Source organism: Andrographis paniculata, unplaced genomic scaffold (genome assembly GCF_009805555.1).
Source record: "Andrographis paniculata isolate CXL003 unplaced genomic scaffold, ASM980555v1 Contig46END, whole genome shotgun sequence".
NCBI lineage: Eukaryota > Viridiplantae > Streptophyta > Magnoliopsida > Lamiales > Acanthaceae > Andrographis > Andrographis paniculata.
In genome coordinates, this window is record NW_026137580.1 from 2,140,782 (window position 1) to 2,212,870 (window position 72,089).

The following is a 72,089-nucleotide window of genomic DNA, read 5'->3' on the forward strand; positions in this document are numbered from 1 at the left end:
ATAACCTTTTTGTTTTTTTTATTTGATTTAGTTTTAAAATTTTATATATTTTATAAATAAAATAATTTATATGTAATAATTAATAATAGTAATTATTTTAAATTTAAAAAATAAAAATATAATAATAAATTAAATATATCCAAAATAACTAATTAATAAATATTGTTATAAAAATATATTTATATATATAAAACAAATAAATAAATTTTAAAAGTAAATAAGGAATAACAAATATTAAAATGAAAAAGTTTTTTTAAAACACTGGGTGGGTGGATGAACTTTTCAAATATTAGCTTTTTTGGATCCAAAAAATTCTTTCAAAAAATTAATTTACCGAACACTTAAATTAATTTTTTGATTGGTCAAAAAGCAAAAAGTTGTTCAATAAGTAAAAGAACAGAAACACATTAAATTTATAATAAGTGAAATTAGAAACCATCACTTGTGTGATTGGAAACCATTTGTTGTTTCTATCATCCTCAGTTTCAGTTTCTTGTTCATATGTTGGAACAAATTTGATGGGATTATTCTTATCAACAAGTGGTAGATCTATGGCTCGAGGCTTGCAACGGCCCTTCAAAAGGAGCAATATTTCACTAAAAGAAATGTGAGGATTATGAATATTTATACTCCATCGAGATAGAGTTTTAATTTGTTTCGTCATTTGTTTATTATGCAAAAGCTACTAATAAAATTCTATAAAAATAAAATACAAAACAATCAAATGATTTATTTGATACAAAATTAATCTTGTCGAGTGTTTTTTTTTTTTTTTTCTCTCAGCCACTCATTTTGTGTCAATCGAATCTCATTTAAATGGTTTATGGGAGGAAGTGGCAGATAATTTGGTGCACGTTGATTTTAAGAATAATTATTTTATTTATAAATTAAAAATTTATATAATCTATTTTAAAAATATCTTTATAGTAATACTAAAAATCAATAAATAAATATTATATATTATTGCAATACGATAGATAACAAACTAGGTTAAGATAAATGAGTAAATAACATACATCTATAATACCAATAAAATGAAATCAACCCATGAATGTAAAAAGCATCTAGTAATTAATTATTAATATAGAAAATTTTAACTATGATGATTTAATTCGCACATCAAGAACTAGGACCACAAAGCGCTATCTTTGTCGTCTTTCCACGTGATTCGGACTCTGTCGTTTGACATTTACGAATAAATTCTTCATATGCATCAATAAGATTCTTTAAGATGATTTAGTATAGCTATTTTGGGTACTTTAGTGAAATTAATATGAGCTTCCTATTTATAGAAGAGAATAATACGAAAAATATACAAATTTGTGCAATATATAAAATTAGTAAGTAAATAAGTTACCTCAATTTCAACCACCTATTTGGATGCATATGTGCCATTTGGCTTTTTCGTCAACATTTTGGGTGCATTTCTAGCGCTGAGAATATTTGGCCAAAGTTTAATTCCCGTTCGCAATTACAATTAGCAAGAATCATACATTTATGTGTTCAAATAAATTGTATAGAATTCAATCCTAACAAAAAATAGTGATTCTTATATTACTTTGTTAATTTTTTAACTACAAATTTTATAAAAAGACAATAATAATAATAAAAAAAAACACAACAAAACAAAAACAGAAGCATTACATATGAAAGTTTAATGATTTAGAACATTGAATTGAATTGAAATATATATATATATATATAATAGCATGCATCACATACATATAAATTATGCAGGATATAGAGTCATGCTGCAAAAATTCTGCATATAAAAGGAATGATAAGTCTGCAACATATAAAAAATAAAATAAAAATCGGCAGCACATGTATAAATCCTACAACATATATCATCACTAAATTATTCCGGCAATATATATATATTAACACTTACAATTATATCATTCAATATGTAAACACAAATCTAAATATATCATAAGGTCATGGAATTGAATGACTTACAAAAACTAATGCTTCAATGTATCATATTTAAATAAGAATAAAATTGATATTAAATTATTATATAAACATAATGAGTGCGCCAAAGAAAGATGCATTCATATATCAATTGCAATACCATTTTTTTCCTAACAAAACTAGTTTAGAAAAATTAAATTCTTAGGAAAATCTCACTAAAATTAAATTCTTAGGAAAATCTCACTATATTTTTTTTATAAGAGATTTTTGCGCATTTTAATTATTTGAACCTAGGTTTATTTATGAAGAAAATTGCAATAATATCTCATATCTATAGTCAATTATCACTTTTATCTTTTAATTATCACCCTGACAAAATATACCTACATGTTCATTTTTTCGTGATTTTCGTCGTTTGTAGCACAATCCACCCGGACCAACACCGTCATGAATTTGAAGCGCAACTAAAGAACAAAAATTACGAAAAAGTGACACATGAAATATATTTTTTCACGGTGAAAATTAAAAGGCAAGAATGATAATTTTTCAGTTCCTAGTCAAAATTAGTTTATATTTTTTTCACATTTTTTTCTTTTTTTTGGCTCTAAACAATTTCGGACTAACAAAAAATTTTATTGGTTGGTTTTTATGCTCGTTTTGGATGAACCTTGCAATTTTTTTTTCACTTCCTTACCTAAAAATTGATTTATTTTTTAACTTTTAGGACTTTTAGGGCCAAAATGGCCTCCAATTGACAAAAAAAACTTGTTGGTTGATCGTTTGGTTTTTTCGGATGAAACATGCAAACTTTATCTAATTGCAAGTTAAAAAATGAGCTACATTTTATTTGGTCGTTTAAGATAAATTGTAAGTTTTATTCAATTCAAATTCTAAAAATAATTTTACATTTTTTGCATTTAGGATTTTAGGGCAATAAATGACCTCGGATCACTACAAAAAAAAATAATATATTTGTAACGGAATTTCGTCCCTAAAGTTCACGTAGCTAATGTGATTTCATTTCTAATTTCGTCTCTAATGTCATTAGTAACGGAAAAAGTAGATTTAGAGACAAAAAAATTTTGTTACAAAAATGATTTTTTCTTGTAATTGATGGACAAAACAATATCGCTGGTTACTTTGTTCGGTTATTTCGGATGACCTCTAAATTTTATGTTTTTAACGTTTATCTATTTTAGGGGCCTAAACGACTTCGGATGGACAAAATAATATCACTAGTTGGTTTATTAGGTCATTTCGGATTAACCATGCGAGTTTTGTATAATTTTGAGTCTGAAAATGGGTGTATATTTTTTTAGCATTTAGGGTTTTTTTGGGTCCTAAATGACCTTGGTTGGAAAAAAGAATATTGTTTGTTGGTCGTATGGTTATTTTAGATTAACCCTCCAAGATTTCTGTAATTATGAGTCTAAAAATAAGTGTACGTTATTTTAGTGTTTAGGGCTTTTGGGGCCCTAAATGACTTTGAATAGACAAAAAAATATCGTTGATTGGTTGTTTGGTCATTTCAAATAAATCATGTGGATTCTCTCAAATTTTGAGTCAAAATGAATTTACGTTTTTTATCGTTTAGCATTTTAGGGTCAAAAATGATGGAAAAGTATATCTTATATGTGTCATTTTTTTGTGATTTTCGTCATCCGTAACATAATCTCACTTCATGTGTGTGAGATTGTATCTGTCGTGAACTTGACACGCAGGCCAAATGACGAAAATCACAAAAAAAAAATATTTTGTAACACAATATTATTTGTGAGGTTTTTTCTAAAATAATTTTTCGAGATAATTTAACAATTTTATGGTAGTGTTATATTATATATATATATATATATTTCTTTGTTTGAATAAGATTAATTAGGATAACAAATAGTTTATTGATAGAAATATGATTTTGGTTGCGATTACTCCTTTAGGTTACGTGTATATATATATATATATATATGTATGTATATATGTATTTTTTAGATTCAAAGTATATTGAAATTCTTTGTTTATGTTTTTAAACAATCTTGAATGGTTACTCCAAATAATGACTTTAATATTATATTCCGTATGTCCTATATTTATATATTCATTTATTTTTGCACGAGTTTTTAGAAATATTAGTATTATATTGGAATATAATAGAAATAAAGGTAAAAAGATTAAATTGTCTTTATTAGTATTGTATGATATAAAAGTAATTACATTTGTATAATATATTGTAAATTGAAAAGGTATTTATAATGTTAGGTAAATAGTACGGTTACTAAAAAAATGAAATAGATACTTTGTTATGGGACGAAAGAAAATTAAAAAATGGATAGATTGTTAAGGGACGGAGGGAGTATATCAATTTTTATTTTTTTCGTTTACTTCTACTTTGATGCACGAAAAAAAAAAAAAAAAAAAAGTAAAAGAGTTAAATAAATATATATATATATATATCTTGTCTGTCGGGCCTAATTTGCAGGATATTAATTGATTGGGTAAAGCATTTTTGGATAGCAGCTGTGGGTTCTCACGTCATCAAATCTATTTTTTTTTATTTTCGGTCTCATTCAAAATTAATTATCAAAATTAGTTGCATACAAAAAATAAATTATTATTTTTTATCCTCCCTTTAAAATTTCAACAAAATATGACGACGTGGCGTGGCATATAATTTGAAACAAACACGGCAATATTCCAAACCAATACATCCGTGTTGCATTAATTCAACAATATATATTTATTTTTTTATAAACACGGGCGTGTTCAAACCAAACACGCCCATGTTCGAAACACCAGCCCTCCCAAATTTCATCAAATCCGCCATTGAAGGAAGGAAGCTTACAGAACTACATACAAAAAAATCATAACCAAAATTCTCTTTTACGCTACCAATTTAGGAATCACTACATATAAAAATCGATGGGTACCAAATTAGGGATAAATAAATTAAAGGAGCACTCACAGAAGCCCTAGGGGGAATCTCCTTAACATTCTGGTAGAAAGCAGCGGAGCACAAAATTGAAGCAATGAACGCGAATAAACCTAATATGATCATCAGCGAAACACCTGCGACAATGAATTCAAGCACGCACTGCAAGCTTAATCACATCATCAGCATCGCCATTCCCATCTCAGCTTCTCCCTCAATTTTCTTCCGAGAATTCAATTACATATCGATAGGGGGAATCTGCAGCACACGCCGTTCTGTGGATGCCTTATCCTCATCATCCTCATCAATTATGCTTCCAAGGTTTGAATCCCATCGTCACGCCACTCATCGTCGCCGAAATCACGCCAGAATAATATTCATCCATGAAATACGGGGGTGTTGGGTTTGAACACGCGCGTGTCTGCAAAATATATATATATATATATATTATTGGATTGATGCAACCGCCATGTTGGTTTAAACACGCAGTGTTTGTTTCAAATCACATGGCATATTGGCTTCTGTTACGCTACATCAGTATATTTAGTTGAAATTTAAAGGTCGAGTTGAAAAAGATAATTTATTTTTTTTGTATGGAACTATTTTTGATAATTATTTTTAATGAGACCAAAAATAAGAAATAGGTTTGATTGGAACTAATATTGATTTTTGCTCTATATATGTGTGTGTCTTTATAATTAATTTGATTTTAAGTGTTATTGTTCTAATATTTTATTTTCAACTTTATAAATTATGCCTAAATTTTGAATATTTTGATCTAAACTAACATGTGGGAAATTTGTAAATTATGGAGAATTCTAAGAAAAAAATAATTATATTAGTACTTTTATTTCAATTTTCTATTTTGTGTGTGTGTGTGATTTGATAAGTATGTGTTCTTTCGACATTTATTTTCAATTGTGATTCCCTAAAATTAATAATAAAAAATATAAAATATTTTATACAAAACTAAAATAAAAAAATTTCAAATGCTCATTATAAAAAGTTAAAATATTCAACCTAAAATTTTATATTTCCTTTGTTCCACATTATTTGTCTATTTTTTTCTATTTTCGTTCATATCATATAATTTATTTTATTTTTTTAAAAAAATATAATTATACACTTTAATCACATTTTAAAATTTATAACTTTTTGATTTTAAGTGAACAATTTAGTGATCTTAATTTTAATATATAATTATTTTTATTAAATCATAATTATTTTGAAAATTCTTCAGGCACATAATTTACCTCAGTCTAGAAGATTATACGTAGTAAGATAAAACATCTTCTGCAGTCATATTTTAAGTTTTGCCCATTAAACTTTGTTGGTTTCTCATCCGACGCAGCAACAAATTACGTCAGGTGATCTGCAACAATAACATACCGTAAACCCTCCAAGTCAATCCTCTAGCCATACACTTTACAAATGAGGTAAAGCAGCAACATGTTGTTTCACATGGGCATCAACAAGATGTCCTGTTGCAGTCCAATAACAAGCTAGTTAGAGGTCGCAGCAACAGGCTTCGCCTCCTTCATCACGGCCTTAAAGACCTCTTTGTACGCTACTTTGACAACATTTTCCGCAGCAGCCCTCGTAGCTGTCTGACACCTGCCAACAATGAGTTCAGCAGTCTCATCAGTTGTATGTGGTGGCTGAGATCGTGAAACATAGGGAACAAGGTGTGAGACTCATTGGAATTCACCTTCTCATTCTCATCCCTATCTACTCTAATTTGAACGTTGTTATTCAGATTCATGCCGTCTTCATCCCGCATAGCGTCGATCATGTCTTCGTCAGCAGGCAAAATTTGGGCAACCACAGTTTGATAATGAATTTAGAAACTTTCATTAGTCATCTTAGATTTTCACTGTAGGAAAAATTTGCTTCAAAATTGTTACAAAATTAATGTGAATTTTGAAATGGAAAAAAATCAAACAGAATATCTAATATAATAAAATTCTAATATCGTGTTGCACACGAATTTCTTGAAGCAAATTGGGACCATGATCGATTCCTTACTGGTATAGACCACCCAAGGCCCAAATTAGACTACAATACAAAATCCAAGTCTATCCAATTCAATTCAATCACAAGTAATTCATTTATAATAAATGAGACTACAATGCATTTAAGTGGTACAATATGTTTGGTATTTCCTACGTGGAACAAGACCTTTCACCTCTGCATAGTATTTATTTCAAATAAGTGTTGAATAAAATATAGAAGTTAAATATTAATTTATTAATTTTGTCAAAATTAATAGTATAACAAATTTAGTTAACAAATTTTAAAAATAAATAAATAAATAAATATTGGCAGAATGATTAAAAAATATATTTTTTTTTATGTGTTTAAAACAAAGATAATATTATATTCATAAATGTAAAACAAAAACATTGCGTATTTTTATCTACTTAATAAAATTTATTTTTACATATTTTTATTAGAAAGTATTTTGTTTATATAAATATGTCTAATAGATCTAGCAATCTAAGTAAAAAATAATAAAAACATTTGAATTTTTATACTAAAATTAATACTACCACCTTTCTAATTTAAAATATAATTTTTTTCCATTTTTGTATTTCTCACTCAAAAGTTTTTATTTTTTATTTTAATAAAAATAATTATATACTAATACTAAAATACTTTTAATTTTTATTTAAATTACTAATATATTTGTTACGTATGAAATTTATAATTAGGCTAAAAAGCCCAAGTTAGAAGAAGATGTGGGCCTGTAAGTGGGTCTATTAGACTTATTAAGGGGTATTTTAAGATAATCGGGTGAAACTGGACGTCCTTCTAAGAAAATAGGTGAGTCGGATGATCTACAGGTTGGATGGTCCGCGGGTCGGATGGTCTACAGATCGGATGGTCCGCAGGTTGGATGGTTCATAAGTCGGATGGTCTGCGAGTCGGACCGTCCATAGGTCGGATGGTCCGTAGGTCGGTTGGTCCGCGGGTCAGACAGTTCACAAGTCGGAAAGTCTGCGAGTCGGATAATCCACGGGTCGGACGGTCCGCAGGTCGGTTGATCCGCGGGTCGGACGGTTCGCAAGTCAGAAGGTTTGCGGTCGGAGAAGTAAGTCGGAAGGTCTGCGGTCGGACATGCAGGTCGTTTGGTTCGCGGTTGGATAAGTAAGTCGGAAGGTCTGCGGTCGGGTAGGCAGGTCGTTTGGTTCGCGGTCCGATAAGTAAGTTAGAAGGTCCGCGGTTGGACAGGCAGGTCGGGTGATCTGCAAGCAAATAAGCAAGTCAGTTACTGTGGAGGTCGGATGCTGAGGAGATCGAGTGAGAGCCGTAGCTTGGTCGGTTGGGAGACGCGGTTGGTGGGACGGTTGAGAACACGTGTCAGCAAAAGAAGAATTAGTAGATGATTGTAAGAAGGCGTTGTAACCGTTCGGACGACGGTTCCAGGTATGGTTTCTGAGAAATATTTAAGGATTGGGGTCAACAACTGGCAATGGATCTTTAATTATCTTCAAACAACAGCAAAGTGATTCGGGGATCATCCTTTAATTTTCAGTTCTTTATCATTTATTTTCCAGTTTATTTATGTACCGTACAGTGTTTAAAGATCCTATTTTCGGATTTTACTTTTTTATTGTTGAAAAATTGCATCAACAATATTATTACACACAATTACTTTATATATAAACACAAAAGATAAAAGTATAAAAAAAAAATTTACATACTTTTACTAATTAATAAAATGCTAATATTATTTTTTAATCTAAAAAAATCCTAAAGAAATACATTTAAAATGGAGGAAGTTAGGTTTGTTTAATTAGTGTTTTTAAATATCACAATTTTTTATAAATATTATTAAAAATATAATATATTATTTTTTTCGTCTCATCTTTTTTGTCCATAATTTTTATTTTTTATGTCTCATATTATTTGTCCTTTTTCTTTAAAAAAAAAATGATTATACATTTTAATTATATTTTAAATTTTATAATCAATAATTTTTTAATTTTAATTAAATTAATTAATTAATTTAATCTTAATTTATAATTATTTATATTATATAATAATTATTTTTAATGATATATTTTTAATTATTTATTAATGATACATTATCTAAATTATGTATCTACATAAAGTTGATATAAAAAGTAAGACGAAGGAAGTAATACAATTTATATAATATATATATTTTATTCACTTACAAAAAGTTAATAATTAATAAAAATATTATTTTTATATTATCAACATAATTTTTATAACGAATCTAAAAAACACATTTATTTAAAATACAAAGTGAACAAACTCATTGTATATTTATGTTCATATACCATCTAAATATATATATTCATCAGGTCGGCATAAAATGATAAAAATCTGACTTTTTGACCTCAACAAAAACCCTTCAGTTTTATCTATCAAATAACTCTGGTTTCGACACAATATATATATTAATACATTACTCCATTTGTTCAAGCTCAAAGTAATAGTTTTACAAATTTGTTTGCTTGTATAAAAATATCTATTTTCTAATATAGTAAAAATATTAAAATACTCCTATTTTTACATAAATTACAAAAATATCATTATTTTATATGTACTTTGTAAGACAAAAATGTCAAATTATCTTAAATATTTTTTATTAACTAATAAAATTCTAGTACTCCATTTGTCCGGCAAGAAGAGCACCGTTTGTTTTTTGTACGTAAATTTTTTAATATTAATATTATATTAGTTTGTAGTAAAAAAGACAAAAATTCCCCTATTAGTATGATGTATTATAAAAGTGATGACATTTGTGTAATATATTGTAAGTTATAAGGGTATTTATCATGTTAGATAGGTAGTACAGTTACTAAATTAGAAAATGGTACTCTTATTTTGGGACAGACGGACAAAAATAAAAAACAGTATCCTTCTTATGGGATGAAGTGAGTATTATTTTTTAACTTATTACAAAAATAATAAATGGCCTTTTTGAAATGTAAAAGAGGGTGTATTATAATTCAAATTTTCAACTATGAGAAAAAAAATTAAAGGATGTGTTTATTCTGACTTCAAACTAAAATGAATACTACTCTCTCCGTTCAACTAGAAAGTATACATATTTCTATTTTGAAAGTTTCAATTACAAAGTAAACATTTCATTAAATACATTAGTTTTTTCATATTTGAAAGGTTCAATTACAAAGTAAACATTTCATTAAATACATCAGTTTTTTCATAAATACCCTTACTTTTCATCACATCAAGGGCAAAAATGTTATTACACTATTTTTAACTATTTACTATGATTAAAATACTATTATTTTTTAAATATCGTGTCAAAAATAAATATATACATTGTAAGTGAACTGAGAGAGTATTATTATTTTTATTAATATGAAATTATTATTTAAATAAAAATTTATTTCAATATTTTATTTGAAATCTAATTTAAACTATATCTAAACAAACTCAAATATCTAATATTTGTTTCATTTTGTCCTTATACACTTTTATTTTATTAGTGCTTCTGTCCCTCGTTGGATAATTAAGAATATATTAGTAAAAATAATTAACTTATAATATAAATTATTATAAATTAAAATTAAGATAACTAATTAGTTTAATTAAAATATTAAAAATATTTAATTTTGAAAATTTAAAATAAAATTAAGATGAGTAATCATTTTAAAAAAAGAAAGTGACATGTGTGAAAACATAGACATGGTAAGCAATGGAGTATTTTTTTTAGTTTTTGGGTCACTGTAACGGTTTGTTTGTAAGTTTTGAATATAATTTTACTATTTTAATTTTTTAAACAGTATATGTAATTAAATATCTATTTTTTTTATATATAATATTAAAATTTAATTTATATTTAAAATATTATATTAAATAATTATTTTAATTCAAAAGATAATAATTGTAAACCAAATTCTTACAAACAAATACTTGTGTTCCACCCCCCAAGTCGCATTTTCTCTTCATCTATAAAAACCATTGAAAACCAAAAGTCGAAACCCACCCACATCACATCTTAATAATACTCCATAATAATCTATATAATTATATAATAAAAACCCCACTTAAACAGAATTTAAAAAAAAAAAAAAAACTAATTTCAGGGTTTGTTGCAAATAGGAAACTTCATGGAAACCGCCACGCAACCATCTTTATATTATGAATGATTCTTGGCTCTAAATCAAATCTGGATTCGCGCAACCAGATTATGCATGTAATGTTTTCGTTGACCCTATCCCAACCTACCCCCAATCCTTGAAATCTTGCTCTTGAAATTTCATCCGGATTTGTATCCAGGAAAGTTTAACCTCTGTTTTTGAGATACATATATTTATATATGTGTGTATATATAGAGAGAGATCTTCTGTCGTTGTTTGAATCTGAATAAGATTAGGCGGCCTCATTTGCTCCTTCCTGATTGGGGTTTTTCAGTTTACGGTGGTTAGTTTCTCGTGTATTTACTTTGATTCGTCGCGTAGTTGTCTGGGCTGCTGATTCTGATTTTGATGGTGATTGAAAAATTGTAAAGCCGCTGATCATCAGGTTTTTGTGATCTCGAAAATATTATTAGTTGTGAATTTTCATTCAATTTAATTAATCTCTGTGGAATTATCGACTGTAAGCGTGGTTCATCCTTTTTCTCTATCAATTTGGGGATTAGGGTTTAGATTTGAATTTGGTTGATGAACCCAAATTTAGGAAATCAATGGAAGTCGAAATTGATGTGGAGGAGAAGTCCTTAGTACGTACAAATTACCAATCGCGGTATCCCGGCGCTGTTCGGCAAAGGGCTTATATATTTGATGGTGATGGGAATTATTACAATAAAGAATGGGATCTTATTGAGGGTAAAGGTAAAGAGTTCTGTTGGTATCATGTTGAGCTTCCAAAAGGGAACCAAAAGCTCTCCCAATCGGCTCAGTACTTAATCGACGTCCTCTGTCCGCCCCTAAAGTTGCAGGACATTCTTTCGCTCGTTAGCAATGGCCCCTTTTGTGGTTATGTCGACGGGGCACTAGTGTTTAGAGTTAATTCGCCAGGCCCGGCTTCTAGCAAGTTTACGTTTAGAATTGCAGCTAGGATCACTGAGCATTCAGTGATTACAGTATCATTGGGGAGAGTTCCGAGATTGGGATTTTCGCCAGTGAATGAGTCTTTGTTATCAGAGATTCCGGTTGTCGAGAGTCCAAGTAGTGGAAACGGTGAAAGGAAGGATAGAGGTGGGACAGTCATTCAAGAGCATGTTTTGGATTTTCTATTGATGATGAATCACTCAGAGGAGGCAGATAATCCGGTGCCCTTGTCGATTTCAAATCTTGTTGTGCACATAATTGATACACATGTGGATCACCTTCAGGATGTTGTTACTAGACTTGAGATCGAGTTGGATTCAGTTGAATTGGAAATCGACAGAGGTAATAAGGTCTTTCTATTTTAATAATTTTTTGCTGTGTTGCTGTGGAAATGGTAGAATTGAATGGATACATTACTGTATGTGGACAAACATTTACCAGACCTGGATTTTGATTGATATGTTGTTTTCACTCGTATGTTTTGAACTGTCTGTATCATAATTTGATTGTTTTTATTTGACGGCTATGATTTGCTAATTGTGTTCTTTTCTATATAAAAGTATCAAATTTATTATTATGCTTTAGAGTGTTGTAATTAGGCGCATGAATATGTGTTTATTTTAAAGATTGAATTTAATTTGGAATAAGGAGCAAAGTTAATATATGAAGTCTAGATCAATATGCTAAGTAACAACATGCTATTTTTTATGGGAAATAGAAGAAAAATAAATAAAATCATCGAGATCTGTGACGAGCTCATGTTTTGCAAGACAGATTTGAACCTCTATACTTTCTTTTAACCTGACTGAGCTTGTGAAAATCGAGTAGCATTTTGTAAGGAAGAGTTTGTATCTAATTTGATGGTTTTAACTTGAGTAGGTACTGAACTCGAATATCTTGTTATCATCTCAAATTATTAAGAATTGTTTTGTATTAGCTCTTATATTATTTTCCCAACATTGTTGAGGTTGTTCGTTGCATAATAGCTTATCTTATTTGCAGGTGGTTTTGCTTTAAAGAAACAAATGTTAGACGATAGAAAATTTCCAAAAATGCATCTCGACTTGCAGCGCTTGTTGCAGGTAATTATTGTTTCTATTAGTTTCCCTTAAAAATATGTTTTTCCTTCCTACAATTCAAGGTTAGAGTGGTTAAGGTTGTATTGAGGTATGCAATTGCATTAACTAAGTAAAAGTCAAACATGAGAATTGTTAATCAAAATCTTATGAATGAGCTGCTCGAACGAAAGCCCGAGCTCGACTATGTTTGGTACAAACGCTGCAAGCTTAAACTTGAATTTAAAAAAATAAAATTATTTATTGAGATAAATTTGAACCATTTGTGTTCTTCACTTAATTGATTGAGTTCAAGTCAGTCTTGCTATAAGCTCGAATGGAGTCTATTGATTAAAAGTTTAGCTCGGCAAAATTAATATTTCTATTTCATATCTGGAAAGCCTATGTACAAGAGCTTCAATTCTTGAAACTATGTGTACTACCATTCATTAGATTTTAAAAGAAATTTCTTTTTTTCACTTGTAATTGTTCCTGTTTGGGACAATTGAAGGTTATTGCACATGGTGAACAAGTATTCCCAAGAGTCAAAGAGAAGTGTTCATTGAAAGATTGGTTTGCCAATGAAGACATTAATGCATTAGAAGAGTTGATTGGCCGGATAAGAAGATTAAAAGAGAATGTCGGATTTATAGCCAACCGTGTCACAGCAATCCAAGCGGGCCTTGACAGCTGGCAATCCGAGCAAATAAACCGGAAGTTATACTACCTGTCCTTCCTCTCCATCATATTCTTGCCTTTATCGATAATTACCGGAGGTCAGTTACACATCTAATGCTATTCACTCTTGTGAATCTAAACAAATCACTAAATACATATATATATATATGTATATATATTTTTGAGAATTTGTATGAATATTACAAATTTGGTGTTGAATTAAGTAAACATAGTGGGTTCTTGTTGAACAGTATTTGGCATGAATGTTGGAGGCGTTCCGTGGACCAACCAAAGGGAACCCGAGTTGAAGGATGGGTTTCGCAACGTGATGATTTTGAGTGTAGCAATGCTGGGGATTATCCTGCTGTGTTTTGTTTTCCCAGCACTGTACAGCCGGATAATAATGGCATGGAGAAGAAGACAAAGCTTGACGAGGAGCTGGTCGCTGAACCGGAAATCCTTTCTGAGGATGGGTGGGGGAAGAGAACGCCGTGGGTACCTTCGTATTTAACTCGATACATTACTTATTGAGAGTGAGGAGGCATTCTATTCTGGTTCTGGTTCTTGTTGAGACACCACCACTCCCCTCCCCTACCCTACCCTGAGATAGATTGTTGTCCTTGTCTTTGTGTCCAGTCCAGGTTTGATCATCCATCCATTCATCTCGACGGACATACATTATGTTTATATATATATTGTTTTGGATAGATGATAGATTTTTAAGTTATTATTTTGGAAGAAGCTTGAATTGGTTCTTATGTTTTTTGTATGTTTGGAGATTGAATTGGTCTGATCAATCTTTATAGAGGCAGCAGTTTACCTGTTGATTTTGAACGACAGAATAAATGGGTAATCGGGCAGAGAGAATTTTTTTCTTTTTCTTTTGTTGGGGATATCTTAAAGGGTAACTACTTGGATATAATAAAAGTGAAAAGTGCTGTTAAAATGACCAAATAGACATAATATTGTAAATACTATATTTTTAAATAAAATATTTAAAATTTTATAAATTATATTTACAAATTTAAAATTATCTAAACTAATTGAAAATATATTTATCAAATTTATATATTAATTATATTTGTATTTTTTTATTTTTTATAAAAATAAAAATTAAAAATATAATTAAATTTAAATAATACTATTCTACAAATTATTTTAACTTTAAAAATTATATTTAAAACTATTGAATATCTACTACTATATAATTAAAATTTATATTTTTTAAAATTTAATATTTTCAATTATATATTTTAAACTTAATTAAAATAAAAAATATAAATTGAAATTAAAATACAACTATATTTAAGTTTTATATAAATGAATTATTTTTATTTTATTGTATCTTATTTAATTTATTATTATTATTATTAAAATTGTAAATTAGATAGTAAAACTCCTGCTTTTTTAGAAGTAATCCTGAGGTGCTTCTAAAAAAATATTTTTGGAACCTAAAAAGTGCTTATACTTTTGAAGATAAATCAATACAAACATAAATAAATATTTTTTCTTAGAAGTAAAAGCCAAAAACACTTCCTAGAAGCCAATCCAAAAGGGGTCCAAGTAGACCCGTATTCCTACAACAAAGTGACACTACAATTTGTAAGAAGAATTTCCAACTATCATTCAATTGGCAATGGCAAAGGTTGGGAAGAAATTAGCACCAAAAAAAAAAAAGAAAAAAAGAATCCACAATGGGCACTGGATCAACCCATTCTCTTCTTCCCATCATCCTTTCAAGGATTCCCAATTTGCCACCCTCATCCAACTTCACCATTCAATCAACCTTCCTTTCACAAACACCACTGGGAGGGGCTGTCACATCCTTGCTGTTCATCACTTCCCTATACCTACGGATGGATGGAGAAATTTACCGGAAATACTGACTTATAACTTCGAGTTTTTCCATAGTCGTCTATCTTTTGTTAGATTTATATTCAAGAATATGACCACCAGTCCAAGTGGATTCATATCATTTGTGTCCGACATATTTCCCCTGCTTCAGGTAGGCATTCAACTGTTAATATCATCACCTGCTCTATGTGATCTCCGAAAATGATGCTAAGTTCTGGTTACCAGTCTACGATAGTTTTGTACTGTATTCCGCCAAAAGTCAGACTGCCCTAAACTTTACCAGTCATTCAGACAGACAACATTAGAAGCTATTCTTCCCCTGATCTAGTGTTCTGAGTTTTCATTATCCTTGCATATCTATGCAGGTTCTTTCTTTGCAATCCCACTAATTCGATGGTTTTTCTTTCAAAACACGAACACTAAGAATCGCCAAGAGGACATTCATCAGCAAGGATAAAATTGTGTATTGTACCGAAAAGGATTTGTACAAACAGGACTACAACACAAGAGAATGGGATCAAAGATTCAAACTATTGCCTTTACTCTGTTAATGTATTCATAAGGATGCAAGAAGCTCTTTTTGTAGTAAAAAACACAACTTGATAAACATTCTCAAATTTAAATTGCTTTTTGAGAATACCATTCTCCAAAAATGAACAGCTTTTGTTGATTGAAGGTTTAAACAGATGCACAGAACAGAACACACAATATGATCAGATTATTGCTCTTCTATTAAATTGAAAGTAGAGAAGATGATGCATCCATCAAGTGAAGTACCTGACCATCTGAATTTCCTTCTGCTTGAATCCGCACCTCTCGTAGAATGCTTTGTTGTCGAGGCTGCAATCCAGGATCACCTTGTAACATCCCATTGCCAGGGCATGATCCGAAAGGTACTTTATGATCTTCTTGCCTAATTGCTTTCCTCGAAAACTCGATTCCACCACCACATCTTCAATGTGACCAGCTTTGCCACAATTCCTCAAGAACTTCTTCTCGATGAATATGCTCCCAGTAGCAACGATCTTTCCAGAATCTTTGTCCTCTATGACACATATGAGATGGTCGTCGCCTGGTTTGGCAATTTCATAAAATCTTTCTTTGAATGCCTCCTCGGATATGGGATTGCAAACGGTCAGCTGCTGGAGTAGCTCGATGAAACCCTTGTTCTTGTCGGAGATCTCCAATTTCCTAACTGTAAACTTATCTTCTTCCGTGGAAGAGTTTCCCGTTTGCATTTTCCCTGCAAGCATGAGATGGAAAATTAGAGCAGAGTTGGTATTACGGATGAAAAATGGAGATCGCCTGCATGAGCAGTAAGGAAGACATTTCTACTTGCGATTCCTGAATTTGTTCGATAAACATGTAACACATTCTGATCAATGAACGTCATGCCATTTCAGAAGTTAAAAGCATTTCTTCACACTACCAGCTCAAACTTACAGAAATGTAACATAACTACTAATGTTGAAAAACAAATTAGCTTCTCAAATATTACAAATTATTTACTCAACCTGAAATGTAAGACCATTTTTCGCATTGTTCTGAACAATGGATTGCCAAAAACCCTAAATAGAAGAAATATAGTATTGGGCTTTCGCTAATTAATCCCAGAAAGATTGCGTTCGATAAGAAAAGCAATTAAATCTAAATAACAGAAACAATTAAATTTGGATCAAAGCAATGTGACTTAATCACAGGTCCGAATAGAAAATTCCTAATTTGCTTAAAAGAAAACTCGCCAGCATTAGCAATCAGATAATAAAAAATAAAAACACTAAAAATCGCTTCAAATGTATCTGTCCAGATACGCTGAAGGAAAGTAAAGAACATACAGAAAGTATAGCTTCCACTCAAAATCATCACGTTGCGAGTTTGGAATTTACAACTCACAGGAAAGTAAAGCCTGTAGGAGATGATTGTAGTATGGGAACATACAGGAATTTACTACAATCATCTCCTAATAAAGCCTGTGAAAGTAGGAATTTACAGAAATTTACTTTCCAGGAATTTACTTTCACAATCATCTCCTACAATCATCTCCTGTGAAAGTAAATTTCTGGAAAGTAAAGCCTGTGAGTTGTAAATCCCATACTACAATCATCTTCTAATAATCAACCTCCAAAACTCACCCTCGGTCGAACCAGCTGAAGGAGAACCTCTCTCGAACAACCGATGGCGTAGCAAGGTTGAAAGGTGGCGGCGAAAATCACCGGGCGGCGGCGATTTGGCGGAGGTTGGATTTGATCCGGTAGTTTTTTCGGGTAATTTTGAAGGGAGCGTGCTCTGTAAGAAAAATTTAAGAGAAGAAAAAAAAAAAGAAAAAGAAGAAGAGGAAGAAAAGGAGGAAGAAGAAGAGGGAATGAGAAGAGGAAGACCGTTGCGGCGGCGCAGGAAGTTGGGTGGAGACGAAGAAGAAAAAGAAAAGGAGAAAAGAAGGATCGAATGAAAGAACGGAAGGGTGAAGAAGATGGGAGTGGGAGAGGGGAAGAACCTGGGGGCGCTGTAGATGTGTTGGGGAAATTTTTTAATTAAAATAAATATATTATAATTAAAAATTATCATATAGTATTTATAAAAAAATAATACTAATATTAATAAATAATTATTAATAATATATCAAAATAATATTAGTAATATAATATGAGTATTATTTTTTATATTTATTTTATAATTATATTTAATTTAAATTATATTATTATTTAATATATTAATATTTTTAATTTTTTAATTTAAAATTTAAATTTAACTATTTATTAATTTTTTATTTTTTATTTAATTTATATATTTTTAATTAAATTATAAATTTATATAAAATCAATCATTGCCTTTCAAATTATTATTTATTAAAAAATTTTAAAATTTAAAAAAATCTATTAAGCCAAAAGAACACAAATTTTCAAAACTATTAAAAATTTCAAATTCAATCACAATTCAAATCAAATCTTTCCAATCCAACCCCAAAGAAAGGAAGCCTTAGTTATCATTTTTTGTCTCACGGTTATAATTTAACAGAATAGATGGACATGACTGCAACAAAAATTGACGTGGCATTTGATTCAGATCCAACACGGTCTTATAATGTGCGGCCGTATTCAAACGTCAGGTTAAGTTATGTATTTAAACACGCCCGTGTGTTTGATATAAACACGTCTATGTTCCATCTTTTTTATGCGGCGAAGGTTTAGAGAGAGAGGAAGAGCATCGGAGAGATTCAAACGGAATCGACATTATCCACGACTTTGAAGAGCTGTGTTTTCATCTCCATATCTCTTCTGCTCATCCTCAAGACCTCACCGCCTTATCCCTTGCTATCGTCAGGGAAATCTCTCTGTTGGCGGAGATCCCGAGACGCCTAAGAAAGAGAGATTTCGGTGTTTGGCGCGCTCTAGGATTTTCCAAAGCCTATGTGGATTGTGCTTCTGAAGGTGTACAACGGAGGGGAGACGGGTATAAATGAGAACTGGGCTTGAGTGAAGAAGTAATCTTGGTTTATATTGGAATTAAGAAAATAAAATTTGGATTGTTTGGTAAGGGGAAGAAACAGAGCCAAGGAGTGGGGTCGGTAACATACACTAATTGATCGGGGACGCCGAAGTCGAGCTCCGGCAGGGAGGAGGTTCGAATATATTTTATTAGCGAGATAAATATAAAATAAAAGTGACAATGGGGTATAAATGTATAATATTTTGTTGCGATTTTTCCTACTAGAAACACCGAGTATAACCTATGTTCTTATGACTAATAATAGATTATTTTATTTAAAAAGAAACATTACACAAAGTGTTAAAAAATACTCCCTCCTACCCAACACCCTGCAACATTTTTTTTTGGTATGTCCCAAACACCCTGTAACATTTCTAAAATAGAAAATAATCAATTATACTTAATCTCTATCTCACACTTTATCCTCTCACATCATCCGAATAAAAAAATAAAAAATATATATTTCTCTCTCCATCACATCACTTAATTTTTAAATTATCTTACTTAATACTATTCACCTAAGATCTCATGCCAAAAGTAAATGTTGCACCTTGTTTGGGACGGAGGGAGTACTACCTTAGTATTTAAGGTCTCATACTTTTTGCGTATTGATTTTTGAATATTAATTATTATATTAAAATGTAGTACAAATTAAAAAAAAAATTGCAAAAATACTTCCGTTAATATCTCATAATATTAATAGAAGAAGATTTGTACCCAGATATAATACAGACGTAATCAATTGAGATCCTACAAAGCTCATTCTGGTCAAAGAGCATCTACACCCACCCGTTGATCGACACGAACACGATTGTCAACATATGGCTGGCCACACCCAATCAACCTACAATTGTTGATCCTGATCGTCCTATTCCTCAGCTTTCTACAGAAGAATCATTTCTACTAATCATCAGACATCTGCTTATAGAAGAAAACAATCAGTTCCTTCAATTTCTTTATGCATGCATAATATCAAAAACAAATTAATGTTCCTCTACTACTTATGTATGTCTATAGAGAATAAAAGTTTCGTAGCAAATAATCGTCAACTAGATAATGTATTCTAAATGACGACAAAAAACCTAATAAAATTGAATGCTTATATGTACATGAAACAATTGGAATTCTGTTGATTAAATGGCAAGTAGTATTTCTATTTTATTGAGGAGATGGAAGGGTCATGTCATGTCTAAACTAAACTTAAAACAGAACCCAATAGCTAAACAACTGAGGAAACGATCCCAAATATCAGAAAATAACCAAACTTTATGGGGATGAAAAAAGACTCTACTTTAAATGGTTATTTCTGAATTCAATGATATACAGCTAAGAACAAAGGTCATAACAAGAATAAACCAATGAAAGAAGTCTACAACCATTGTTGATCCAAGTTACCAATGAAGATTAAAACTTAATAATATTCAAGGCGTAACAAATTTGTTCTATCGATCTAAAAAGTAGCGCTACGCATATAAAGAGAGGTCTTTACAAGTAGCTCGCTCTGAATCCAGCTCTAGCTTTGATTCTTGCAAAGTCGTCATTGTAAGACTAAGACTATTATAGTCCTTTGTGACAAAAAATATACTAGTCTACTCTTCCTTGCCTAAAACCAATTCTATGTGCATACATCTACAAATTCCAAAATATTCCTATTCTTTAACAGAACTAGGGTACATTCAATAACCATAAAAATCTAAATTGACAAACCAATTAAAATGTGCAACAACTACTACCAACAATAGAATAGATAAAATTTTAAAAAAGATTACTTGATCCTGAATTGCTTCTCTAAGCTGGGAATCCAAAGTAGCTCTGTTTCCCTCAAAATTTTTGAATTGGTTGATGCATTGCTCAAGTGTTTTCTCCTCTTGATGTATGTTATCTACAACATCAGGTCCCAGTTGGCTTCCTAAAGATTCAATTAAAGATTGCTTCAACTCAAATAAGAGCAAAATACCAAGACACTTCCCATTTTTCTTCCACTGGGAGCAATCTACGAAAAAATTATCAATGCCAACTTGAAATAAGTTTTTTACAGAACTAGCCCATATCAAACCTTGAGTTGATTCCAACTTCTTTCTCAATTTCTTGTACGCAATATGCAGAAGTTCTACATTTTTCCAAGGTCACTTCCTCATCGGTAATCTCATCATGTACCAAACGGAAAGCAGATAAAATCTCTTCTGGTAAAACCATTAGTAATAATAGCAAGTCAAAGCAGCAGAATGCTAAATCGAATTCCAATCCAAAATAGACTCACAATCCTCAAAGAGTTCTCTCTTCAGAAGCTTGATATATAGGATTTGCATTATTTTCATCCAATGACAGATGAAGGATTCTTAGTTGGAGAGTTTTTGGGCAGAGATGGATTCTGAACTAGTATTTCGTTCTTGAGATTTTGACCCCTACTCCCCTGGATCCAAAAAATTTTCATTCTAGGCAAATATCAACCTGGGATAGAGCATACTCTATCAAATTGGAAAAGTAGCAAACAAGGGCAAATAAAGATCAAGAAAATGACCAGCAGCATAGAGAATCTTATGCAAAGAGTTTCTCAGTGAACACCTATCATGTATATGTGACACTAGAAACTCCCAAAAACATGAAAAATATAAGTTACAAACTCCTGAAATCTGCAGCATTCTAAGCAGTATTTGAGAACTACAGATCAACAGACAAGCTTGAATAAGCTAAGAGACATATACAGGGAGGCAGTGCTTGCATATGAATGTATGTATGTGCAGGCATAACAAAAGTGAACCATGTGCTAGGATAATCAACTAGAATCTGCTCAATCTGTTTGGAAGTATCTAACTCATCCACAGCAATTTCACTCCAAAATTTACATACATACATACATACATAAGCACAAATGAATAAAAAAGCAAAACACTATATTAAAGCTACAAAACAATAATAAACACATTTTCCATACAAATATGTAGGCTTTCGGGCTCACTTACACCAAACAAATTATTAGCAAACAAGTTTAACAAATCCACAGGATTTCAAGCATTTGTCCACAACAAGGAAAAGAAACACATTAAATTGTCTAAACATTTAGAAAGATTACCAAATATGAATAAGAACTGAAGAAGAAAAGCTAATGAACAAAATTTCTTATGAGAAATTTATAAAAGAATACAACCATAGACTTATCTGTAGTAGGATGGCACGAGGATTAGGATTGTGAATGAGACGATGATCCAAATCAAACAGTGCTGTGTTGTACTGTACGTACAGACAATAATGATATGAGGGGAGTTATTTAGCAATGCTGGAGATATAATTCACCATATCAATAATTCGATCACCAAGAAGATGAGATTCTTCTAAACAAATTCATAACTAATAATTTGATAACTTCTAGATTATGATACAAGACGAATAAATGGATGTTCATAATCACTTATGAATTGGCTTCCAAATTAGTTTGTTAGATACTATACAAGTGACATAATATCAAAGCAGTTTATTATAGGAAAATAATAGTATCAGTACAAATTACACTACCAATAAAGAAATGTATAAAGTTCATTTAGCAATTCCTTTTTCTTAATAGAAGAAATAAATCCACGATCTACTCTATCAAAAACCACAATATGTACCACACCACTCGAGAATGAACAAGTACCTAATTCATCGATACAGGAACAAAATAGAAACGAACTAAAATGGTGAAATCAGAAAAACTCCTCAAATAATCTCGTTAAAGCAACATAGTAGTTACCAAAAAAGAAAAAACATGTAACAGTCAACCTTGAGTACACTGCTTTGTGCAAAGAGCTTTCTCATCTTCGAATGGAGATTGAAACACCAAAGCATTCCTCCGATTTGCAAGAAAATCCTTCATTTCTGACAGAATCCTCATTTCCCCCAAATCAGACACCAAAATACCTTCAACAGACGGCGAACTACATACGAACACTAATCCATAACCAAGAGAGGAACATACTAGTTTGTGCACCAACTCTTATATATATAGCTAGAAGAAACTTTGGGTGTCATCTGTTCCATTTTTTCCAATATTATATATATATAAGTTGTATATATATAAGTTACTAGAATCCTGCACGCACAATGCCATTATAGATATACTAGAACCCGGCACGCACAATGCCACACGGGTGTAGTGTAATGTAAAAAATCTTATACAACCTTACACATACATAATGATGATCAATGTTGCATTAATGATATATGTTTGATGTGAAAAATTATAAGAAAACAAAATATTAGGTGTTGAATATTGAATTTTATATAATAGTATACAAGAATATAATCAAATGTGAAAAGGTTATAGCAGCAAGAGATGCACAATAGGAATACGGTGATACATCTCCATCCACTCATGAGAACATGAATTATTTCCAATTTATTTGGAACGTAATTAAGGATGGATGTCAAGACTAGCAAATACAACATCTCCATCTACTCGTGATTATTTAGCAAACAAAAGTAAAATGCATATGCATAGGATCATTGGACGGATGCTAAATTCAATCAATATTTTAATTTACCTGCCTTTGATTTTACACTAAAGAATGATAACATCCAAAAACACTGAGTTGTAGTGACAAGGTTGTCCTCACAACCTCTGCTATTAAACACCATCACTCGCCATCTAGCTTTTGCTCGCTGTAACAAATGCCTCACATACGTGACTTTTATGAGTGAAAAATTTTTCGTCGCACCAAACAATCATTAAGTATTTATGAGTGAGAAAGCAGTGTAGTTTTTCAATCAACAGAAATGCCCATCAACATCTTGTTCATGGAATGGTTGCCAAGGTGCATTCCCCATAAACACATTCTCTGTTGGCCTGTGGACGAAATAAGGAGATAAATTATATCATTCAAAGACACAGTATTCCGGCTCATTTATAAGGCAATGAGGATAACATAACAACATTCATACATGATAACGATAAGAAGGTGAAATTCAGTAATATAACATTTCCCTATCAACTTTCTCAGGCATCACAATTTTTATCCAAAAACTAAATGAACATTTAAATCGATAAAGTTTAAATAAAGTATATCACCTTCTCACTTCCTCCACTACCTCCACTCCTCATGGAGCTGCCGCCTTAGAGAACAGTAAGCTATGTTGGCTAACTCCAGCTATGTTGAGAGTTTCAAAGAATTTTACATGGTCTATGAGAGACTTGTCCCCGGATGAAATAATTACAAACTTGGGGGTCAGAATTATACAACATAACTATTATGAAAATACAAAACTAACAATAACTGCATTGAATTGTGCTATAGTGTCACTTAGAAGAGCATGACTAATAAGTTCATTACATTGTATATCCTGATCATGCTATTCCAGCAGCTGCTGTTGAGTCAGAATACAGCGACAAGTGGTAAAGATCTTTCAGATGCTTAAATTTCATATTCAAAAGTAGTGTCAATTGCCAACAATAACATTACATGGGAAACAAATAATTTCATGCGCCATCAGATATAAATTGTTGATAGTTGAGCATAATAAGGTGTTAGGATGGAACATTCTAGATATGAATTGAACTATCCATTGTTTATTAGGGTAATCCTCTGTAAACTGAAGTGTCAATTTAAATGTGCCTATAAGAAAAGTTACAAATATTAGAATAAGTGATTGATTAAGACAAGTAAAAAGGAAAATGTGGCCGGGGCCATGCGCATTCACAACTATTACATTTGGAGCTTAAACTTTAGTGGATTGAAAAGAAACTGCTGGGCTGATAGTTAGTTTCATCTTCTCTTAACCAAAAGAAGCATCTTCTCACCTCAATCCCAAGGTGTGTCGTCTGGTGGAAACCAATTATGAGATAAAAAACATAGGTCAGCAAAAACAAGAGATTAATAATCTCAATCCTTTCAACAACGAGAACAAAAAAGGATCAAATATACTCAAAGATAACCAGAGCATAATGTTTTTTTTTTATGGAATAGTTATAACACAGATGGAATGGGTAGGAAGCTAATTACAAACACAAAAATTGACCTCATTCTCCAAGGTTTCCTTCACAAGGTAAGGAGAATGTATTATGCAGCAGACTAATGTAAAATGTAATTGACCAAGATAGAAATCTTTGAAACATCGATTTTTAATCAAAAGAGTGAAGGGAAGAAAGCCAAACCCTGAAAAGCATATATATATATATATATATATAAATAAATTTTTCCCGAGGTTGAGATGTGATGAAGTCAACAGCCGCCTCATCGCCTGGAATCTCAAATCCAAACTCTTCTTCAAAAGCCATAAAAATTCAAATTTTGTCGGAACATATTCTCAAAGAAGGTTTAGCACATGTCTACGAAATTGATCATTGAAAATATTAAAACTAAATTTTGGGTTTCTAAAATTATTTTCAATATAAATCACTTGTTTGAAATTATTGACAATAAAATTGACAGCCAGGGTTTGATCAAAGATTAGATCAGAACTTTTGAATATTGAAGGATGAGGACACGCATGTGTCTTAGAGTTGTAGAGAAAGTATTGAAAGTTTGCAAAATGTCAGCCCCATTTGACCGTTTCTTACGGTCTTCCTAAAGCTCTCACCGAGAATGGGTACGAAGCAGCAATCCTGAAAATGACGATCACTCAGAATGTACACATGAGGGAATTAGCAAAGTAAGAGAAAGAGAATATGAGGAAGTTCTTAGTCCTCCAATTTCTTTTATTTTTCTAATTTATAGTGTTAACTGTATATTTAAAATTTTAACATGCAATAAATAATTAAAGTACAAATATACTACCAATAAAATTCCAATCTGAGCACAAGGTTGCAAATATCATACCAGCACCAATACCTAATCTAAACTATGAATAAAGATGTAAACAAAGTCAAAAAATGAGACATGAGACATCTCTTTTCATAGTACATCAAATAATAACAATTTAGTACAAAGACAAAATAATTAGAAGCAAACATAAATGTGTTATTTAAAGTGTAAGTTCTCCTACGAAGATATGAAGTCTTGAAGTAAAATTTTAACTAAAAAGAAATTTAATGCGCACAGCACAATTTATGGCTTCCAAATTTGTCACTACATACCTAGAGAAAAAAAAGTTAAATCTAAAATTTCGAATGAAAAGTAAATGCGCAGTGTACAATTTCTGCCATCTTGACGAATCTATGTATTTGATCTGCAGGCATAGTTCTATCTCAAATTTGGAATTCGACATTTAAAGTATAGTTTGTCTACCGAATCGAAAGGGGATGTGTAGACAATTGAGAAACAATAAATTACATATTTTATAGTAGACTATAACAAACATAAGTCTAAAACAAACATTTGGAACGAAATAACATACCAGATTAAGTAAATTTTTGGGAGTGTCATACTTAGCAACTATAAATACAAAGACCTGGAAGTATTCCAACACAAATGAACATTAACGACTAAATATATACAATTTCAAATAAAATGGCAATAGGAATTATCAAATTATGTATTGGAGATTCAAATTAATGTTTGCTTATATAAACCCACTAGGGGTGCCGATTGGCAACCCATGAAGAAACATGGAACAAGACCATATCCATTAGTTTGCGCCTCAAGAAGAATCTACGAAAAGATGAAAGGTAGAAGTGAAAAGAGCTATGCATATAGTTTATCAAAAAGGTATCCAAGTTCAACAAAATAAGTGACAAAAAATAGAGCCGCAAAGAAAGCCTTATTAAAATAACCATGTAATCTCAAGCACCAACAACTTGAAAGCTTGAAGTATATGTTTACTTTTCAATCATAATATGAATTAATCTGCTGGAAAAAAACAAATAAAACAAACCATAGTCGCCACACAAATTAAGGAGTTGAAGATACAACTACTTGTGAAATTTGTGATAGTAACAAGGCAGTATGAACTTACCGATTGATTCATTTGCAAATTAGTCTCCCCAAAATGTTGGCTTGAAGGAGTTAATATACTTAGCTTCCTTTCACCGAAGTAGTCCCAGATGCAAACATGACAATAAAAGAATGCATCTACAATGTTCTCAACAAGATTTCTAGAAGAGTAAAATAAACAATAAAAGTGTTGTGTATAAACAAACCTCTTTGAGATTTAAACCTCTAAGATGGCACACTTTTACATAGAGATCGTGCAAAGTAACTTGAAGACAGAATTAGAGCATGTGAATTCATATTATAAACTACAAGAAATCAATAAGAACAATTTTATTTTTAATTGGTTATAACAAGACTAAGTCAATGAAAGGTCAGATCAATCCATCAAGGGCAGAAGGTTCTCTAAACAATATTAAAGATATTTCTAGTTTGTAAATGATCAAACCAAGCTATAATATTGACAGCATTAAGAAAATGTCAAAAGTTCGATTCTATCCATATGTAAATGAACAATGCAATTATACAAATATAAGTGACCTTTTACTTAAGGCAAAAGGAAAGTATGTCCAGAACTTATAAAGGATGAAAATTTAAAATGCTAAGATAAATATAACTTTCAACAATTTATGCATCAACAATTAGCCAAAGTAAGCAAACATAACTTCTTCAACAATCAACCACACAAAATAGTAATTATTCATAAAGCACTTACATGTGTTAAATAATAGGTGATGTGCAGAAATAAAATGTAAAGAAGATTTTACAATATCCCGCATCAATCACTGCAGTAGAGTAAAATAACATTGTTGACACACTTGGAAGATAATGTCTACCATGATATAAATGTGAGATTCAGAGATTGTAAAAAAATCTCTCTTCTTTAAAGCCATGTATCATCCAAAACTGATCTTAAAGAAGAGCTCTCTATTACCCTTCTGCTCAATTTAAAGTTAGTTCGCCCTCGTCTCCGGTATCAATTAGCCTGAGACACAAGGGGGAGATTTCCACCACTAAGTGCTTCTGTTTATACCCAATTGAGATCACATTCCGCGGAAATGCTGGCCCTCTGTACCTGAAAATCGAGAAATAAGTTTCAACATATAGTATGCAACAACCCAGACCAAAAAGTAATAAACAGCCTTTCCCCTATGTGAACGCAGCAGGCAGAATCCAGATGCACATATTCAACAAAGAGAATGATCAAAGTCAATAAGCATGTTGAAGATTTGCAGATGAGGAATGATCTTAAATAGAATATCCAATGAATTCGATTACTAAAGTATTTATCAAAATTTAATTCTTTGCACTGAACTTCATTCCGGGGATCTATAAAGTGGATAATCAAAAGTTTAAACTATCAATTACAACATTTACCATTTATGGAGCTTCTCTCAAACCTCCTGAGGAATCAATAAATCTGGCCCTTCATTCAAAGTCATATCAATTTGAGGGTCGTCATCCTTATCTCCTCTGGTCACAATAATGACTGTTATCAATCAATCCAGGGTAAAGAAAGAATTGGGGTAATAAACTTACAAAGATCAAAACCAGTAAGATTCAATCATAAAAATTCAGTCAATAACTTTAGCATGTATACCTTCTTTCCACATTCACCTTAAATTACCATATACTCTGCACCGCCAATGAATAGATGGGTTGGGACGAGGTGTCTGTTCGTAAAAATCAGTTAGCATCCTATTGATTTTCGCTTTATTTGAGCTGCAGCCAAAATAGAATTAGATTAAAGATAGCATTGTAAAGTCAAATTGCTGATTACTTGGTGCAGATATGGAATGTTATGGTAATGATTGCTCGAACACAAAGTCATGCTTAACAACGGTCAAATCAGAAAAATTCGCAGCTCTACAGATTCACAACTCCATCAACAAAACCAGAAGCAATGTTGTTAGAATTCTTGGAATTTGAGTAGATCATAAATTGGGTAATTCAACAGAAATTTAGGGAAATAACAAAATGGAATTGTTCTAAAGAGATAATCGATACACATAACACTCGTCTGAGGGATTAACTTTAGATTCACTAATTTCGATCAACACAAAAATTAGTATTCAATCGGAAAAAGTAAAGTAGTGAACAAAATCCTCACCAGAGAATTGCAACTTAAGATTTTCTCGTGCAAAACAAGCAAGTAGAGTGAGAGAAGTGCGAGAATGCGTACTATTAATTTGAAAAGAAGAAATACTACCGACATCAGTAAATGTGGAGCTCTTCGCCCAACCAATCGAGAAAGCAGGCAGTTTGTTAGGCTTTTTCCGCGCAGCATGGACGCTGTCCAGCGGCCGGGAGTCGCCTTGGTCATTTTCAGAGCCACCCCTAAATCTGCTATAACAATCTGAAAATTCAACGAAGAAGCAACCACCTCCGGCGCCGGAGGCAGAGGTGGGGTGGGGAATTTCGAAATATGGTGGAGGAGAGTCATACAATCCTATTATACATAATTAATTTTTTTCTATTTTCTATTTTATATTATAATTATAAATTTTTTATTATTAAAATTTCCATATGTTTCATTACTTTTGTTACCCTATCCAATTTCTATTATATCCAAATGTATTAAAGTCCGTTTGTATTAGTTTAAAAAATAAACAAAATAAAAAATAAAAACAAAAGTTGAAGCCGATAGTATAATCAATTCGATTTTGTGTTTGAATGATATTATAAAAAAAAAAAATTGTTTTTTTTTTTAATTATTTGGATATTATAAAGTTGAAAGTATTTTTAAATGATAATACTGTTAATATAATAGTAATTTTTTATAAAAATTTTATAATTTATTTTTAAATTTTATTAATTATTTAAAATTTTTATTATTATTATTATTATTGATAAAATAATTATTTTAATTAAAAAATATTTTTACTTATTTTCGAAAGCTACCATCAACATGCTTCTAAATATCACTTTTGAGCTTAAAATACAAACAAATCCAAATATATATATTTTTTTAAGCAAGGGTCAAAACCTCATGCTAGGAAATCAATTCAAATTAACAAATACAGCTAATACAAAAATATTACATTTTTTTTAATAATTTAGTATCTCTAATAAAAATTATAAACAATAATTATTTAATTCATTTATTATTCAAATTTTAAGATTTTAAATTTTAAAAATTTAAATTTATCGATAATTTATTTAGACAAATACTAAATCAAATTTATTTCAAAAAAATCATAACTCAGTTATATATTTTTCAATTTTTTTAAAAATTATATTTACTTTTTATTCAATTGCCCTTTAACAAAATTATCGGAAACGAAAAATTATTGGGGCACGTATTAATTCGAATTTATTTCAATCATTCAAATTTTTAAATATCACTGATTTCAAAAATTCGAATAATTTTAATATTTTATTATATAAAAAAAAATTTATATAATACTTTTCCAATTTATATATAAATTAATACTTTAAAATTAAAATATAATATTATATAATAAAGTATTATTTATATATTATTAGTAAGTAATTAAAAAATTTATTAGTAAAAATAACTATGATTTAATAAAATTAATTATAGATAAAGATTAAAATGATTAAATAGTTTATTTAAAATAAAAATATATATATTATAAATTTTAAAATACAATTAAAATGTATAATTATATTTTTTTAAAAAAAATAACAAATTATGTGGAATTGATGAAAATAGAAAGAGTGGACAAATTAAGTGGGAAGAATAGAGTAATTATTATGAATTTTATAAATTTGACGTGAATAAATATGACGTAAATGAGAAAGATAAAAAAATGTAATACAGTAAAGACACTGATTATAACATGTGGTCTTAAATGACTCGAAAATATAGAAATGTGACAAAATTTTAATGATAGTCAATGATACACAACATAGTCATATTCGGAACACTACCACATTTGTGTCTGTGTTTATGTTTTATTCTAAATACAATCATATCTCTCTATTCATGAATATAGTCATGTTTTAAGTTATTATGTATATTTCTATGTTCAAATTATTTAATTTGAACATAGAAATAAATATGATAATAAATATGGCTAAACATAATTATATTTAAAACGGAAGTGTTAATATGACTTTAATTATAATTATGTTAAGAACAATATCGTGAATATGAGCACAAACATAACTCTAAATACATATATGAATACAATGGTATTTAACATGGTTGTGAATATGAGCATGAATACAATCATATTGTCTATGAAATTTATAAAGTGTATTCAATCATTATTTTATAAGATTATATTGGATTTTTTAAAATTTGGGTGTATTTAATCCAGATTTTTAACTTTTTTTTTTTAAATCTGGAGGTATTCGACGATCTATATACTTTTAAAATAGATTTTTAGTGATTTTTACAATAAAATTGCTATGTTTTCTCGAATCGAACAGACTCTCTGAGCTAAGACAATACTTTGGATGTAATTCAAATTACTAATCAAATTTTTGGTCTTTAAATAAAATTTAAGGATCTTAGCTTTGATTTGACATTAATTTCATAATGTTTGGACTACCGATGAGTTTATGGTGAATTTTATAAGATTTGTGCTGAATTCGAGTAAGTTGATTAAACGTATTTGGTGATTAGCTTAAGTTCAATCAAACCAAATCCTACGATTAAGTGGTAGTTGAGTTGGTTAGCTTCCTCCAAGTAAGGTGGAGGGGTTAAATATCGTATATCAAGTGGGTCTTCTGATTGTCGCTTGAATGATAGACTTTAAGAACAAAATTTATGTCAATGAGAAGTTATATGAGAACATGATGAACATATTGTTTATGTATAACCAAATTGTTGTGAGTTGGGATTTCTTGCAAAATGATTATGTGCACATATGATTATGTGGTATACTATGCGTGATTGTTGATTTGCAAATTAGTAAAACCGGTGCTAGTTTAACTAATGAGATGAATAGTTGAATTGGTGCTAGGCCAACTCCTATGTATTGATGAGCCGGTGCTAGACCATCCAATCGATTGATGGTGTTAGGTGCATAAAGTGTCTTTATATTTGTTTCAATTTTATTTCGATTTCGCATGTATGTTTTAGTTTTTTTATTTCTCAATTTTTAATGAAATTTTATCTTTTAAAATTTTTCCTAATCTATTTTGTTTGGCGGATTGTTCATTAAACTCATTTTCAGCAAATACGAAACATTCTTCTTAGGAGCTTTCTGGGGTGCCCTAAGGGATCTTTATTTATTTTCCGATCGATTTTCTTAAGCTATTGTGAAATTAAAATATTAAAATTTTCGGATACAACGTCTTCTAAGTCACAATTTCAATTTGTATTTGTCGGTTTCAATTCTGGTTACGATTTAAAAATGATTAGTCAGGTTTAAACCACTTATTTAGATTTATTTATTTTTAAAGTTTTCGTTTCTTTTTTCTAATTTTTAAATTTCATTTTTTTTTAAAAAAAATTTATTTTAATTTTATTTAGATATATATTTACTTTTTTCCAAAAATAATATAAATAATAAAACATTAAGCTACAATCTTATTAAATTTATGAAATTTATAAAAATTAATAAATAATATAGTCAAAATGATAAAAAGTTATACAAATGAATAAACAGAATAAGTTAATTTGTACCCTAAATCTATGAATTACATAAATGTATAAAAATTCATGGACTCCTAAAAAATAAAAAATCAATAAAAATACATCTCTACTTTGAAATTACGAGGGTGTTTAGTAAACAATTTTTTCAAGAATTTTTAACTTATTCAAGAGTTTTTAGTTGTTTAACCAGTAAATCAGCTGCTAATTTTGAAAAAGCTGTATATATCAAAATTTGTTATTAGCTTTTTTATTTTAATTTTTCTTATTCCTTAATTGCCCTTAAAATTAATTAATTCTTTCACATATATTCACATATTTTTTTTATTACACTATTTATTAATTATTTAGATATATTTTCTTCTAATAACTTATAAATTTATATTTATAAATTTAAAATAATTATTTTATTTATAATTTTTTTAAATTTTTTTAGAATAAAGATAATATAAAAATATTAATATTATTGAAATAATTATATAACAATTTTTTATCATATAATATTTTTATTAAAAAATGAATATATTTATTTAAAATTATAAATTTAATATAAATATATATTTATTAAAAATTAATCTGATAAAAATACATATGTTAATAATTTTTGCTCTTTTATATTTATACTATTTCTAATTAAAATATATATATATTTTTCAATAAATTTGTATTAATTTTTTACAAAATATTTTTAAAATAATAAAAATAAATATCTTATTAAATTTTTTCTAATTTTTAAAATTAATAATAAAATTATAAAAAAAGTCTACCCACTGAAAAAAATTCAACTAAATATTTTGAAAATAAAATATAAAATGTCCTTAATTGTCATTATACGTATAAACAACTAATATCAAACCGCTATTTTACCAAACATTTTAATAGAAATAGCTAATCGAATCCGCTAATTAAATCAGCTAACAGCTAATCAAATCAGCTAATAGCTATCAACTATCAGCTAATTATGAAACACACCACAAGTAACAAAAATTATTAATTGCTACTTAAAATCAAGTAAAAAAAAATTCATTAATTGTTATTTTAAAGCAGGTAATTTTTTATTAATTATATCAAAATCAAGTTAGAGTTTTTGGTTATTAGATTATTTTATTTTATTTTTTAGATTATCTGGTCAGAAATCCGAACTAATTCAATTTATGTTTTTTTTTTAATTTTGTTTTAACATTTATTTAATTTTTTAATAATAAAAACACCCAAATTCAAACATAAAATATTTCCGGTGGAACGGATTTGTGTTTTGGAATAGTGTTCAATTTTAACCCCCTTATCCGCCACCGACCCCAAGCCCATAATTCGCTATACATATTAATAACATGCCCCCCAATTCTTAAAAATTCACTCCAAACCCTAAAAGCACAAATATGTAAATATAAGAAACACGGGCCCAACATCCCGTCCGGCATTTCCACAACTTCATCCGACGGTCATCATGCCGCCACGTGTTTGGAAGCTTTAATCTTTGTCGTCGATGACAGATGCCCCGGTCAACCCCTCTGCCAGCAAACAAATCCGTATGAACCATTGGATGGCGGCACTTACGCGATCTGACGGTCCAGATCCTGCCCAAAGTATTTCCGGGTAGATCTAATCGCCTTTAAAAAGCACCCCTCGGCCATCTCATTTCTCGCCCAAATCATCCATCAAACCCCACATGGGAAAGATTCCGTACTCCACCCCGTACCTGAATCCAAACCCTAACCCTAACCCAATTCTCAAGAAAAGGCAGAAGCAGCTCCACCACCACACCGCCGGCAACGGCGTCGCTCCCCGGTACAACCTTGATTCCCCCGCCGTGACGCAGACCGCCTCCGACGATGCTTATTCCTTCAACCAGGCGTCCACCTGCCGCGACGCTTCCAATTACGGAGGTTACGTGACCTTCAACGTCGCCTCCTTTTCGAAATCGGAGATCCTCGAGCTCCGAAAGCGATGGAGGGCGGAGCTTGAACAGATCCGCGATTTGCAGAGCCGAATCGAATCCGGTCAATTGAGCAATTCCGGAAACCCTAGGCCGCACTCGAAGTCGAAGAAAACTGCTATCGAGAAAAGGCCAATCGCAGCCTTCGGATCGGCAATCCCAAACAAACCAACCAAAGGCCCTGACAATGGTAACGCCGAGTGCACAGATTTTGAAGCTTCGTTAAAGGAATGCCGCCAGATTGTAGCAAAATTGATTAAGCACAAGTACGGGTACGTTTTCAAAACGCCTGTAGATGCTGTAACTTTAGGTCTCCACGATTACCACCACATTGTGAAGCATCCAATGGATTTGGGAACGGTGAAATCAAATCTGTCCAAAAATCTGTATCCCACACCATCTGAGTTCGCAGCTGACGTCAGATTGACATTCAACAATGCCCTGCTGTACAATCCGAAAACCGATCCCGTCCATGGAATGGCTGAGCAGATGCTGGTGAGGTTCGAGGAATTGTTCAAGCCAATTCAGGAGAAGATCGATGGCTATGTTAGGGAAAAGAGGGAGTTTCAAGAATCTAGGGTTATTGATGAAATCCCATTTGGGGCTAATGATGAATTGCAAGGGAGCTCATGGAACAACAACATCAACAATATTAATAATCACGGCCGGATTTCTGCTTCCCCAAATCTAGGAAAGAAGGGAAGTCAAAGAGGAAGCCCAGTACTGAGAAAGCAAGAAAAGATGCATATGCCTACACAAGCACATTCAAGTGCATCCACTCCGAACCAGAGCCATCCTCTGGCAGTAAACCATGAGCTAGTTCAAGAGCAAGAACATGAGCAAGAGCAAGAGCAAGTTCCTTTGGTGAAGGAACAAAAAGGTGGGAGGGGAGGAGGAGGAGGAGGAGGAGGAGGAGGGACAGTGAAGCAGCCGAAGCCGAGGGCGAAGGACCCAAACAAGAGGGGGATGACTATGGAGGAGAAGCAGAAACTTGGGATTGGGTTGCAGAGTCTGCCTCAGGAGAAGATGCCTCAGTTGATTCAGATTATTAGGAAGAGGAATGAGCATTTGGCCCAGGACGGCGACGAAATAGAGCTTGACATTGAGGCCCTTGACACTGAGACATTGTGGGAGCTTGATCGGTTTGTGACAAACTGGAAAAAGTTTGTGAGCAAGAGTAAACGGCAAGCGCTGATGAACAACAATGTTGCTGCTCCTCTAACCCCGAATCATGAGGCTGATACGGTAATTATATTAATTATGTGATGTGCTTTTATGTGTACTCTTAATTTCTGAGGTGCTAACATTTTGAAATGGTTCCAGGGATTGAGTGAGAAGAAGGATGAGTTGGTGAAGAGGTTGAAGGACAATGAGGACGAAGATGTGGACATAGAGGATGACATGCCGGCAGCTACATTCCCCCCTGTGGAGATTGAGAGGGATGAAGGTGGGGCTGCTGCTAGCTTTGGAGGAGGAGGAGGAGGAGGAGGAGATGGAGGAGAAGAAGAAGGAGGTGGTGGTGGTCGTGGCGGCGGCGGTGGTGGTGGTGGTGGTGGTGAAGAAGATCAGGTTCATAATGGGGGCAACGATAAAGGTGGAGGTGGAGGTGGAGATGCCGGTGCTGATGGCGATGGTGCTAGTAGTAGCTTGAGTAGTTCGGGCAGCTCAAGTAGCGACTCTTCTTCTTCAAGCGGTATTAGCACTATTCAAAGTCGTCATTAATTAATAATTCATTAGCGGGCAGTAATACTCACTCTTAAAGGGGAATGGCATTTTTGACAGATTCGGATTCAGGGAGTTCGTCAGGAAGTGATTCGGATGCGGATGATGCACATTCATGACACATTTAGGGATGCATACGAGAGGAGCGAATGGTTCTCTGATGCTGTTGCTGTTGCTGTTGGGTTGGCGGCTGTTTGATTTCATTCACTGTGACTTTTGCAGATTAAGGTAAATAGATGCATTTATGTTGGGATGTATGTGTTTTTATTATACTAGCAAGTAGTAAGTAGGAGTATATGAAAAATGAATGATGGATCTTTTTATGTTATTATTTTGGGTGAATGATTTGACTGAGTTTGAGTGAAGTGTGCAGGCAGGCAGGCAGGAAGGAAGAATCAGCAGCAACAAAGCAAAGCAGAGTCGCTCTATTGACAATGTAGCAATTAAACTAAGCTCAAATACAAATACTCAAAGTTGGTTAGTTAGTTGTTAGGTCTGTCTGTCTGGAAGCAGACTCGGATAGGAGGGAGGGATGAGATAAATGATGATGATGCATTTAGATTTAGATATAGATAGATAGATAGATAGATAGTATTTAAGTGGTCTGTCTCTCTCTCTCTCTCTGTGTACATAGAGCTACTATGATAAGTATACACATGTGTATGTTTTGTATATTGTGTTGGGGTGATTTTCTAAATGAAAAAAAACCAAATCATCCATCCACCCGTATTCTTCTACTGGAAATGGAAGAAGCCATTGAAATTGATTTATGTGTTGGAAGCGTGCCATATATGGTCTATTTATTTTTTTATTGTTTTTGGACTTTACAAGTCCAAGGTTTGTTGTTGCTTCTTTCACAGAGCAAATTCATGTCAGAATGGGCACACACACACGTGCATCACAGCAAGGCAATAAACAAACAAACAATGAATACTACCACTAAATAAGCAAGGCTGTTAGGATGAATGTATCAATCAAATGCTGCTACTGGCTTTGTTGGTTGGTTGGTTGGTTGGTTCCTCTTCTATTATCATATGATGTCCAAACTCTTTGAGTGTAGAAAGAAAGAAAGAAAGAAAGAAAGAAGATATACATGATACAAAATACCTCCTTCCTCTCCACTTGTTTGATTTGATTATCTATATCTCTACTTCTTTACATCTTCGAAATCTGCCTCCGGCGTCTGATTACCACCTTGAGAGTCACCGCTAGAACCACCGCCACCAGACATGTGCTCTCCGATCTTGGACACAGCTTTATTTGCTGCATCAAGTTTGGCCTTGATATCATCGATGTTCTCAGTGGTCATTGCGTTTCTCAAATCTGAAATAGCCGTCTCGATTTCTGACGCCACCTCTTTCGGAATCTTGTCTCTGTACTCATTCAAGCTCTTCTCAATGCTGTAGATGGTGGTGTCTGCATTGTTTCTGACATCAATCAGAGCTTTCCTCTCTTGGTCTTTCTGGGCATGGATCTCAGCTTCCTTCACCATCTTTTCAATCTCGTTCTCAGATAGACCGCCGGATGATCGAATCGTGATCTGCTGTTCTTTACCTGTTGTTTTGTCCTTGGCAGACACTGTAACAATGCCATTTGCATCTATGTCAAATGTCACCTCTATCTGGGGCATGCCCCTCGGCGCTGGGGGGATACCCATCAGCTCAAACTCGCCGAGCAGCTTGTTGTCTGAAGCCATTTCACGTTCTCCTTGCAATACTTTAATGCCCACTTGAGTCTGGTTGTCTGCAGCTGTCGAAAATACCTGAAGACCATAAAACATATAAATGCTATCAGTACAAAAGGCTTAGGCCTCGAAAATACCTGAAGACCATAAAACATATAAATGCTATCAGTACAAAAGGCTTAGGCCTTAACCATGGTAAGGCTTGATTTAATCTACTAATTGAGGGCTCAAAAATAAGACATCAATTCATTAATAAACAAATCCAAGCCGAAAATTTCATTTAACTAGTTGCTGAACACACACATGGACAAAAATTTTAAGAATAACAGACAAGAAACACTTTGAATGCTTACCTGGCTTTTCTTGGTAGGAATAGTGGTATTTCTATTTATCAATCTTGTAAAGATACCACCCAATGTCTCAATACCCAGCGAGAGAGGAGTGACATCAAGAAGGAGCAACTCTTTGACATCACCACGGAGAATACCTCCCTGAAGGGCAGCTCCCATGGCAACAGCCTCATCCGGATTCACCCCTTTGCTAGGGGGCTTGCCAAAAATCTCTGAAACCACTTCCTGAACCTTGGGAACACGGGTCATCCCTCCAACAAGGAGAACCTCATGAACCTCCTTGGTCGATATTCCAGCATCCTTTAAACAACTCTTGCAAGGGGCCCGAGTCCTTTCAATTAAATGGTTCACCAAAGCCTCAAATTTGGATCTAGTAAGGGTTATGTTCAAATGTTTTGCCCCGGATGAATCAGCAGTAATAAATGGCAAGTTAATTTCAGTTTGAGATGTGGATGAAAGCTCGATCTTTGCTTTCTCAGCAGCTTCTCGGAGCCTCTGCAAAGCAAGCCTGTCCTTTGACAGATCAATTCCCTCGGTTCTCTTAAATTCATCAACCAAAAATTCCAACAAAGCATTATCAAAGTCCTCTCCTCCCAAAAATGTGTCACCATTGGTGGCTTTCACCTGTTAATTAATGTAAATGAAGTCAGTCAGCAAGAGGAGCAAGCAATGCCAAATCATCAAAACTTTCGCATACCTCAAAGACCCCATTTGATATCTCAAGTATGGATATATCAAAAGTTCCACCCCCAAGATCAAAAACAGCAACAAGGCCTTCTTTGTTGTTCATTCCATAGGAAAGAGCTGCAGCAGTCGGTTCATTGATAATTCTCTGCACATCAAGGCCAGCAATTCTTCCAGCATCCTTAGTAGCTTGGCGCTGAGCATCATTAAAATAAGCTGGAACTGTAACCACAGCATTGCTTACAGACTTGCCAAGGTAGGCCTCAGCAGTTTCTTTCATTTTTGTCAGAACAAAAGCTCCAATTTGGCTCGGGGAGTACTGTTGCCCATTTGCTTCAACCCAAGCATCTCCATTGGGAGCCCTTACAATCTTAAATGGAACCATTTTCATTTCCTTCTGTGTCTGGGGATCATCAAACCGTCTACCAATCAATCGCTTGGTTCCAAAGAGAGTGTTAGTTGGGTTCGTGACGGCTTGTCGCTTAGCTGGAGTGCCGACCAAAAGTTCTCCTTTTTGGTTAAAGGCAACAACAGAAGGAGTGGTCCTTGCACCCTCCGAATTTTCAATCACTTTCGGATTCTGAATGAAAACTTTCTTCAAGTGAGCAAATCAAATCTTGTAAAAACATATAGCTGGATATCTTCAGCATCAAAAGATATTCTACCTTTCCCTCCATCACAGCAACACAAGAGTTAGTCGTACCCAAATCGATACCAATAACATCATTTCCAGCTGGTTTTGTACTGCTTCAAGAGAAGACTGGGTTAAACTTCTATAGGCAGTTATTTAGGGCAACAATTTAGCATGCTTCAGAAAGGAATGGTTTACCATGCTCAAACATGATCCATTTAAGTGAGGACAATGGAACAAAGACACACTTCTCTGTTGGGAATTGGGATTGATGTCCTAAATGAGTATCTACTAGGGTTTGTTGGGAAGATTTTAGAGGATTTCTACTATTTCTTCAAAAATTTCCCATGAAAAACATAAAATCACATTAACGTAACTTTAATTACTTTACATTCAACACATTAATCTAACTTTTATTTATATCACATCAAACAACTATTCTAATTCAAAATTTTATTATTCAAAACTCAAATCCAAAATCCAAAATCCAAACCTCCAAACAAACACACAATTAACGTAATGAGTGTACAATTAAAATTATTTAACAACTATTCAGTACCTGCTCTTTATTAACTGTGTGTTGTTGGTCTTATGTATTCTAAACATATGATTAGCTTTGATAATAATTTAATAAATCTAGTTCTTAACACTAAACAAGACCTTAAATGAGCGTTCACAAATTTGATTAAAATTGCTGCAAATATACCTGAATGCCCTAGAAAGTCCTGCCCATCTGTTACCCAGTGCCCATGCTGGCTTTGTGTGTCCGGTCAACTGAATCAGCACACAAAATTAGATGCTTAACATTAAATGAATTGCAGCTAGAAATGTTTATAATCCTTCATCGCAAGAACTAGATGAAAAGTGCAAACAAAATTCTCCCCAGTACAAGACAAGAAATGGGATTTTACAAATTCTATAAAATTGGCATTTGGCAATGAAATTTGCGATTATTGTACCCGAACTAATCTATAGAACCAAAGCAGAAGAAGCTTTTCCGCTAGCTAAATTGTCAATATCTTACCACTTTCCTTCATTAAAACTTGTTTGAAACAAAATCAAAATCAAAAGCCTACGCGGCATGGCAAAATCAGGAGCAATTAGCAAAACTAGAAACTGAACCAGGCCAGCACCCAGACAATTATTTAAGATAAAAACACCACAACGGTCAAAATGAACAACGAAATGCACCGATTCGAACAGAACTGTCGGAAAAAAGACGTACGGCTTGGAGACCAGAAATCGGCTCGGAACAAAAGCCACGGCGCCGGATGGATCTGAGAAGGACAGAAGTCGCCATTAGAAGTGGTGCAGTAAAAGAGAATTATCTTCCACCGATCTCACTATAGGGTTTAGGGTTCTAGAGAGGAGCTCAATAGAAGCTGCTGGAACGAGAAGAAAACTCGGAGAATGGAACGATTGGGATAATTTATTTATATATTTAAATTGAAATTCCAGAACATGGAAGGCGGTGTTTATTTTCATTTAATATAAGTATTTTTTTTAAAAATTATTTGTAATCTAAGTTTTTCTGTAATAGAATTTATAGTTAATTATATTTTATTTTATTTTAATTTGTATTATATGTAATAATCTTTTCCTACTCAATTGTGTCTTTGAATATTTAGGCTAAGAATATTTTTTTTATAACAATTAAAAAACATATATACATATTGAATGATCTGGAGTATATTATTATTATTTTTTTAATTTACTAAATTTCTATTCATTTAAATTGGACATAAATTTTAATAATATATACTCTCTCGTATGGTAAAATAATATAGATTTGGTTGAATGCAAAAAAAATTAAACAATAATAGTAACATTTTAATATGAAAATAGGGTATGTAAAAAGTAAAAAGAAAAAAAAATATTATAAAAAATTTATTAAAATAATGAAAAAAAGTTGTTAACTAAGTAAAAAAATAATGGCAAATTAATTTTTATTTGTTAAAAAGAATAATAAACTTATGAATGAATAAAATTGTTACTATAAATAAATTGTATATAAATTTAAGAATGAATAATTCCATAATTTTGACGGATAAAGAGAATATTATTGAATATAAAAAATAGTGAGTTAATGCAGTAAGAAATATTATTATATTAGTTTATTGTAATATAATGAAGGAGTATTTTGAAAATTATATTCCATCTGTCATTCTAATAAGTGTACATTTATTTTTTTGTGAAAAATTTAAGAAATAATACTCCATCTGTCCGGCTCTAAATGCCACATTTATTTTTTGGAGTTGATATTTGAATATTAATTATTATATCAAAATTTAGTACAAATAAAAGAAACGATAAAAAATATTTCTAGTAGTGTCTTATAATATTAATATAATGACATTTATAAAAATAATTATATAAATATAAGAATATTTTTAATGTAAAGTATAATGACGTAAGAGGTAAATATATCTTTTAGAGACGGATAGAGAGAATAATATTTTAGCGATAATGGATAGTTAAAAATAGTATAAAAAATAATTTTACCGTTACTTTTTAGTATAAAAATAATAATGTAATGATAAATTAGAAATATTTGTGAAAGGTAAATGTTGAATTTTTAATAAAAATAATTACATTTAATTAGGCTCAAAATATATATATATATATATATTCAAGTTGGATATCATCGAATGTATGCTTATTTTATTTTATTTTTTGTCCATAACTTGTACTTTTTATTTATATAAAAGATAATTCTTACATACTAATTATAAATATATCATTATTATTTACCCAAAGTAAAATAAACAGATACAATTTAATATTATATTTATTTTATAAATATGTCATTATTACTTACAAAAATAAAATAAAATATATTTGTGGAATTTTGATTTAGAGTTTTGATTTTAAATAGTAAAAATTTGAATTGAAATAGTTGTTTGATGTGATATAAGTATGTATCGATATAATATTTTGAATGTAAAAAATTTAATTTTAGTGTAATATAATAAATAAAAAACAATTGTTTGATTTGATATTATTTTAAAAAAATAAAATTGAAATAATAAAATCAAAAGTCAAATCCCACAAGGAAACACACCCGAAAGAGAGAAAAATATGAGTGTAAATTGAAAGAGAGAATGGTCATCCTTTTCTTACATAAAGGATATTGTGCTGATTTGACCAAATCAAAATATGTTGTAGGGGTGACCGGTATATATTTATACATATTTCAACATATTTATAATATAACACATATCATCTTATAATAAGACATATGCTGAGAATATATATTGGTCACCCATATAACATATGCTGACCCGGTCAAATAACACAATGCTGACTTGGCTGAATCAACAAAGGATCCGCAGCCTTATGTAAATGTACGGCAATTTATAGCCAATTTGACAACATAATTAGTCATCAAATTTGATGATTTTTCAACATAACTAAATGACACATATCATTATGTTAAGTGTCATAACACTCTCCCTTGTGTTATTTAATAACAATGAATACACTTCGTTAAAATCTTACAAGAAAAAAAATTCAGTAGGATACGCAATTTATGCATTAAAAATATTTCCACTGATGTGGACATCACTTGAAATCTCACAAGCGACGCATCCCAATGTTCTTTATCACTTTCTCGAGCGTTTTAGTTGGTAAAACATTGGTTAATAATCTGGTAAATTATAATTAGATCGAATCTGCAACACATTTATTTCACCATTTTTTTTAACATCATGAGTAAAAAAAAATTATGGTAAAATATATTTTGTTCGATCACTCTTGATATATCATCCTTTCAACTGACTTATACAAATTTCATTATCTTTGTATAAATAGTTGGAGGATTATTATTCTCATCTCTCAAAACACAATTATTTAAAATGTGGTGAGTCATTGATCTCAACAAGTTATTCTTATAACTTGACCAATCTCGTGAATTTCTATTATTTTAATATGATTTAAAGAAGTTGCAGTTAATATTTATTTAGTGGATCTCCATGATACTATAGTACCACCGCAAAACTGACTGTATGTGGGTTAGAAAGATACCCAACATATGCATATCCAATAAATTCATGTCGAGAATTCTTTTAATATAATAAATCGAGATCAATCGTTTCTTGAAGATAACAAAAAATATGTTTAATGCATTTTCAATATCGTTGTGTTGGTATTGCACTAAATCTTGCTCGTAAATTTACAACAAATGCTATGTATGGTCTTACACTATTAGTCAAATATATTAGTGCGTCAATAGTATTTAAATAAGGTATTTCAGGACCAAGTGTTTAATCACCGTCTTTTTTTCGGTCTAAAGTAATCCTTACGAGTATCGAAAGTTCTAATGACTATAAGAGTACTTAATGAATATAATTTATCCATTACAAATCATTTTAATACCCTCTGAGTATATGTAGATTGATGGATCAAAATTTTATTTTTCAAATATTCAAATTGTAGACTAAAGCATAATTTCATTTTCCCAAAATCTTTGATTTCAAATTTATTTTTCAAATATTCAATAGCTTTTTAGACCTTTTCAGGGTTTCAATTAAATTCAATTCGTCCACATAAATAACTATTATAACAATTTTTCTTTTAATTTTTTTTTAAAAACATACGGGCAAACAAAATTATTAACATATCTCATTTTCATTAATGATTCATTGAGACAATTATAATACATGCAACCATATTGCTTGAGCCATATAAAAATTTTTGTAATTTAATATAATAACATCATGCTTTGATTTGTATGCTCCAGACATATTGAATCTTTTAGGAATTTTCATGTAGATCTCAGTAAACAGTTACGACATCCATCAGGCGCATATCCAAATCTTCATGAACTGTCAAACTAACAAGATATCAAATGTCATTTCATCCGTTACTAGAGAATAAGTTTCATCAAAATTAATTTCGGGTAGTTTTGAAAAATCTTGGGCAGCAAGCCTTACTTTATATTTGAAAATTTCATTGTTCTCATTTTGTTTTTAAATAAATATTCATTTATAGCCAATAGACTTAACACCTTCTAATATTTGTACAATAGACCCGAAAACTTTTTGGTTTGCTAGTAAATTCAATTCAGACTGGATCACATCTTTTTATTTTGGTCATTTTTTTCAAAAAAATGATCTTGGTTCAAGATTCTCGTCATTTTTCATTAAATCAAGTGTTACATTATATGTAAAAGCATTATATAATTATGTCATTTGAGTTCCAATGCTTTCCATAGTAACATAATTTATTGATTTCAATAACATCATCCTCTTCAGGAGAAATTATATTTGGATCAACTTCTTCAGAAATTTGATCCATGTTACCATTTGTTTTACGAAGATTTTGATTAATATTCAATTCCTCAATCCTTTCATTTTTTCCTATTTTCTTTCGATTATTTTTATTTTTGGAACCTAAAGGTCTTCCACATTTCAGACGTTCATTCGATTCATTAGCACTTTACATTTGTCTTTTGGGGACAATAATTTTAGCCGGTGCATTTTTTTCAGTTATATATGATCTGGTGACCCTACTGACGTCACAAAAAATTAGATAATTGATTTTGCTATTCGCTAAAAATGTACAATTCCTTACATTTTTAATTCACTTTGGCTATTACGAGGATCAAGAAAATTGAAATGTATTTTTCATGTAATTTTTTTTTCAATTGATCAGTTTTTTCCCCTAATATTCGAAAATACGTCTCGTCAAAATAACAATCAACAAATTGAGCCATAAACAAATAATCAGTTAATGATTTAAGATATTAATATATGGTAATTAATACCCGACACAGAGTTTGAAATTTTCTTATAAATATTAGGGTTGAAAGAGTTTTGTGAACATTTTTAATTTTCAAATATATTCGTAAAACTTTAAAACCAAAAAGATTCTTGTAAATTTGAAGATTTTGGATAATTTGGCTCTATTGTTGAAACTTAAGGATAAAACATAGAAGGAGAAAAAAAAAAACTTAGAAAAGTAAATAATGTTTTGAATGATTGATTGTTGCAACACTATTTATAGGGAAAATATTACACTATATAAATTTTATATTACTATATTATATACTCTCTGTGTCCCAAAATTATAGTCTTATTTGGATTGGGCGTGAGATTTAAGAAATATTGATATTATATTGATAATCGGTAAAAAGTATGAGTAAAAGACTTTATTGCCCTTGTAAGTGCATTAGTGTAAAAAGTAGAGACATTTGTGTAATAATAATGAAAAAATAGGGATAATTTTATAGTGATATGAGTATTTATGGAAATGAGACTATTGTTTTGGGACGAAAAAAAATAATAAACAAGACTATTGTATTGGGACGGAGGGAGTATAATATATTTGATACAATTGTATTATTAGATCATATCAATTTAACTTATATCATTGTAGTATCAATCTAAGCATTGTAGTGATCAATCTCATCGAGTTTTTGTTTTGTTGAAATTTATTGAGTATAATATATCACATTATTTTATTTGTGTACCTATGTAGTAGTGATCAATTTCGTCAACTTTTATTTTTATTTTGTTGAGATTTAGTGAATGTTTGTTATATCACATTATAGTATTCTATTTAGTAATAATCATTTTTTCAACTTTTGTCTTGCTAAAATTTATTAAAAAGATTGTTATATTACATTATTCAGAGGTATATCTATACAGTAGTGATCAATTTTTTTAAAATTAATTAATGATATCTATTTTTTTTTCTATAATTTTTTAATTATACTAGATAGCTTTCGACATCCTAGTATTAATAGATCACATCATCAAGTAATTTGTCATAATTTTATTATTGTATTATTTTTTCACATATTTTTTACATTATTATTTATCTAATATAATATAGATACTATAAGTAATTCACTTCTTTATGGAGTATTATATTTTATTCCACAAAATATTTTTATTTTGCTAAAAATTTTCTCTATCAACAATAAATTAGAGAATAATATTTTTATTGATTTGACGGAAAAAAAAAGGTGATGATAAAAATGAAAAAGAATAAAAATGCTCATATTTGAGCTTCTTTATTGCCTGTGCTCTTAAAACAAAAATAATAGTTTTTTAATAAAGTTCTTTTTTTATTACCATTCAAGCTTTTTGTATCAAAAAGTATAAAATATGTAATACAATAAGATATTTATAGAGACAAAAAAGTAAAAAATTTGTGTTTGTTTGGGGGTTTGGATTTTGAATTGGGATTTGAATAGTAAAAGTTTTGAATTTGAATAGTCGTATGATGTGACATAAATAGGTGTTGATACGATATTTTGAATGTAAAATTGATTTTTAGTATAATATAAAAAATAAAAAATAGATATTTAATTTGATTTTTTTTTGGAAGAAAAAATGGAATGAACAGTGGAAATCTAATCCAATCCCCCAAACAAACAAACACACAACAACAATTAGTGTTTTATCGATGACTTTGTTTTTTTATCCTACCCCAAAAATTAATTACACAAAGGCTTTGATATTAAAATATGAAAGCACAGGTGAAGGAAGAGCCTCTCAGGCCTCTTTCTTCCTTTCTCTCTCTCTTATTTTCTCTCACTCTCTCATCTTCTCTCTCTCACTCAAATCCTTATCTTCACCTTTAATTTCAGATTTTATTTTTAGTTATTGTACAATATTTCAAGATATTAAAACAAAACTTCTATTTAAATTTGGACACATAGGCTTTAGAAACTTTTTTACCTTCCAATAATTTCGATTGCTCTAAGCTGCCTGAGACAAGTCTCAAAGTATTTTAGTTTTTTCTAGAGCAAAAATTGTTTTTGTCTTTAATCAATATCATAATTATTAATTTTAGTCCCATTGAATTTTTTATTTTTATTATTGTTTTTTTTTCAATTTTGGTCCAACTCAAATAAAAATCTATCAATTTTAGTCCTAAAATGATTGATTGAGACTGAACACGGCCGTGTTGGCTTGAGCCCGGCCTTGTTGGATGACTCAAAAGGGTGACTGGGCGTCCCAGACAGCCAACACGGCCGTGTTGATTACCCTGCACTAAACATGGCCGTGTTCATACCACTGTTGACGACCATGTTCTGAACACAACCGTGTTCCTGCCTGTATTCAAAATACAGTCATATTTCTGCACATGTTGATGACCCTGATCACAATACAACCATATTTTAGGCTATGTTCACGATCCTATTCTCAACACAACCATATTTTAGGCTATGTTCACGGCATATTTTCAATAGTCATATTGTAAGTCATATTTATTATTATTTTTACTTCTTTAAAATTATTTGATATATATATATATATTTATAATTTAATAAAAATATTTATTACAATTATTTCATAATATAAAAATAATCAAATCTTAATATTTTAAAAATAATTACAAAAAATTATAAAAATAATAATATACTCTCTTTGTCCCATATCTATGTATCTGTTCTCTTTTTGCACGAAGTTTTAAAAATATTAGTATTATATTAGAATATAATAGAAATTAAGTAGAAATGACTAAAATAATCTTATTAGTATTGTGTGATATAAAGGTAACGACATTTGTGTAATATATTGTATTATGAAAATACATATAATTATGAATATTAAAAAATATATTAATATTATATTATTTTTAATTTTTTTTGTAATTATTTTTTAAAATATTAAAAATTGATTATTTTTTATATTATGAAATAATTATATAAAATATTTTTGTTAAATTATAAATATATATCCAATAATATTACAAAAAATTGAAAATAATAATAAATATGATTTACAATATGACTATATTGAAAACATGGTCGTAAACATGATCTTGACATACAGAGTCGTGAACATAACCTACAACATGGCTGTATTGAGAGAACAGGGTCATGAACAGTTGTGTTCAGAATACGGGTATGGACACGACCGTATTTAGAACATGACCGTGAATACGGGCATGAACACGGTTTTGTTGATTGCCCACGGCCATGTTCAGTGCAGGGCAATCAACACGACCGCATTGACCCCAACACGACCGTATTGGTTGTTTGGGGTGCCTAAACATCCTTCTGAGTCATCCAACACGGCCGTGTTCAAGCCAACATGGCCGTGTTTAGTCTCACTCAACCATCTTGAAATTAAAATTGATAAATCCTCATTTAAGTGTGATCAAAATTAATAAAAAAATTTTAATTATACCAAAATTGATAATTATGATATTGAATTGGAACAACAATAATTTTTGCTCTTTTTTCTATCACATAAAAAATACACACATATTTTTTCTACATTTTTTCTTTCTTTCTCCTTGGATAGTAAAATCCAAGTGAGAAATAGATATTACATCCGTCTCGAATTAAAGGGGTTATTGGATTTTTATAATAGATTAAGAAATAATAGTATTTTATAGTTAGTAGAAGTGTGTAAAAATTTTTGATATTTTTGCCATTTGATTGTATATATTAAGTAATTGCATGTGCAATGAAATATTATAATTTAAATAAAATTTAAAGTATTTTGATATCAGTGTATGATTACATTTAAACATAGTTTAAAATAAAATAAATGAAAATATCTTATGTAATAAATATAATATATATGTTGGTAAGTATTAATATGTATATTGGTAAATATAGATATATGTATGTATATATTAGTGTATTATGTATATTAATGTATTATAGTATAAAAGAGAGCGAAAGCCAAATGGGGTGAAAGATTAACTAAATTGATTTTCTATTTGTTCATTTCGTATATGTATATTTATAGTCAACAAGGTGGAATGAATGTATGGTTAGTAAAGTTGCCAAAAAGGCATCCACACCACTACTACATATCCATTACATAATGAGTTTGTAATAGCTATGTGTATAACACTCCCCTCTTGGATGCCTTTGTACAGAGAATGTGTTTCGTTAAAACCTGACTATGAAAAAACTCTGTGGAAAAAAATCATAGTGAAGGAAAAAAAGTACAACATTCTTGTATTAATACGCTCCCCCTGTTTTGGACTTCATTTGATGTTTTTCATCCGACGGATTCCAATTCCTTGTACTAATTTGTTGAATGTTGCAGTCGGTAGCGCCTTTGTAAATAAATCTGCAAAATTTTTAGACGATCGAATTTGTTGCACATTAATTTCACCACTTTTCTTAAGATCGTGAGTGAGAAAGAACTTCGGAGATATGTGCTTTGTCCGATCGCCTTTAATATATCATCCCTTTAACTGAGTTATACAAACTGCATTATCTTTGAATAATATTGTATGAGGTAATATATCATCTGTAATCAAGCCACAATTTTTCTGAATATGCTGAGTCATAGACCTCAGCTAAACGTATTCACGACTGGCTTCGTGAATTGCTAAAACCTCAACATGGTTTGAAAAAGTAGCTGTTATTGTCTGTTTAGCAGATTTCCAAGAGATTGCGGTTCCACTACAAGTAAATAAATAGCCAGTTTGAGATTTTGCTTTGTGTGGATCAAACAGATAACCAACATCAGCATAACCAATTAATTCATTTCAAGATTCACTCGAGTAAAATAGACCGAGGTCATGAGTCCCCTGAAGGTAACGAAAAATGTGCTTGATACCATTCTAATGACGCTTTTATGGGGGATGCTCTAAACCTGGCCAGTAAATTTACTGAAAAAGATATATCTGGCCTGGTACAATTTGCAAGGTACATTAATGCACCAATAGCACTGAGATATGGTACCTTGGGGCCAAGTATTTCTTCATTTTCTTCTCTTGGCCTAAATGGATCTTTACTGGGATCAAGGGATCTGACCACCATTGGTGTACTCAAAGAGTGAGATTTATCTATATAAAATTGTTTTAATACCTTTTGGGTATATGTGGATTGATGGATAAATATTCCATTATTCACATGATCCACTTGTAATCCCAGACAATATTTTGTCTTTCAAAAATCTTTGATGTCAAATTCTCTCTTTAGATATTCAACTACAATTTGGATCTCTTCAGGAGTTCCAATTAAATTGAGCTCGTCAACATATATTGCAATAATGACAAAATTTGATATATTTTTCTTTATAAAGACGCATGGGCATATTGGATCATTAGTATAACCTTCCTTTTATTAAACATTCGCTGAGACGGTTATATCACATTCACCATGATTGTTTAAGTCCATACAATGACTTTTTCAATTTGATGGAATATGATTCCTTTGAGTTTATTTTGTATGCTTCAGGTATATTGAATCCATTGGGAACTTTCATATAAATATCAGTATCCAATGAGCTATAAAAATATGCAGTAACTACGTCTAAAAGACGTATATCGAGCTTCTCTCGCACTGCTAGGCTCACAAGGTATCTAAATGTTATTCCATCAACAACTGAAAAGTATGCTTCATCAAAATCTACTCCAGGTCTTTGTGAGAATCCCTGAGCTACATGACGGGCTTTATATCTCACAATTTCATTATGTTAATTTCTTTTTCGTACAAACACCCATTTGTATCCAACGGGTTTTATATCATCTGGTGTTTGAACAATTGGTCCGAAGACTTTCTTTTTGTTTAATGACTCAAGCTCTAATTGAATCGCATTTTTCCATTTTGGCCAGTCATTTCTTTGCTGACATTCATGAACCGATTTTGGCTCTGGATCCTCATTTTCTTCCATTATATCAAGTGCTAAACTGTATGCGAATGCATTATCAATAATTGTCTCTATACGGTTCCAACATTTTCTTGAAGTAACATAGTTGATTGAGTTTTCGATAATCACATCATGTTCTTCAAGATTGTGCTATTCTGGAGCAATTATTTCAGAGTTGACTTCCTCATTAGATTGAGGTTTCTCAATGTCATTCAAGATATTTTTATAATTATCATCATTAATTCTACTTTTCTTTCGAGGATATTTGTTTTTGGAACCGAGTGGTCTACCACGCTTTAAGCGTGTTGCTTAGCACTTCCAATTTTTCCATCAGGGACAATTATTTTAGCTGGAGCACTAGCAACTTGAATATATGATCGAGTGACTTTACTCGAGTCATTGAATACATTCGGTAACTGATTTGCAATATTTTGCAAATGTATAATGCGTTGAACTTCTAGTTCACACTGTTTTGTACGAGAATCACAAAAAATTCAATGGGATTTTCCAATCAAATCCCTTTTCGGTTCATTTCTGTCTCCCCCTAATGTCGGAAAATATGATTCATCAAAATGACAATTTGCAAATCTTGCAGTGAATAAATCACCTGCATAGGTTCAAGATATTTTATAATTGACGGCGATTCATATCCGACATAAATGCCCAATCTACGTTGAGGACTCATTTTTGTACGTTTGGGGGTGGAATAGGAACATAAACATCACACCCAAAAATACGTAGATGAGATATATTTGGTTCGTGACCAAATACTAAATGCATTGGGGAATAACTATGATAGCTTGTCGGCCTCATTCTTATAAGTGTTCATGCATGTAAGATTGCATACCCCCAAGCTGAAACGGACAACATAGACCTCATCAGTAATGGCCTAGAAATCAATGCAATCTTTTAATAAGTGATTCTGCCAAACCATTTTGTGTATGAACATGAGCAACTTGGTGCTTTACATTAATTCCAATTGACATGCAATAATCATCAAATACATTCGATGTATATTCACCAGCATTATCCAGACGTATAGTCTTAATGGGATTATCGGGAAATTGTGCCCGTAATTTAATAATTTGGGCAAGCAATCTCGCAAATGCCATATTGCGAGTAGATAATAAACAGAAATGTGACCATCTGATAGATGCATCAATAAGCACCTTAAAATATTTAAATGGTCTACACGGTGGGTCTATTGGTCCACATATACCCTCGTGTACTCTTTCAAAAAATGTAGGTGATCCAATACTTACTTTAGCTGGCGATGGCCTGGTTATCAATTTTCCCTGAGTGCAGGCAACAAAGCTTAACTCATTTGAGTTTAACACCTTTTGACCTTTTAATGAATGACCATTCGAATTCTTAATTATTCGCCTTATCATTATACTAACAGGATGCCCACGGCGGTCATGCCATATTTGAAAATCGGTAGTATTTTGATCTACCGTGAGGCGTGTTTCAACAACACCTAATCTGGCATAATATAAGCCAATAGAGTGTGAGGGTAATCTCTCAATGATGCATTTCTTTTTATCAATGATATTGGTGATCAATAAAAATTCACCATCGGTATCACTCATAGTTTCAATGTGATAACCATTTTTTCGAATGTCCTGAAAGCTCAGTAAATTTCTTCGAGCGTTAGTGGCCAACAATGCATACTGTATCACAATTTTCGTCCCTGCGGGGAGAAATATAATGGCTTCTCCAGAGCCAAGAATTAATTTTGTATTTTACCACTTATTATATTGACATTCATTCTTTCTTTTTTCAAATGAGAGAAATATTTTTCGTGTTTCAATATAATATATGTCGTTGCACTGTCAATGAAACACATATTTGCATCATTTTGAATCCATTTAACCTTCAAATATAAATAAACGTAGTATTAATAAAGACAGATATAAGTATTACAAAATGCATTACAAAAAGGTAATATGCGATAATTTAAATATTACAAAATATAAAATGATATAATGTAAAATGACATAATATGTCTACTACTGGGGGTTTGTTGGATCTACGGAAAAATCCGTTATATTAAGATGCATTGTGTTGTAATCCAGAAGATCGTCATCAGGGTCGTCATCATTATCAACGTGATTAGTCTCGACCTCTTTCCCTTTTTTTTGCAGTGAGGCTTGATAAAGATCGGCTAGGTGTTTGACTGTTCTGCAGGTATTGGCCCAATGGCCTTCAATGCCACACCGATTACAAACGCCGATTTGCCTCTTTCCCTGTTTAGCCTTTTCGGCTATATCCCCATATTAGGGTTTACTCTGCTTCCTGTTAATGTCAAAACCGCAGTGATTGTAAGGGGTATATCAACCGCGTTGACTCTCACGACCGCGATCACGTCTACGGCCTCATTCAGAAAATGTCACGTTTGCTTCAGGGAACGGATTGGAACCAGTGGACTGGGACTGATGATTTTTCATCAGTAACTCATTATTTTGCTTGCTAATAAAAGACATGCTATGAGCAGTGAGTATTTCTGAAAGTTTTTCTCACGATACTGCTGTTGCAGCACAATATTAGAAGCATGAAAGGTAGAAAGAGTCTTTTCCAATTGATCATTCTCAGTAATATTTTCTCGTTTTAACTAAGATGTAATATAATGGATAGTAGAGTTAAACTCTATTACAGTTTTAAAATCCTCCAACCGCAGGTTAAGCCAATCATGTCGAGCTTTCGGGAGAGTGACATATTTCAAGTGCCCAAATCTCTCCCTTAATTCATTTCACAAATCTAGTGGATTTTTCACCGTCAAATATTCAGACTGTAGAAGAATTTCTAAATACCAACGGATGAAAATAATAGCCTTGGCTTGAAGCCATATTATCGCTGACAATTGTATGAACAAGGCCCGTAAAAACCAGATGCAATTCTACATCCAGGAACCAAGTCAGAAAATTATTGTCGGTGAGAGACAAAGGTTTAAATGAAAATTTTGCAAGATTTTCATAATTTAGAAAATAGATAATATAGATAGTATAAAAATAAAAACTTACCAAATATAAAATAGGCAAGAGCCTTCGTGCTGATAACGTGTTATATAATAAATATAATATATATGTTGGTAAGTATTAATATGTATATTGGTAAATATAGATATATGTATGTATATATTAGTGTAGTATATATATTAATGTATTATAGTATAAAAGAGAGAGAAAGCCAAATGGGGTAAAAAGATTATCTGAATTGATTGTCTATTTGTTCATTTCGGACATGTATATTTATAGGTAACAAAGGTTGAATGAATGCATGGTTACTAAGTTGCCAACAAGACATCCACACTACTACTACATATTCATTACATAACGAGTTTGTAATAGCTACTACTATAACAAAATAGTAAAAATAATATTTTGAATCAACAAGAAAATGACAGTTTTCTCTGTCAAAATATTTTGTTTGCTCCGAAACCCAAGCAACCCCACGCTAATTCTGGGGAGAAACAGAGATATGAAATGAAATAAGTTGAGGCTAATCATACTGTATGGCCGTATGGGCACCGCATCATCAGACTACGTATATATCTATAATTGTGTCGGTAGAGTAGAATGGTGTGGAGTGGATTCAGGCGGAAGGAGAACTCAAACCTATGTTCCAAATGGGAATCAACCCCCGCCCACCTTACCCACAGTCAAATCAAAAGCAACAAGCACGACATAGAGAGAAGAGAGACGGTCCCGTGGAAGAATCAAATGATAATCACTTCAACCCAACAAAACACTAAACAAAGCAACCAAACCACAATAATTAGAAAGAAAGAAAGCCACAGAGGAGAGCATATAGGGCCATGAACCAAACATGTTGTAATATTTAGCATTATTTTCTAGAAGATCAGACAGACAGAAAAAAGCATAATTAATTACCCGTGGATTAATTCATTAATGAAGTAATTAGTTATGTGATGTTGAATCAATGAAGTACGTACGTACGTATGTATGTATCAGAGAGTCGTAGTAGTAACAGGCGTCTTTGGGAGTGGGGCGACGCCTTTGCTGCTTCCTTCCACCTGCACGTTCAAGGCTCCTCCTCCTCCTCCGACGTGGTACTGTACCACCTGTCTCCCATCGTACGCGTACCCCCCTAGTCCTACTCCTAGGCCTGCTGGAGTTGGAGCCGTCGTCTTCTGTGGCAGTGGCTGTGGCTGGGGCAGTATAGATAAAGTGGGCGGTGACACAGCCTGAGCCTGAGCCTGAGCCTGAGCCTGAGGAGGAATCATACTGTAGAAATGAACTTGTTCGGGAGGTATCATCCTCTGAACTGTATAGTATCCTCCTCCTTGGCTTGGAGTTGGCACCGCTCTCACGTGACCACCACCACCAGCACCTGGTATCATGTACACTTGTTGTTCGTTACTGCCCGCTCGAAATACTCCACCGCCACCGCCAGGAGGAGATTGTAACTGTTTCTCTGTCCAGTACGCCGGAACGCCGCCGGGAATCGGCGCCTGACTGATATTCTTTACCGGAACTTTGTAATTAATGTAATTGTAATTGTAATTGTAATACTCTCCCCCGCCGGGCGTCAGCACTGGATTATCGTCGATTTTCCTGCCATAGATCATTCCTTCCTGATCCTCCATCCGCAGCCTCTGTAGATCGTGAATGTGCTTCTGTATCGGATCCGATCCGATTAACTTTTCGTCCATGTCGTGATGAACCACCGGATCTTCCACTTCTGCCATTACGTTTGGCTTCTCCAAACCAAACAAAAAATCAACATTCGCCGGCGGCGGTTGCAGTTGAGGCGCCGCCGCCGCAACAGCAGGGGGCGCCGCCGTATTTAACGCCTCGACAAACCTATCTTTCTCCGTCTTCACATCCTCAAATTCGAAACTCCGAGACGAATTCAGGCTAGGATTATTCAGGCTAGGAAAGACAAAAATCCTCAACCTCGCAGGCCTAGGCGAAGCTCTAAACAGCCGATCGTACTCGTGCATCATATGCTCCAAATCATCATCATTCGCCACCGAAATCAGCGCGTCCAGATCTTCACCAGGCAACTGATACTTGAACAAAATAGCCTCATTATCGCCGCAGAGAGCTACGAGCTTGGAGAGCAGAGAAGCGAATTTGATGTCCCGATCGACAGCGAGGATCTTCGTCTCCCCTCCGATGTACGACAACTGGTTATCGTGCGGGCGAGGGTGGATTTTTCCGCCATAACTGCACATGAACTTGACTTTATAGTTGGGCGAAGGAGGTTGATTACCCTGCGTACCTTCCCACGGTGGCGGATTTTCTAACTCGATCTCGCGCGAGAGAGGCGAGGAATGGCCGGACTCCGGGTAGGAGGAGTTGTAGGAGTAGTTGTTGTTCTCCATGGAAGAGGAAGAGGAAGAGGAGGAAGAAATGCAAGGAAGGACTGAGTTTTCTGAGATTTAGCGTGAAAAGTGAGGACGGTGATTAATTCCGTTAGAGTAAGTCGAAATCAGCTCTGATAAACGTCACGTGACGTCACGTCACCGCCATGTGCGATGACGTGGCGGACGATAGGATAGGCTGTGAGCGGTTAAATATATGTGATGTGAGGACCACAATGTAGGAACCCTCGCCATAGAATAGGCTAGCTACGGGCTGAAATGAAATTTTATTTTATTTAATTATTAACCTTATTTAAGTATGTTTTAGAAAGTTTAAAAAGTGACAATGTCAGCCACTCTCTACCACAAAATTTATTGAGCTGGACTCCCCGTATATGAAAATTATTGATATTTGCTCCTACATGTATTCTAATTCTATTTATTTATTTATTTATTATTATTATTATTTTTTATCTTTTATCTCAGCCCTCGTGATCGATTCCCTATCAATTCTGTTTATTTTCCCGGCGATATATAGATAAATGCATTACGGCCTCTCATTTCCAAAAATTTGCACCACATTATCAACGATCTAAACCGGGGAAATTGATCTTGAACCCGACTCAGGTAGCTACCAACCTAAGGTGGTGAATCGAATGGTGAAGTCGATTATGGATCTTTCATAAGGTAAAATTCTGATTGTTGTTTTGTGTATTTATTAGTAAGTTCGACAGTTGGGTGAAAAAATAATCTCCCAATTTAAGCGACTATTTGTCAAGATGATCACACTTTGAAAAGTTTTATATATTGACACTATTATTGTGTTTGTGGTATCCAAAAGTTATTGGCAATAGATTCATGAGTCTAAAGGTGGATGTATAGTTTATGTTAGAATTATAATCCAAAACAAATATTTGCAAAACTTTAACAATGACAAAAATAAGAATGAAAAATTTAAACGACAAAAGAATATAAGTGGTTCGGTCAAGATGAACATCCACGGGCAAAGGCGGAACAAACTTTCACTATCAAAAGAGAATACAAAATAGGCTCGAATGACAATTCTAAAGCCCACAACTCTCAATCTTCCAAAACACCTTCAAGACAAAATAAGTAACCCACAAATATATATGGAAAGACTATTTGTCTAATCTTGGTGTGTCTCTAAAACCCAACCCAATGTTATCAATTTATAGAGAATGACTTATGGCAAATTTGTCACCACAAGCAATGTGGGACAATATTTTTCTTCAGTTCTTAAAAATACTCAAATGTGGGACAAACCCACATAACAAATCTCCACATTGGCATGTCCAACATTGACAAAATAGTGAGCTTGCTCCCACCTTCTACACAAAAGCCCCCTCGAGCTGAATCACGAACACATAACTTCAATCTAACTTAAGCATTGTTTGAACTTGAGAACTGGAAGAATTATTGTAAACATATCAGTAGGATTCTCCTTTGTATCAATTTTCTGAACACAAACCTTCTTTTTAGCAATGCTATCTTGAATGAAGTGATACTTTACATCGATGTGCTTCGTTATGTCATGATGCCTTTGGTTTTTAGTCATCTCACATTGACTTTCACAATGAATAACAGTAGTACTCTGATGTAGACTGAGCTCGCCCAAAAGACCCTTCAACCACAAAGCTTCTTTAATTGCCTCTGTCACTGCCATATATTTTGCTTCCGTAGAAGACAATACCACAACTGGTTGTAAGGATGCTTTTCAGCTAATTGCACAACCACCAATGCAATATACATAGCCTGAGAGAGGTCTTCTTCCATCGAGATCGCCAGCATAATCATAATCTACATATTCAACCAGAGTGTTACTATTTTTTCCAGACTCTAAACAGGCATTCGAAGTACATTGTAAGTATCTCAGAATCCACTTCACAGCCTACCAATGTAGTTTTTCAGGACAAGATATATATCTACTAACAACACTGACTACCTGCGAAATATATGGACGGGTGCATACCATTGCGTACATAAGACTACCGATTGCATTTGAATAAGAAACCCGCGCCATTTCTTCTTCCACTTCAACATATTGCGGTGACTGAGCAGCTGATAATCGAAAGTGATTAGCAAAAGGGACACTTACTGGTTTGGCATTATTAATTCCAAAACGCTCCAAGACCTTCTTAACATAGCTTTCTTGAGTCAAGACCATCTTTGTCCATGATCACGTTGGATATCCATGCCACGAATTTTCTTTGATGCTCCCAATTCCTTCATTTCAAATTCACTACTAAGCTGCAACTTCAAATAGTGAATTTTGGACATATTCTTGGCAGCAATAAGCATATTATCCAAATACAACAATAGATAGATGCGAGTACCGTCGGCTAACTTCCAAAAATAAACACAACTATCATAAGTACTTCTCAAATATTCATTACTCAACATAAAAGAGTCAAACCTCTTACACCACTACTTCGGAGACTGTTTCAATCCATATAAGGATTTCTTCAACAAACAAACATGGTCTTCATTTCCTCTGATTTCAAAACCCTGGGATTGCTTTATGTAAATATTCTTTTCAAGTTCCCCATGCAGAAAGGCTATCTTAACATTCATTTATTCTATTTCCAAATCCTCAATGGAAACCAAAGCAAGCAAAATACGAATAGAGCTATGTTTGACAACATGTGAGAAAACATCTTTTCAATCAATACCTTGCACCTGATTATAGCCCTTTGCAACCAACCGTGCTTTATATCTTACTTTATCACCCCTTGGAATGCCTTCATTTTTCTTAAAGACCCATTTGCTTCCAATAATTCTCTTATTTGGCGGTGGTTTCACAAGAATCCAAGTATTATTCTTGTGGAGAGACTCAATTTGTTCATTCATTGCCTCTATCCACTTAACATAATCATCACGTTGAATTACGTCTGAATATGTAGATGGGGCTCCTTGCCTCCACTTATTTCTTCTGCAACAGATAGTGCATGTGCGACAAAGTCTGTATACCACTGTGGAGATCGAGTGTCTCTGCACTTTCTTCTAGTGGCTATGGAATATGGCTATTCTTTTGAACTTTCAATATCAACTGATGTCTGTTGAACAGAAAAGTCTGGCTGAGGAGTGCTAGAACAACCAATTTCGAATTGCACCTGCTTCTGTGTATTCTCACTTAAACTCAAAGATTCTTTGTTAGACAACATAGCCATTTCATCAAAGGTAACATCTCCACTGATTGCAAATTTTGGAGATTTGAGATCAGGACACCATAATCTATATCATTTCCCTACAGAAGCATAACCAAGGAAAATGCATTTCTTAGCCTTAGGCTCCAATTTTCCTTCATTTACATGCATATATGATGAACACCAAAAAATCCTTGCATTATAATAATCAGTAGGAGTACCTGACCAAACTTCTTCAGGAGTTTTGAAGTTGAGAGCAGAATTCAGAGAGCGATTGACAATGTAGGCAGCCATGTTGATTGCTTCAGCCCAAAAATTCTTAGTTAATCATATTTTGGAGATCATACATCTCGCCATTTCCAAGAGTGTTCTGTTCATACGTTCAACCACGCCATTCTATTGAGGTGTCATCCTCACTATGCGATGTCGAACGATTTCTTCTTTCTTGCAATACTCAATGAACTCCCCTCTGCAAAATTTCAAGTTGTTATCGGTTCTCAACCGTTTGATTTGTTTTCCTATTTTCTTTTTAATCAAAACTTTCCATTGTTTGAAAGTTAGAAAAACATTATTCTTATTCTTCAAAAAATATACCCAAACCTTTCTTGAGTACTCATCAATAAAAGTCAGCATATACTTGACACCATCCTTAGATGAAACATAAGATGGACCCCAAAGATCAGAGTGGATGTAGTCAAGTGTACCTTTCGTCTTGTGAGTTGCTGATGACTTGAAAATCACTCTTTTCTGCTTTTTGAATACACAATTCTTACAGAACTTCAATGATCCAATACTTTGTCTACAAAGAAGTCCTCTTATGCTTAAGATTCCCAAGCATTTTTCATTCATATGCCCCAAAACCATATGCGATAACTTGGTGATGTCAGATTCAACCAGTGAGGATGATGAAACAACTGCATGCCCAGTAACAATTGTCCCTTGCAAAGTATACAAGATGCCAGATCGGATACCTTTCATAATCACGAGAACACCTTTGAAAATATTTAAAACACCCTTTTGACTCGTGTACCTGCAACTACGTGCCTCAATTGTCCCCAAAGAGATCAGATTCTTTTTAAAATCAGGGACATGCCAAACATAAGTAAGTGTCCTCACAATGCCATCATGCATCTTGATACGAACAGTGCCCTTAACCACAATATTACAAACAACGTTGTTGCCCATTAAGACAGTTCCTTCGTTGCCTGAATCATAAGTAGCAAACAAATCCCTATTGGGACACATGTGATAAGAGCATCTTGGATCCAAAATCCACTCATATGTATATCGCACCCTATCATGTGAGACAAGAAAAATACTAACCTCACTATCATCAGCAGCAACACTACCTTCAACAATGTTATCTTTCTTTTCAACCGATTTTCCCTTTTGCTTATTTTTCAACTTAAAGCAATCAACTTTATTGTGCCCTATCTTATGACAATAGTTACACTTTATATTCCGATGTCTAGATTTCGATCTAGATTTACTATTGTCATAGTTTCTCTTATCAGATCTCTCTCTAACAACTAGGCTCTCAGCATTAACCCCAATATTTTCTCCAGTGATATCTCTATCTATTTGCTCATTAGATTTCAAAGCAGACTTGATTTCTTGATAAGAGATAATTCTTTTTCATAAATCATAATATCACGAAAATTCTTAAAAGATTGGGGTAATGAGAACAAAAGTAGCAATGCCTTATCCTCATCATCTATCTTAACATTGATATTTTCCAATCCATAATAATCGAATCAAAATTATCAAGATGGGAGAGTAATGATGTACCTTCCGCCATTCGAAGCATATAAAGGCTTTGCTTTAGGTACAAACGATTCTCAATAGTATTCTATATGTACAAAGCCTTAAGCTTATCCCACATTGCCTTAGCCGAAGTTTCCGTAGAAACCTCATGCAAAACCTCATCAGAGAGATTTAAGATAATGCTCAAATGGGATTTCTTATCTAGCTTAAAAAATTTGGACTTCTCCATATCCTTGGACATTTTTTCAATACACTGGATAGCCAAATTAATTTCACCTTGGACCAAAATGGCCTTAATCTTGAGCTGCACATCCCAAAATTGACATTTCTGTCAAACTTCTTCACTATCGTCCTTATGATTGTCATTGTGTGGTAACAAAAGATTCCCAAAAATATAACAAGGGCTCTGATATCAATTTGTTAGAATTATGACCACGTCAAATATTTGCAGAACCTTAACAATGACAAAAATAAGAACGAGAAATTTAAAGGCCACAAGGATATATGTGGTTCTGTCAAGATGACCTACATCCACGGGCAAAGGTGGGGCAAACTTTCACTATCAAGAGAGAATACAAAATAGGCTCGAATAAAAATTCTAAAGCCCACAACTTTCAATCCCCCAAAACACCCTCAAAGCAAAACAAGTAACCCACAAATATATATATAGAAAGACTACTTGTCTAATTTTGGTGTGTCTCTAAAACCCAACCCAAGGCTACCAATTTATAGAGAATGACTTATGGAAAATTTGTCACCACAAGCAATGTGGGACAATATTTTTCTTCACTTCTTAAAATACTCCAATATTGGACAAAGCCACATAACAGTTTCACAAAAAAATAATTGTTAAAATATTTTTTTTTCATCGATTGATTTTTCTTTTTTAAAAAGAACTTCAAAGAAATGAGAGAATAAAATTTTATTGTTGATTTGGATTAGCATAGTATAGTTATATAAGAACCTTTAATTTATTTTGTATGTAAATATTATTATTTTTGTTTCGGAACATATAACTCATTTGTTCTTTGCACACTTATTTAGGTAGTATAGATTAATAAATTATTAAAAGTATATTATGATATTATTTTATTATTTTTTATATGAGTAGTATTGTTGATATTTTAAAAATATGAATTAATATATATGATTAAAAAAATTAGAATACGTATTTTTAAATATTTTTAGCATTATATTTCAATAAAATATATAAAATATGTATATCAGTTTGTAGATAATATAATTTTATATAATAAAAATAAATAATATATTTATAATTAACTTAAACTAGTTTTATAGAAAAATAGAGAGTTTTTAAATGTAGATATTGTTTATTTAGGAGAGAAATAGAAATAAATTTTTTTTGACTGAGTCATATGTGTAAGATGTTAATACCACTACAAAAAAACTATATGACATTGTTGTACAACAATGATATGTTAAATATGTGAAAAACGCATATTTTGTTAGGTTATATTTGTGGACATGGATGCACATTCTAGGAGTGAGTAACAAAACTTGCTAATTCATTACAAGATTGGACATATGTATGTAACAACTATCCAAGTCTTTAATTTAAAACAATTTTATAATAGGTTGAAATTAGAAATGTATCCATTCTAAAAATATGAATTGTAAGCACTTATGTATATATATATATATGCACAATATGTCTAAAAGTTATCATTATTGTGTTGACTTTTAGCTGAAATAATGCATGTATTCATTATTTTTTGAGATATACGGTTAGTAATAAGTTACCTTCATATTTATAAATTATGTTGACAAATATTATTATATGACTATGACATACGAGAGTGCAGTTTTTTTTTTTTTTTAACTTGATTTTAGATAGTTAGTCATTGGATTTGCATTTTTGCAAATGTTTGCGAGGTTCAAACCCATAAAATATTCTAAAAACCTTTAGTGGGAAAGTAAGGTTGAAAGTACTTTATAGACATTTACTTTTTTACTAGATGCCATTGTTATTATCTATTGGTTTGACGTAGGGTAGGTGGACTATTACAAATGAGATAAATATATGTAGCTTGAGATATTATATTGTATTTCTTAGTTGAACATGGTGAATAGATGCAAACGCATTCCCAAATACCCTATATGACATGTAATTAACCGTGCACTTTCAGTATGTACCCTGTAAAGTAAGATGGATACCTATCTTCTTCTTCCTTTTGTTTTTCTTTTTCTTTTTTTTTTTTTATCAATTTAATGAATGAAAAAATCTAAGGGTTTGTTTGTTTTGCATTTTGGTTTGAAGGAAATTTTTTTTATGTGAGATGTAAAAAATTGTATAGGTAATAGAAAAATAATGCATGTACATAATATATTAGTTTTTTTTTTTGGAAAAATATGCGGGTATTTTGAAAAAAAAGAACACACTTTAAAAATCATTTTGAACAGTAATACAAAAAGCTGAAGAATATTTGATTCGTAATATTTTGTTTGTTCTGTAGGGATGAAGCAGAAGGTACATGATTTGATGAAGATGAAATGACCAGTGCTATGATTGTCGATCAGAGTATGAACCATATTTCAATACAGAGATGCATTGTTGGGGAGGAATATACATTCAAGGGCGTACAAAAAGTTTAGAAATTCATTGAGGAATTATTGAATCACGAAGCAAAAAACATAGGTACCATAAGAATTACTCGAAGAAAGTTATAGTCTTGTGTATCAATAGTAGCTATGGTTGGCAGATTTATACCTCAAACCATGTTGCCAATTGCACCTTTGGGATCCCTACTTGAAACTTGCAACATACATGTTATTTGAGCTTATTGCAGTTTCGAGACCATCAGCATGCAGCTGCAAATTGGATATCAGACACTTTTAGAGATAAAGTATGTAGTATGCAATAAGGTCTATTAATGGAAGAGATAGAGATAGTTACACAAATCTGCCTTGCTACTACCATGCGCTGCAAAATTCTAATCCGACCAACACAATATATTGTGAAGTGGATGTGGATATCCAATATTTCCTACGCTTTTTTGTATGCTTCGGTGCATGCATAATTTAGTGTTTTTTTAGGTTGCAGACCACCATTTTTTCTAGATGGGACACATTTGAAGAATAAATACAAAGGTGTCTACTTAGTGCTGTAGCCATCGATAGCAACAGTGTGATGTTCACTTTAGCCCGTTCCGGTAAGTATTTTTCTAATGCTTTGGTGATTGTAGCCCTGTTACGAGTTTATGATTATAGTAGTTTTTAATTTTACATTCAATACAATCTTATATTAGGAATTTATGTATAGGGGTAAAGCTTTGTGGGTGTTGTTATGATTTTATATTAGTATGCGTGAGAATTCCTATGGGATAATTTATTTATGGAGCAGTATCTCTGTATTTTCTAATCCTTTACATGTGTTATGTGATACTGTACATTGCTTTTATTTGCAAATACCGGGGTATTTTTTAGGTACAGTTTGACAAATCATCGATGAACCCTAATATTTTTTCATGTACTTGTATAATTGATAATATTCAAATTTTATTTCCACACAACGGGGTTTGTTGAAAACAATGCAAATTAGGAATGATTTTGCTAGAAATTAAGATTTTTTGTTCACATTGGTGGTGATATTGATTGGAAGTATTATCCTTTTTTTTGGATAGACCTTCTAAAATGCATCTATACTGTATTTCTCAGAGTACACCATACGTATTTTCTCTGACACCTAGTGGACAACTTCCACAACCACATGTGTGCAGAGTATATGTGTACTTTGTTACTATACATACAAATAGCAACATGATACTTATATTACTTGTAGATTATGCGGAGATATATGACACACAACAAGAAAGATGGACATCAATCTTCAACAAAGCTGGTTATGCCTTTTACCGAAGGATTTTAAGCAACACATAACACATCTTTTGGAGGCCATGCCACTTGTCCAAAATTTTATTGTATAATCTCAACCTTAGTGTTGGGTGAATTCTCTGTTCCAAGGGATCTGTTGGGGAGAGTAATAAATAACAATATATCCGAGTTATGGAATAATTGAGTGCCCTCGATGAGGTCATGTCCTTTAGACATGATAGTTGATTCCCCTCGAAAACAAGTGATGTCTTTGATGAATGAGCATCGGGAGAAATCCAAAAAAATATGAGAGAAATTATGCATAAAATAAAAAGTAGTTTGGTGTTGTCGTATATAGCCTCGAGAAGGCTACAATGTAACCAATCATTGAGATTGACGTTTGAGAGGTGATTGATCATAATGAGAGATACGTAGTCGATCTATAATATCAAAATGCATATGTTGGGAATCACAACAATTTAGGCTACTATGCAAACATGCATGTGCATGGATTGAAAATTGTAGTTTGTGTATATGTCATTTATCCAACCCAGCCGCCCGAAGAAAAAATGGATTGAATCACAACATGTGAAACAGTTGAAAAAATATGGTCATTACGGTCGTCAAGAACATAACCAACGAAGTTGCAAAAAATATATCATTATGGTTGTCTAGGACACAACCGACCAATTTGCAATGAGGTTTTTTCACATTTTTTTTTTCTGGTGTGTTTCTCATTGCTGCATTTTTTTTAAAAAATTATTTTTGATAGATTGTACACTGAATGTAACTATGTGTATGTTTGGGGGATTGGATTTAATATACACTATTCATTCCATTTTTCCCCCCAAAAATATCAAATCAAACACCTATTTTCTATTTTTTATATTATACTAAAAATCAATTTTACACTCAAAACATCACATCAACACCCATTTATATCACATCATATAACTATTCAAATTCAAAATTTTTACTATTCAAATCCCAACTCAAAATCCAAGCCCCCAAACAAACACACCTTAATGATTTTAAAATTGGACAATACTTAACTATTATTTACTGAATGTACACAACTCTTTTACATGGTATGTTTGTAGAAAATTGCGGGTACATAAATATATTACGACATATGTAACAGTCATCGAGGTAGTAGGGGGGTTCGGGGGTTATGAGTTGAATAGATCACAACCACTTCATCGAATGTTGGTGTCCATCATCCGATACTGCTGAAACGACCATTGAAAACATTTGTCCATATATTCAAGGGTGGATGAAAATCTCACTTAAGAACGGTTTTGCATAACATATGATGTGTGGACCATGGTAATAGATATTATTGAGTTAGTGGTTAATTGATGAGATATGATGCTCTATGTATTGGCTTTGTTTGTGCCAGTATTTCAAAGAGTAGGAAAACATCCCCAATAGGAGAAATATGTTAAAAAAATATAAGAAATAAATATTACACATGAGATATATTAGGGCTATCCACACTATGAGAAAACATTTGTCATTGAGGTGATCATGGAACATGCCCATCAATGCTTCCACGATGGTATGATAAGTACACATCTTTTCACTACTTGTTGTATATGTATATAGTTACTTATAAAGCCTATTTTTCAATAGAAGTACATGCAATCATTTCAGAAGTATGTAACTTAGCTGAAGAAATAAATATCTTTATTAGAGGTATGTCGATGAAACCTAGAGGTTTCTCGACACCTTACAAAGTATATTTTTTAATTATGTGAGTACACACAACTACTAAAAGGTTCATTCTTATGGGGGGACTATATATATATATATCATATGTTAAATTAGAAGCTAGGATGATCTTGAAGGTTTTTAGCAAAACATAATATCAACTACTAATTACCTCAATTTGGTAACCACCTACTTCAGACTTCAGCTATTCCAAAATTCATCCAAAAAAAATCATATACATATTTGAAAAATGATACTAGACATCCTCTTCGAGGCCCTCTGATAAAATATTCACAATAATTTTTGCTCGATAAACCTTGATATTGTCAATCTTGGCAGCCCAACCGCCAAACGGTTAAATTTTTGTATTGCATAACTCTCAATGTACATGCAAACTAGTGGCTCAAAATCAAGGCATTTATCTTGGCCTTGGATGAAAATGTAGTCTGGTGTATTTTTCTCTGTTGGCCATATATGAAATTCATGTAAGTATAGGTATATAATTGCATAAAAATAGATAAAATTAAAGACATCCTCTAATATATATATATATATATATATGATAAAAAAGGTCCTTACCAATTTTGTTTTGCATCTTCTTTTCGAACAGGGTCTCGGAGTGAATTGCACTATTCTATTGTACGTGTTATAGTATCTAAAATACACAAATACTAGTGGGATTTTTTTATAGATAGAGATAAAAACATACCTCAAACCATTTGTAACTTGATCTACTACTTTAGCCATTTTATTCTTTGCTACCTCATGTAGTGAAGAATAAAATTTTCAAATGTTCCTTTGCACTAGGTTTTTAATATTTAGGGCCTTTTTCAAAGGCGATGCCCCATCCATAATTGTTGTCTATAGTACTTAGTGTGGTACTCAAAAAAATTTATTAATGTGACATATAATGATGTAATTTGTGAAATATTTTAATACAATTACTATGTACCAACAAATGTAAGAACAAAACCGCATTGTGTTACCACCCCACATTGCTGCTAAAAATGATCTCTGTAGAGCCATTGCAAGTATGCATTAATAATCTCACCACAGATATCTCATCAAATAACAACTAGATCACTGATTCAGACATGATGTATACCACTATGTGGATCGATACACTATCCTTGTGTAAATAATATATATATGGAATAAAGGGTTGGGCATACCGTAGATAAAATTGTTAGAGGAAATTGCATATCATTTTGGTATTCTCTTAAAAAATAAATATTCATTGGGGGATCGGCACAACTCTCATTTTAAAGCATCGGCATCAATAATTTATTCTTTGTCTGTTTCGCCATAATCAATCTATAATTATACCAACTGTTAATTAAAGCACACACATTGTATATCAAATCATATAATCTTATATATAAAACATTTCCAACAAATAAAAAATTTATGTGCAAACATCACAGATGTAGTTCATTCAGAATCAGAAATGGAGTTTACAACATAACAAATGTGTAAACAAACAATAACAAAGTTATGTACAAATATTTCACCAACCTTGATTATCTTACTCAGCCTTCTTACTCTTGCCTTTATGATGTGTTCTTTCTTTTTTTTCTTTTAATTATACGTAGTAGATCCCGGGAAAAAAATGAATTATAAATAGTTCTTTTTTTGGGTCAATTTTCCCAAAAGCACCATGGACAATCAATGAGACCTTTGACATTTTTGTTTTAATTTCACTGTCATATTCTTCAATAGATGTTGTCTGTTGTTCTAACAATATGCACATGTCATGGTAAGTAGTCAATTCCCTATTAAACAAGAATAAAAGTAAATTGGAAGAATGCGGATGTTTTGTTTTGTTTTTTAATCAAAGGAATGCACATGTTTTGTTGTTTGTACAATAGAGGTTTCCAAGGAGATCTCATCACGATGCTGTCTGTCAAGGCATCGAATTGAGATTCCTCATTCAAAGCCTCACTGCATACCTCATCGGGGGGGCCTAGAGCCATCATGCGTCTTTTTCTTCTTCTTGTCATTGGGTGAATATATTGTTACCTCATGTGTTTCGCTTTCTCAATTACTACTACCGAATGGATTTTTCGGGGAAGATATCTCCACTACTCTCTTTTTCATACTCTTTAACTTAACCTCTCTCATATTTTCTTTTTCCTATTTCTCCTCCTCATCCTACTAACATTATCCCTAAATGCATCCGGTGCATTTATTCTCTACTCATTCTTCCTTGTCAGCTTCTGGATGATGTCATCTTTATTTTCTCAACTACAGCTTTAGCGATGCGATCTCATCCATCTCATTCTACAATATAGTGTATGCTACATTTGTAAATATCAAATTTCATGCATTTAAAAAATTTTCATTATTAGATAAATGTACCTCTCATATGTGACATATTTCCTAAACGAACTTCTCTTCAGCTCTGCTTATGTAAAACTCCTCCACATCACTTTCCTTTAGTGATAGTAGCTCTGAAGTCACCGAGGCTTTAGAGATGGGCCCTCCACTACCAAGATATCTGAAGAACAAGGGTACAACAAGTAGGCCCTTTTATTTTTCAAGGGCCAAAATATGCTCGTTAATCCAGTCCTGCAATGTACAAAGTTAAAGATTTTAATAATCATACACAACCTTGTATTTCTCTAACCCGAATGCATGATATAAATACGTAGCAACAAACCATGGTGTATCCACTCAGGTAGACCTTCCAAGCTTTGAAGTCATGCCAGAATTTTAATATGTAACAATGACATCTTGTCCCCCAATCATAGTCACCCAATGATCTCAAGCCATCAACATATCGCAACAGAAAAATTGGAATGCAATAGTTTTTTGTTGTTAATCAAATGTTGGTAAAAACAAACAAAGTATATAGTCTAACAAAAATCAACATTGTCCATGGTGTTATTCCTGGCTTTCATAATCTCTTTTAACTTTGCAAAGATCTTGATCGTGGTGATGGAAATCTACTTCCCCCAAATAAGTTTGAAAAAGTTTCACACGGCATAATAGCACTGTAAAAAATATACATGTCTTTCCCCCAAATATAGAATTGTTTTGTGGAAAAAATTATTTCAATCTCCTTTCTAATTTTAAATGATCGAGATTCATTGTCAAACATATTGAAAATTGCCAACAAGCGATATCAAGGTAGCTTAGTTTTTAGACAATCAAGAAAAGGCCCAAACGAAGTGAGTTGTAAAACTTTTAGGTGTTTTTCGCTCATTTCAGCCTTCAATTAAGCCACCTTGTTATGAAAGAAAAGTATAGCAAATATAAAGGTAAGCCCTTCGTATTCTTTCTCGGGCCTAGAAGCATTTAAATAATATCATAAGTTTGCAAGATTATATACAACACCAACTCAAGTTTATAAGATAACTATATAGGTAAGTAATTTTCTTATATATGAATATTAATAGGAAACCAAGACACACCAAAGGAAATTGGAGACATTCACGCATAATAGTAAAAACGAACAAATACTTCACAAATAAATAAAATAGATATATCAACAACCAACGTGATAGAAATATTGACAAACACCTTCAATACTTAAAAAGTCACTCCACAAGAGAAATACTCCCTATGTCCCACTTACTGTGTTCATATTTTTATTTCCGTTTGTCCAATTTATTTTGTCACTTTCTTTTTTTGAAAACAATTACACTTTAATATCATTTTAAAATTTTAATTTATAATTTTTTAAAACTTTAATTAGATTAATTAGTTATCTTAATCTTAATATATAATTATTTTTATTACAATTACTTTCACTAATACATTCTTAATTATTTACTAATTATACTCCTCCTAAATTTTCTTATCTAAAGTAATGTGGACACCATAGCTGGGACGGATGGAGTATATGCCTAAAATATTTGAAAAAGGATCGAACTCTACCCGCCTAACGTCACAGAAATTTTACTACAAAAGTAAACCTATCAAGATGAAAATGAAGATCTTTCTATACATCAAAATATTTGATATGTGAAATGATGGTGAAATACAATGTCAAAGTAAACTTGGCCGGCATTGAGACTTTAATAAACCCGATAGAGGCACAAGACAAAGAGATCATACAACACCACAAACTAAAAAGAAAAAAGAAAAGTTACAAAACTAGAATATCAATTTTAAAAAAAACAAAATTTTAACTTACTTATTGGAACTCCGTTTCAGAAAGAAGACTCTTTTTGATATTTTGACCAGGTTGCACACCTCTGTTTTATCTTTTCGATTCGCCTTTGATGTAGAAAGATTCCAATATAGTGGTGGCAACAGTATCAAAAGTGATGGTCAGTTGCGACGGGCTGAAAGTAGGAAGAGAAGAATTTTCAAAGAAAAAGTGATTTGGGTTTTTGGTATTTTTTATGATTTTTGAGTTGTTTCTATAACCGATGACAGTACATAAATAATAAATTCAGGTATATTACTTCGAAGATAAATTTGTAAAGAAGAACAATTTTAGAGTATGTAAATAAAAAACTTAGGTTTGCATAATCTCAACGAGAGTACATAAAAAATTTGTTACATTAACTAATTATTTTAGAGGTAAAATTGGTAGTAGAAAGTAATCCATAACCATTTTGCAAAAGTAGAGAGTGCAAATTTATCAAATTATTTGGATTGACTGATCTTCAATATTTTGTAATTCATAGGAATTTATATTGGGAGAACACCACGTGAAGAAGAAAATACAAACAAAAATTAAATGAGTATGTACTCCTTGTGTGTAGTCACACAAGAAAAACATAACATAACATATTATTTCATTTACCAATGTACGAGGGATGATAACCAACAATAAATAACAAAAATAGCAATATGAGACACCAAAATTTTTTAACATGAAAACTCTTTCAAAGCAAATGATAAAAACCATGATGCCTATCACTCGACCCAATGTAAAATCTACTATATCAAAAGTGTTATTACAATCTAGGATAAACCATAACCAATGTCTATCAAACTTCACACCTAACTACAAGAATCAAATACCAATTGCAAGAGATCTCCCAATAAAAAAAAAAAACATCCAAAGATGATGAGATCATTGATCGGAATTGAGTTAAAAAAATTCTCTCTTGCCTGTCGATTCTTTCGTGTGTCTGAATAATAATTGTCTATCTCAATCTCTACACATAAAGTTGACCGTGCTCCCAAAAATAAGAGTTAGGCCAACAAATTGTAACTTTCAATTTCTTTTGGGTTAACATGAATGGTCGGGCCTCCTACACATAGCAAGAACCAAAACCCAACAATTTAATCCAACTCTCATTTTGAAACTAATAAAGGATTGGAAATGAAACACTAGAAAAAAATGTCAATAACCAAAAATTTTCACAAATGTACTTATCTCATTC

General features: G+C 32.0%; 5 protein-coding genes and 1 long non-coding RNA gene across 11 annotated transcripts; 2 read left to right on the forward strand and 4 right to left on the reverse strand.

The window, feature by feature from the left end:
* Positions 1-10,988: 10,988 nt before the first annotated feature.
* LOC127252388 (uncharacterized) lies at positions 10,989-14,369 on the forward strand. The gene is made up of 4 exons (XM_051276543.1): positions 10,989-12,234; positions 12,895-12,974; positions 13,459-13,723; positions 13,877-14,369. The coding sequence occupies exons 1-4, from the start codon at positions 11,526-11,528 to the stop codon at positions 14,134-14,136; spliced, it is 1,314 nt and encodes a 437-aa protein (XP_051132500.1). The 5' UTR covers positions 10,989-11,525; the 3' UTR covers positions 14,137-14,369.
* A 1,752-nt stretch (positions 14,370-16,121) lies between these two features.
* On the reverse strand, positions 16,122-17,993 carry LOC127252390 (glucosamine 6-phosphate N-acetyltransferase-like). The gene is made up of 2 exons (XM_051276545.1): positions 17,612-17,993; positions 16,122-16,722 (listed from the first exon to the last, which is right to left on the reverse strand). Exon 2 carries the CDS (start codon positions 16,715-16,717, stop codon positions 16,244-16,246), a length of 474 nt encoding a protein of 157 aa, XP_051132502.1. The 5' UTR covers positions 16,718-16,722; positions 17,612-17,993; the 3' UTR covers positions 16,122-16,243.
* Positions 17,994-19,616: 1,623 nt separating this feature from the next.
* On the reverse strand, positions 19,617-29,242 carry LOC127252392 (uncharacterized). Of its 3 annotated transcripts, XR_007839075.1 has the most exons (6): positions 29,016-29,242; positions 28,407-28,528; positions 28,184-28,279; positions 24,010-27,881; positions 20,735-23,787; positions 19,617-19,883 (listed from the first exon to the last, which is right to left on the reverse strand). It is a non-coding gene; the product is annotated as an uncharacterized LOC127252392 (long non-coding RNA). The 3 variants fall into 3 exon arrangements; XR_007839076.1 differs by having other exon boundaries at positions 20,735-27,881; positions 29,020-29,242; XR_007839074.1 differs by having other exon boundaries at positions 20,735-27,881.
* Positions 29,243-33,999: 4,757 nt separating this feature from the next.
* LOC127252386 (transcription factor GTE7-like) lies at positions 34,000-36,800 on the forward strand. Of its 3 annotated transcripts, none has more exons than XR_007839072.1 (4): positions 34,000-35,553; positions 35,632-36,001; positions 36,091-36,258; positions 36,397-36,800. XR_007839072.1 is itself a non-coding variant. In XM_051276541.1 (3 exons), the coding sequence occupies exons 1-3, from the start codon at positions 34,042-34,044 to the stop codon at positions 36,147-36,149; spliced, it is 1,941 nt and encodes a 646-aa protein (XP_051132498.1). In that variant the 5' UTR covers positions 34,000-34,041; the 3' UTR covers positions 36,150-36,800. The 3 variants fall into 3 exon arrangements, 1 of the variants encoding a protein (XP_051132498.1); XR_007839073.1 differs by having other exon boundaries at positions 36,404-36,800; XM_051276541.1 differs by having other exon boundaries at positions 36,091-36,800.
* A 144-nt stretch (positions 36,801-36,944) lies between these two features.
* On the reverse strand, positions 36,945-40,790 carry LOC127252385 (heat shock 70 kDa protein, mitochondrial-like). Of its 2 annotated transcripts, none has more exons than XM_051276539.1 (6): positions 40,605-40,790; positions 40,086-40,153; positions 39,414-39,492; positions 38,762-39,328; positions 38,068-38,688; positions 36,945-37,792 (listed from the first exon to the last, which is right to left on the reverse strand). In XM_051276539.1, the coding sequence occupies exons 1-6, from the start codon at positions 40,677-40,679 to the stop codon at positions 37,178-37,180; spliced, it is 2,025 nt and encodes a 674-aa protein (XP_051132496.1). In that variant the 5' UTR covers positions 40,680-40,790; the 3' UTR covers positions 36,945-37,177. The 2 variants fall into 2 exon arrangements, with proteins under 2 accessions (XP_051132496.1, XP_051132495.1); XM_051276538.1 differs by having other exon boundaries at positions 39,414-39,495.
* A 13,597-nt stretch (positions 40,791-54,387) lies between these two features.
* On the reverse strand, positions 54,388-56,345 carry LOC127252569 (uncharacterized). The gene is made up of 2 exons (XM_051276799.1): positions 54,909-56,345; positions 54,388-54,699 (listed from the first exon to the last, which is right to left on the reverse strand). The coding sequence occupies exon 1, from the start codon at positions 56,297-56,299 to the stop codon at positions 54,920-54,922; it is 1,380 nt and encodes a 459-aa protein (XP_051132756.1). The 5' UTR covers positions 56,300-56,345; the 3' UTR covers positions 54,388-54,699; positions 54,909-54,919.
* Positions 56,346-72,089: the final 15,744 nt, after the last annotated feature.

Bases quoted from the DNA above. Each gene is read 5' to 3' on its own strand.
- LOC127252388 (XM_051276543.1), top strand. From the start codon at position 11,526: ATGGAAGTCGAAATTGATGTGGAGGAGAAGTCCTTAGTACGTACAAAT. The intron at 12,235-12,894 runs GTAATAAGGTCT...TCTTATTTGCAG, and splicing joins TGAATTGGAAATCGACAGAG to GTGGTTTTGCTTTAAAGAAA. The intron at 12,975-13,458 runs GTAATTATTGTT...GGACAATTGAAG, and splicing joins ACTTGCAGCGCTTGTTGCAG to GTTATTGCACATGGTGAACA.
- LOC127252390 (XM_051276545.1), bottom strand. From the start codon at position 16,717: ATGCAAACGGGAAACTCTTCCACGGAAGAAGATAAGTTTACAGTTAGG.
- LOC127252386 (XM_051276541.1), top strand. From the start codon at position 34,042: ATGGGAAAGATTCCGTACTCCACCCCGTACCTGAATCCAAACCCTAAC. The intron at 35,554-35,631 runs GTAATTATATTA...AAATGGTTCCAG, and splicing joins CGAATCATGAGGCTGATACG to GGATTGAGTGAGAAGAAGGA. The intron at 36,002-36,090 runs GTATTAGCACTA...CATTTTTGACAG, and splicing joins CGACTCTTCTTCTTCAAGCG to ATTCGGATTCAGGGAGTTCG.
- LOC127252385 (XM_051276538.1), bottom strand. From the start codon at position 40,679: ATGGCGACTTCTGTCCTTCTCAGATCCATCCGGCGCCGTGGCTTTTGT. The intron at 39,496-40,085 runs GTATATTTGCAG...CTTCTCTTGAAG, and splicing joins GGACTTTCTAGGGCATTCAG to CAGTACAAAACCAGCTGGAA. The intron at 37,793-38,067 runs GTAAGCATTCAA...TATGGTCTTCAG, and splicing joins TTCCTACCAAGAAAAGCCAG to GTATTTTCGACAGCTGCAGA.
- LOC127252569 (XM_051276799.1), bottom strand. From the start codon at position 56,299: ATGGAGAACAACAACTACTCCTACAACTCCTCCTACCCGGAGTCCGGC.